The 69,541-nt window shown below is 40.3% G+C and overlaps 7 protein-coding genes and 2 long non-coding RNA genes across 18 annotated transcripts in view; 5 read left to right on the top strand and 4 right to left on the bottom strand.

Moving 5' to 3' along the window:
- The window catches only part of LOC135110637 (uncharacterized), a 13,468-nt gene extending 12,894 nt beyond the window's left edge, over positions 1-574 (bottom strand). Inside the window, exon 1 of the long non-coding RNA XR_010273341.1 lies at positions 183-574. This is a non-coding gene — a long non-coding RNA (uncharacterized LOC135110637). The remainder of the gene's footprint in view (positions 1-182) is intronic.
- Positions 575-1,410: 836 nt separating this feature from the next.
- On the top strand, positions 1,411-5,004 carry LOC135110636 (uncharacterized). The gene is made up of 2 exons (XR_010273340.1): positions 1,411-1,723; positions 3,493-5,004. It is a non-coding gene; the product is annotated as an uncharacterized LOC135110636 (long non-coding RNA).
- A 7,890-nt stretch (positions 5,005-12,894) lies between these two features.
- LOC135110616 (cuticle protein 16.5-like) lies at positions 12,895-14,773 on the top strand. Its single transcript, XM_064023137.1, has 2 exons — positions 12,895-13,036; positions 13,926-14,773. The coding sequence occupies exons 1-2, from the start codon at positions 13,025-13,027 to the stop codon at positions 14,667-14,669; spliced, it is 756 nt and encodes a 251-aa protein (XP_063879207.1). The 5' UTR covers positions 12,895-13,024; the 3' UTR covers positions 14,670-14,773.
- A 1,324-nt stretch (positions 14,774-16,097) lies between these two features.
- Positions 16,098-21,229, top strand: LOC135110630 (derlin-1-like). 2 transcript variants are annotated; one of them, XM_064023162.1, is made up of 6 exons: positions 16,098-16,373; positions 17,931-18,100; positions 18,545-18,656; positions 18,760-19,000; positions 19,254-19,364; positions 19,878-21,229. In XM_064023162.1, exons 2-6 carry the CDS (start codon positions 17,948-17,950, stop codon positions 20,020-20,022), a joined length of 762 nt encoding a protein of 253 aa, XP_063879232.1. In that variant the 5' UTR covers positions 16,098-16,373; positions 17,931-17,947; the 3' UTR covers positions 20,023-21,229. The 2 variants fall into 2 exon arrangements, with proteins under 2 accessions (XP_063879232.1, XP_063879233.1); XM_064023163.1 differs by having other exon boundaries at positions 16,140-16,644.
- On the bottom strand, positions 21,150-25,956 carry LOC135110629 (tumor suppressor candidate 3-like). The gene is made up of 8 exons (XM_064023161.1): positions 25,791-25,956; positions 24,663-24,832; positions 23,978-24,095; positions 23,424-23,564; positions 23,099-23,239; positions 22,751-22,901; positions 22,336-22,501; positions 21,150-22,001 (listed from the first exon to the last, which is right to left on the bottom strand). Exons 1-8 carry the CDS (start codon positions 25,902-25,904, stop codon positions 21,986-21,988), a joined length of 1,017 nt encoding a protein of 338 aa, XP_063879231.1. The 5' UTR covers positions 25,905-25,956; the 3' UTR covers positions 21,150-21,985.
- Positions 25,957-27,357: 1,401 nt separating this feature from the next.
- Positions 27,358-49,848, top strand: LOC135110627 (divergent protein kinase domain 2B-like). Of its 5 annotated transcripts, XM_064023153.1 has the most exons (11): positions 27,363-27,513; positions 28,607-28,751; positions 39,325-39,598; positions 40,768-41,255; positions 41,589-41,738; positions 42,389-42,570; positions 43,668-43,809; positions 44,559-44,729; positions 45,415-45,544; positions 46,170-46,418; positions 46,783-49,848. In XM_064023153.1, the coding sequence occupies exons 4-11, from the start codon at positions 40,980-40,982 to the stop codon at positions 47,028-47,030; spliced, it is 1,548 nt and encodes a 515-aa protein (XP_063879223.1). In that variant the 5' UTR covers positions 27,363-27,513; positions 28,607-28,751; positions 39,325-39,598; positions 40,768-40,979; the 3' UTR covers positions 47,031-49,848. The 5 variants fall into 5 exon arrangements, with proteins under 5 accessions (XP_063879222.1, XP_063879223.1, XP_063879225.1 ...); XM_064023152.1 differs by lacking the exon at positions 28,607-28,751 and having other exon boundaries at positions 27,358-27,513; XM_064023155.1 differs by lacking the exons at positions 27,363-27,513; positions 28,607-28,751; positions 39,325-39,598 and adding an exon at positions 39,672-39,772.
- Positions 30,430-37,569, bottom strand: LOC135110628 (integrin beta-4-like). 5 transcript variants are annotated; one of them, XM_064023159.1, is made up of 10 exons: positions 37,134-37,273; positions 36,769-36,866; positions 35,052-35,143; positions 34,559-34,727; positions 34,210-34,357; positions 33,789-34,006; positions 33,198-33,389; positions 32,312-32,457; positions 31,730-31,836; positions 31,089-31,368 (listed from the first exon to the last, which is right to left on the bottom strand). In XM_064023159.1, the coding sequence occupies exons 3-10, from the start codon at positions 35,125-35,127 to the stop codon at positions 31,345-31,347; spliced, it is 1,080 nt and encodes a 359-aa protein (XP_063879229.1). In that variant the 5' UTR covers positions 35,128-35,143; positions 36,769-36,866; positions 37,134-37,273; the 3' UTR covers positions 31,089-31,344. The 5 variants fall into 5 exon arrangements, 3 of the variants coding, with proteins under 3 accessions (XP_063879228.1, XP_063879229.1, XP_063879230.1); XM_064023160.1 differs by having other exon boundaries at positions 36,854-36,866; positions 37,134-37,243; XR_010273336.1 differs by lacking the exon at positions 36,769-36,866 and having other exon boundaries at positions 30,430-31,368; positions 34,210-34,413; positions 37,134-37,315.
- A 1,393-nt stretch (positions 49,849-51,241) lies between the features above and the next one.
- LOC135110633 (uncharacterized) lies at positions 51,242-56,762 on the top strand. The gene is made up of 3 exons (XM_064023165.1): positions 51,242-51,736; positions 51,994-52,118; positions 52,918-56,762. Exons 1-3 carry the CDS (start codon positions 51,687-51,689, stop codon positions 53,289-53,291), a joined length of 549 nt encoding a protein of 182 aa, XP_063879235.1. The 5' UTR covers positions 51,242-51,686; the 3' UTR covers positions 53,292-56,762.
- Positions 56,763-58,333: 1,571 nt separating this feature from the next.
- Positions 58,334-69,541, bottom strand: part of LOC135110137 (nuclear receptor subfamily 2 group E member 1-like) — a 12,548-nt gene continuing 1,340 nt past the window's right edge. The window contains exons 3-9 of the mRNA XM_064022093.1: positions 65,375-65,542; positions 64,700-65,017; positions 63,381-63,640; positions 59,582-59,675; positions 59,218-59,511; positions 58,959-59,029; positions 58,334-58,585 (exon numbers count right to left, since the gene is read on the bottom strand). Of these exons, the coding sequence (XP_063878163.1) occupies positions 58,409-58,585; positions 58,959-59,029; positions 59,218-59,511; positions 59,582-59,675; positions 63,381-63,640; positions 64,700-65,017; positions 65,375-65,542 (1,382 nt within the window). The 3' untranslated portion in view covers positions 58,334-58,408. The remainder of the gene's footprint in view (positions 58,586-58,958; positions 59,030-59,217; positions 59,512-59,581; positions 59,676-63,380; positions 63,641-64,699; positions 65,018-65,374; positions 65,543-69,541) is intronic.

Below are 69,541 nucleotides of genomic sequence, written 5' to 3'. Positions count from 1 at the left end.
ACGGACACAGGAGGCGGGCAACAAGATCAACAGTGAATCCGTGATATTTACTGCTGTTTTATAATAAATGCGTTTTCTGATACTGGTAAGAGTTCACTTTGACTCGGGTAACACTTTTCATAAGATATTCAGGAATTATCCAACCTTACGCCGGAAAAAAAAAAAAAAAGATATCAGCTTACTGTAAAGTTCCACCTCTAATCGGCATGGAAGTAGGTCCTTCGTAACTTCATCCAGCGATCCTTCAAAGCTGTGAATGTGTTCAGGTGAGTTTATACACCGCTACCAACCCCGACATGGTGCCAGTTATCACGTCCCCTTGGGTCTCTGAACCTTTCCAGCGATGCCTTGAGCTTTGGGAAGAGCTTAGTATCGCAAGGAACCATGTCTGGCCTTTGACCAAATAATCCAGGGTATATGAACGTGCCATGAAGACGCCGTGCTTCTGCCAGGGCCCGAGTCTGCCACTGCCACTGTCAGATGCGTGACTCCTGCAGTAGGAATGAGTCGGATCGACGCTCGAACATTTCTGGGTTTACTCGTTTCTTTTCGTTCAATTACGTGATTGATTTGTGTACCGAAAATGTAAAACAGACATTCAAACTATCTTTATCTATCTACCTAACTACTACTGCTACTACTGCTACTACTGCTACTACTACGACTGCTACTACTACTACTACTACTACTACTACTACTACTACTACTACTACTATACCTGTAAACCAGCGAACTACCACCGAGCACCTTTAATAGTCAGCAATTCCTGAAAATTAGGTGTTGCAAGCATACACTTTCTTCTACATGCACTACAAGTTTATTGCCCTGTGCAGTGATGCGTGAGCACTGAGCAGCCCAAGACAGAGTGAACAGTGATTCTCTCTCTCTCTCTCTCTCTCCAACCGGACTGGGAAGCACGGGCTAAACTAAGAGCCCGTCACTAATGAGGCTATGGTTAATGAAGGTGGCGGGTACAAAGAGCAAATGTGAATCATTGGGGGTAGCGTGTATACAAAAGAATTGGCAGTCATAGTAAGAAGAATGAATGCAGGGGTAAGTGTGGGGAATGATATGTGTGCTCTTATATGCAGATGATGTAGTGGTTATGAGTGAATCGGCAGAAGAGCTCCAAAGTTTATTAGATGTTATCGATGGATATGGAAGAGACTTTGGAGCGAGCTTTAGCAGTAAGGAAAGCAAGGTAATGATAGTGAATAAATCAGAGGAAAGGGGGAAGGAATGAGTTGCAACAGGCTGATGAATACAAGTATCTTGGAATGTGGATGAATCCGAATGGTTGTGTAAAGGCAAAGAATGAAAAGATAAGCATGGTAAACCAGTGGTTGGGTCGACTAAAAAGTGCTGCAAGGACAAGAGCAAGCAAATGATGTGCTGTGAGAAGTTTGGATAAGCGTGGCTGTTCCGAGCATTATGTATGGTACTGGTATATTTGTGTGGAATTAGAATAAAGTAGCAAGAATAGCACTGCATGAATGCACCAAAATATGCAGCGATAGAAGCTTTAAGAGGAACTATGGGATGGAACACTTTTTGAGAAAGCCATCTAAAAGCACACGGATGATGCAATATTAGTGAGAAATACGTGGGAAGAGTTGCCGTTCCAAAGGCCTGACTCAGGAGCGATCCCAAGCCACCTGTAGCATCAAGATCAAGATACAAACATTGATGCAGTCAGCAGCATAGGAGGCACGTGCAATGAATGGTATGAATATTTTTTTTTTTTATACATTATAGTTCTACATTGTAGCATGGTTATGATGGTTGCTCAAGCACATTGGATATATCAGTGCTTTCGGCAAGTCAGGATGTCATGACCTGAAAAGAATGTGCTGAGAACTTATTATGTCATACTGTCTAACGTCTACTGAACATTCATCAATCCAAACTTTTATTTTTTTTTAAGCTTTGGATAATATGTGTCCTGACTTGCTGTTTACAGCAACGTTTCCTTTCTCTGAAGCTTACACGGGCTGAAAATAAAAACAAATGGGTAATTGTCTAGAGTCCTTACCGGGCCTTATTACTGGTCTATTCACTTCAATTCTTTTACACATACCTTCACATGCACCTAAAACATCATTTTAAAGTGGGGGACAAATGCCCCCTTCCCTCTAGTCGGTTAGGTTAGGTTAGGTTAGGTAGGTTAGGTTAGGTTAGGTTAGGTTAAGTTAAGTTAGGTTAGGTTAGGTTAGGTTAGGTTAGGTTAGGTTAGGTTTTAGGTGCATGTGAAGGTATGTGTAAAAGAATTGAAGTGAATAGACCAGTAATAAGGCCCGGTAAGGACTCTAGACAATTACCCTAACCTAACCTAACCTAACCTAACCTAACCTAACCGACTAGAGGGAAGGGGGCATTTGTCCCCCACTTTAAAATGATGTTTTAGGTGCATGTGAAGGTATGTGTAAAAGAATTGAAGTGAATAGACCAGTAATAAGGCCCGGTAAGGACTCTAGACAATTACCAACAAATGTGGTATACTTTGGAAATATGGCTGAACTTCATAACAAATCCAGCTTGTCGGGAATGAGTCCCTCTTCCACGTTCTGTTCATATCTCTTGGAGAGAGAGAGAGAGAGAGAGAGAGAGAGAGAGAGAGAGAGAGAGAGAGAGAGTTTTGTATGCATTTCCATAAACACACACACACACACACACACAATGCCCATCTTGCTCACCCAACGTAGTAATTAACAAAAATGCATAACAGGCAGTTTATAACGTCAGGCCGTGGGCCTAGCCACCCCGGGACCCCAATTCCCCACGAGTGGCAAAAATTGTATCCAGAAAAGAAAAAAAGTTAATTCAAATTAATTTCTTGTTTGCCTCTGCCTTTCTTCCTATAAAAGTATATTTTATCATATATCTGTATATCTTATCTCCTCAACCACAGTATTACTGTTATATCAGTATTGCTAAGGCCTACTCCTAAAAATGTGAAAAAAATATATTGGTATATTAATACATTGTTATGCAGGCTCAGTATAAAGAAACTGATTGGGTCTGTAGAGGCCCATGCCCATAGTGACCTTCAACAAGCTCTTCTGATTGCCTATATGACTTCATTTCTAGAGTATAAAACAGTATGTACCTTTGAAATATTGCAGACACCCATACTGCAAGAGTAAATCTTGTTTAGTTTCTGATATAGTTTTTATCTTTAAATGTGAAGTGTGCTGTAAGTACACATAACCAGTGACGGTCCCATAATTTTACAAATGTTGATTAAAAAAAATGTACCATGAATTGACATTTGATAAAATATGGAATAAAATATTGAATGAGTAGTAAGCACAACCACAAATAGTAATGACAGTCAAGAAAACATTATCTATATACTGTACTTCCTTTTTGTGACAATCATGTTGAGAAAAATTATTTCTAGTACAGTGTCAGTTGAAGAGAAAAAGTTGTATACCTTCCTTTCTTTTTATTTGTCATTATTATTATTATTATTTATTTTTTTTTTTTTTTCAGAAGTTGAGCTCATTCTACTAGACCAAGTTATGTGTTTCCATCATCTCTCCAGCACCCTTTTGTGAGGCTTCATAACACGCAGAGGCTACCGAGGTGTCAGTTATTTGTCACAATGGAAGATCCAGAACAGAAGACAGATAAGAATAAGCAAGCCTCTCTCACCAAGAAAAAGTATCAGTGTGACACCTGTGGAAAGCTGTTCATCAAGAAGAGTCATCTTGTTACTCACACTGCCATTCACACAGGTGTTAAAAAGTTTAAATGTGATGAATGTGGAAAAAAATTTAATCAGATGGGAAACTTGACCATGCATGCCCTCACACACACATTAGAGAGAAAGTTTAAGTGTGACCAGTGTGAAAAAACTTTTACATTGAAAGGAGACCTTAAGAGACACTGCCGTGGGCACACCGGCAAGAAGGAGTTCAAGTGTACCAAATGTGAGAAAGAATTTACACAGAAATCTAGCCTTAAATCACACTTAAATTTGCACACTCATACAAAAGTGTTTCAGTGCATTGAATGTGGGAGAGAATTCTTCATAAAAAGTAGTTTACGTCAGCATATGGTTACCCACGTTGGTGGGAGAACATATGAATGTGAGAATTGTGAGAAAAGTTTCTTAACAAAACAAGGACTTAAGAATCATATCTTTAAATCTTGTTACAAAAAAATGGAGGATTCTGATGTACAAAAAATGGACAGCTGTGATGCACAAGAATAATTGGAGGTACAATTATTTTCATAGTTGTATTACCTCCTTTACTACTTGTTATGCCTTTAGGATGTAAGCACATGATGAGTTATATGACTATCTCTCTCTCTCTCTCTCTCTCTCTCTCTCTCTCTCTCTCTCTCTCTCTCTCTCTCTCTGTTAATTATTCATGGTCATGGACAATAGCCAATCAATATACATGCTGCTATTTTGCAGTTTTTTTGCCATAGCCTTAAGTTCTCTGATGTGCTAAGGAAGTATTATTTATCAAATGTTGTAGGGGATTGTTAGCACAGCAGACGACCAAAGATTGAGGTAAAATGGAAACAAACAGTGTGGCAGTGAATATGGGATATTACTCTACTTCAGACCACAACTGTATTGTATGTATACTCTATGTATGGCTTCTTTATGGCTCTCAGAACTTGAATTCATTATACAGTACTGCCATTGAAGGCTTGGAGAAATAAAACATTTAAAAATTTGCTTGTTACTGTCATTCATGCCTGCAAGTTTGTAACAGCAATAGTCAGTATACTAAGCGAGGAGAAAAATTGAGAAGATTGACTGAATTATATTACAACTAATGCAAGTACTTGGTAAGGTGAATTTCTTGTATAATGAAAAATTGAGAAGATTCAATTATATTACAACTGATGCAAGTACTTGGTAAGGTGAATTACTTGTATATTGATGCCATAAACATAGTATTTATGTATAACATATAAGAACTGTCCAGTCACATTAATGTTGATGGATTTACATGATGCAATAAATTATGGAAACCTAATTCGAAATGTTGTAGTTTAATTCCCTTAGACTTTCCAGAGTAACACAAAGCACGCCACCTAGACAGCTCGTGGTAGTATCACACTTATTCCTACGAGTAAATAACCCATGACGATTTTACAAGGCATACATACATAGATACACTATAGCACTAAGATATATTATAGCACTAAGGTATATTATTAAAGACCATATTTAAATAAAGCTTAAAGTAATCGGCAGGCCTGAAATAACCTAGGGATTTAGAAACGTTTCAGGCTCACTTAAAGACAATTTTCATGGTTCACAGAGAGGATCAGTCGAATTATCATGAGAGTTCTTGCCGACTCTTTGTAAAACATCGCTAGAGTCATGAAAGCATCCTTGAAATCTCTAATAACTTTCACCACAGTGTATTAAAAAGTACTCGAGACCGGACGGCGAAGGCAAGGGGGGGGGGAGCTGGAGGACACGTTCCCTGGATACAAAGCAAGTTCTTCCCGAGGGTAAACCAATGCCAGAGTTCCCAGCGGCAGAACGTGTGGTTCACCTTGGCCTTGGCGCCCCCTGTGTTGGCGGCTCCGGGCGTGGCTAAATGCGCCCCCACCCAGCCCACGACTTTCATTCTCAGTGCACTCACTCCTCCCTTCAAGTTAGGCACGCAGTGGCGGTAGTTGACTGCAGTGCGCAAGTTTGGTGATCACAAGACAGTTGCTCTTCCAATAATGTTCCCCTACGACTTCATGTAGTTCTCGACGTGGGTTAGACCCAAGGAACGTATAAGACTTATGTAAAATCCTTGGATAGGCCTGTATTTCAAAATGCTCCGGGCTTTCATCAAGGATTATGACGACTGAAGTCTCTCTCTCTCTCTCTCTCTCTCTCTCTCTCTCTCTCTCTCTCTCTCTTCACTGACGAAGCATATTTTTTGTTAAATTATCACTGGCATCATGAAACATCCTTGGAACGACAGTAACTTAGACATACTAAAACCTGCTGAAATAAGTCGAGTCGAGATACGGCCCCAATGGGTCTAAAAGTACAGTCCGGATTTAGGAATATCTTCAGTCCCGGGACATTCATGGCGACAGATACAAAAAATCTCAAAGAACATTATCTGCAAATGGAAGTGTAATGGAACCTAATTACTGTGTCATGGTAAAATTTAACTTCAAAGAATACCACATTTGTAATTAAAGGCAGTTCGTACATTTGAACAGAACGGGAAAGGAGTGAGAAGGGAAGAGCTATAGCGGTTAGAATTACGCAGAGCTCCCGGACTGGCCAAGGGTATTGCAGGGAAGAGACGGAGAGCTTTAAACACACCACATAGTTGAGACAGACAGAGCATGAAGGACGCTAACTGTATGGCGGAGGGAAGAGGACACAACGGAGGGGCAGGGTAGGGCCTTCAGGGTTTGGGCGTGGTGGGAGTGGGTGGGGTATGAAAGGGTGGAAGGCAAGGACAAGAAAGGAGGTGCCTTGGGAAGTGGGTGGATCCGGCAGTGGTCATCCCACCTTTTTCGATGAGAGAGAGAGAGAGAGAGAGAGAGAGAGAGAGAGAGAGAGAGAGAGAGAGACTGAGTATGAAAAATAGTACACGTTCTCTACATGTATGTAGAGAATGCTTTATATGCTTTTATATGCTTTTAATGCTTTGTAATGTAGTGTATGCTTTATATTTATTTTTCGTAACTCGGTCAGTTCTCTTCTTTTTTTTATTTATTAATTTATCTATTATCATTCTGCCGGGTATCAATCACACTATTACAACTATCCCATTATAAACACACACACACACACACACACACACACACACACACAACCTCTGTTCTCCCTCATAACCCGGCAGATTTATTAGCACTTCTGCACTGTATATTACGTGCGGTAGGAGTAGGTAGTATGTTGTCTACCATACTCGCAGTAGTGATGAATGCACCTTTCCTAGAGACGCTGTGACTGAGATGACCCAGTGATATGTTTCTGAGAGCAAAGAAAACGGGGAAGATTGGAGAAGGGGGCGGGTACCAGAGTTGAGGTTTATTTTCTTCTATTCTCTTTCTCTCTCTCTCTCTTTCACACACACACACACACACACACACACACACACACACACACACACACACACACACACACACACCCTCAAACAGGCTGCCCATCTCCTTAGGTCCTATACTTATATAACCCAGCAGACGAGTTTTTAGTGAAGGTGGAACAAATTTATGAACTCGTATTTGTATATGAAAAAGGGCGAAAAAAAAAAAGTTAAATTCTCGCATCAAGATCAACAGCGAGACGGTATAACGAACAGGGGGAAAGTAGTAGTAGTAGTAGTAACATTTAATTTACAGTTACATGCGTGTACTCAAGGATGCACCCTAACAAAATATCAAGTTAATAAAATAGGACAAAATGTGTTACATAAGACTGTAAGGGTGTGGCTTTGTGGAGGGACACGCGCACACTCTCCTGCAGAATACAAGGCCTGAGCTACAATCATTTCGTCCCATCTCCATATCAACCTGTAGTCGATGTGTACACTTCTTGCCACCTCTCCTAATCTCTCCCAGAAATGTACACTTCAATGGGGGAAGCTAGGTGGATTTCGTGAGTGAGTGGTGAGTGAGTGGGGTGTGTCGCTGGGTGTGGTGGTGATGGTGGTGGTGGATGGAAGAAGAGCACCTAAGGGAGGACATGGCTGGAGTGTCCTTGAGATGGTAGTGGTAACGGAACAGGCAGACCTGCGACCATTTGCACCCGACCCCACCCATCTCCTTCTACCACAACAACCACTACCACTACTGCTACTACTACTACTACTACTACTACTACAACTTTCAACATCACCTACTGCTGCTGATGTCATGGTGGAAATGAGTAGTGGCACAGTGGAAGATGAGTCCTCAAGTAAACAACGCAGCAGGCAACTCAGCTGTCACCTCGCGTATACTGCATTACATAGATACGTAGAGAAAAGAAGCAGACTTATTCAGTCCCTCATTCAGCAATGCTTTTCTCTCTCACCACGACCATTTTCAAAGGCCACAGAGATGATTAGCCAGGTTCTTAAGAGTGTTTCTCCTGTTAATAGTGAAGAAATGTTGTTAATCTGCCATTATAACCATAAAAAAAATCCTTTAAAACAAGTGTAACTTCAACTAGAACCTTTTCAGAGTAATGGAGGTGCGATGCAGAAGTGTTTCAGAATATGGTCCTTATTAGTAAGTCAGGAGTGCGTCACCTTTACGCAGCCTGCACCGTCAAGACCACAAAACATTATACACACTCCGACATTTTGCATATATCGTTGGTCACGTTAGCAATCTTATCATTCCACGCTGAGCCGTGAATTAATATCGCGCAATATAATTATACACGCAACAGTCACAGGAGGGGGGGGGGGGGGCGCAGCGTATTAAATAAATGCATACACGCTTGTACAGCGACCTTGATTAAATACGTATCGCTGAGAAACGATGTTCTTTCGTACCTTGACTAAACACAGACCGCTCAGAGACAATGTTCGACTAACTAATGAATCAGTCGCGTGCTGCCTTTTCATTTTGCCTGGACAGAAGTCTACTAAAGTGGTAGTAGCAGTGGAGGTGGAAAAGTAGAACAGATCCCATAGTAATATGAGGACTTGCAGGACTGTGAGAACAGGGTGAATCTGGCCCCATCCCTACCCTGCCTCGAGGCGCCTCCGGCCTTGGACACACAGGAGGGGAGGGGCAGAAGAGGCCCGATTAGTGAGAGTCAGGGAATAGTGGGCGATGGACAAAAAATGAAGATGAACCAAACGTATGAAGATCCTCCTGTCTCGCTTCTCAAAAAAAAAGGGTATTTGCTCAACGTAGACAAGAAACATCGCCTCACAACCAGTCAGCTAAAGATGCCCACTGTTTATTTATTTATTTTTTTTCTGCATCATCTAAGTGATCTACATTTTGGCTATTAACAGTAACTTTCATGGTGTGGCGCTGTAGATACATATTCAGAAACGCTTCGCTCTCTCACCATGACTATTTTCAAAGGCTACAGAGATGGTTAGCCGGGTTCTCAAGAGTGTTTCTCCTGTTGAAATAGTAAGACGTGCGTGTGTGTGGGCGACACTTGCATCATGACTAGCACGCCGCTGCGCTTCACGCCGAGTGCTGCAGGCTGGGACTCATAACACCTCACCAGGAAACGAGGATTAATAGATGTGAATTGACACTAATAAGACACTAATAAGAAAATAAATAAATAAAAAGTTTGAAATATTACAGTAGTGATGATAGGCGGAAATAGGTAAGTAAGGGTATATTCAATATAGGGACTACCACGTGTAGGTCTGATGGCTTTTTGCAGCTTCCTTTATTTTCTTATGTTCTTATGTTCTTAAAAGACAACACTGACATATACACGCATAAATGTCTCAACTTAACATGGCAGAGAAGTGGAGCGAGCGAGCGAGGATGTAAGGCTATGCACGTAAACATAAATATATATATATATATATATATATATATATATATATATATATATATATATATATATATATATATATATATATATATATATATATATATATATATATATATATATATATATATATATATATATATATATATATATATATATATATATATATATATATATATATATAATATAATTAGTATGAAATATTACAGATAATAACGGAATGGCATTATTGACACTTACAGATATAAAATAAACAAAGTCTCAGCTTAACGATGGTAGATAACTGGAGCGAGTGAGCAAGCGAGCAGGATGTAGGGAGAAGGCGGGGCAGCGCAGGCCAGGAAAGGCAACCAGCAGGCCAGAGTTTTCATCCTGCCACGCCCTCGCCACGGCAGGCCCGGCGCACGTCCTTCCCTCCGGGCTGGAGTGAAGACGATCCTACCGCGCTGACAAGAGGCGGGAAGACAGGCCACCTACCCATCCTGCGGTGTCGTCAAGGAGCCCTGTCAGCCCTCCTATGGGTCTCACGTGTCTCTACTTGCACATCGTTGCGAGGTTCATAAACTTCACTTGTTTTCCTCCCTCTCTTCTTCTCTTCTCCTTCGTCTTTCTTTTTTCTTCCTTTTTTCTTCTTTCTTGTGTGTGCACCTGGTCCTTTTCTTTTTTTTTCTTTTTTATCCTTCTGTCTTTCTCCTTTCCTGTATTTATATCTCCTTCTTTCTTTCTTTCGTCTCTCTTCCTTCAATATATGCTTCCTTTCGTATTATTATTATAATTATTATTATTATTAGTAGTAGTAGTAGTAGTAGTAACAGCAGCTGCATGCAGGGCTGATGGTGGTTGCTTAGTTTCATATTACAATCAGTAATATTTGCACGAGGACAGCGTGAAAAAAAATGCAAAGAAATATTTCGATCTGGCATTTTCTTACCGCAATTTGAAAGAAGCTGTCTCTGCGAAGATAAGAGAATCGAAACAATGCGTAACATGCTGCTCTATGTACTTTACTATGGGCGGTGTCTGTATATATATATATATATATATATATATATATATATATATATATATATATATATATATATATATATATATATATATATATATATATATATATATATATATATATATATATATATATATATATATATATATATATATATATATATATATATATATACGTAATTTACCGATTTTCTTTCTTGTCCTTTGATCAAAATCTTGAGGATCACCAGTGTTACCTTTCACACGCCACACACACACCCTCTTCTTCAAGGAGGACAATAACTGATCACTCATCACGGGAAACCTTTGCGACCTGAGCGGGGTATGAACAACCAGCAAGGACGCTCCCACTGGGCCAGCCGTTAGTGTGTGTGTGTGTGTGTGTGTGTGTGTGTGTGTGTGTGTATTTCTTGATATCGGTCATTATTGTTATAGGCAGTGGGAAGTGTCAGAGGACAGGCGATGAACACTTCAAGAGGTGCAGTAAATTGTGAGTACTGGGGAAAGGAGGAGCAGAGAAAGGAGAGGGCAGGCAGGTGTGGGGGCTGAGATGCGGATGTGGAGCATACAGGGCGTGGGCTGAGGTAGGAGTGTGTGGACAAGGGAGAAGGTGGTCGGTGTGTGGGAAGGGGCTGTGGCTGGATAAGGCAGGACGCGGTTCCTGACCCATGAACCAGGTAATAATTATACACCTCCTTCTTTCTTTTCTTCAATTACACAGTGAAGGAAACACGCCTGCAGAGTTTTACCACCAGCGCAGGAGATTATTTTTTTCAGTTACCATTCATCCACAGAAGATCGTGAAGTGGACAGGAAATATTCACAAAGCTGAACCGACACACGGTGTACTCACACAATGCGTCTGCATATTATAGTGATATACCCAAGTAGTAAGTGACATAACAAAATTGCAAGCAGACACGGTCCAGTTCAATTACGACTTTTTGCGTCTTTTCTATTCAGAATCATAATCATTATTATAATTTCATTAATCTATGTATTTATTCATATATTTTTGATAAAGGATATAGCTCAGGCGGCAGCGCGCCTGCCCACAATGCAAGATATCCCGAGATCGAATTCCGCCTTACAGTCAGAATCTTTCTGGTATAAGTGCCGCCTCCCAGTCCTCCAGGCACTGTGGACACGAGCCAGTGCAGCTCAGTGCCGGGTAACGACCGGGCCATGCACGAGGAATGGGTAGGTTTGTCAAGAAGGGGCATTCCAAGTAAAACCTTTGCCAAACCAGAGATCGTGCGCATTAGACTTACACAAGAAGCACAATTGTGATGTGTTTGAAAAAAATAAGTGAGTGATTTAAAAAAAAAAAAAAAGACTACGGAAGAAAAATAATGCTAGAGTAAAAATCTGAAAAGCATACTACATTTACGAACAAGAAATCACCTGGAAATGACGAGCACTTGCAAGCCACTGATGACTAATGAGTCCCTGCCCTCCTGCCCTCCTGCGCCTCACCTACACAGGTGTCAGGTGTCAGCCCGGATTAATGCATACAATATTTTAGAATGTGTTCTACATCTTTGATCTCGTACCTGACTGAAGAAAAAAAAGATAATTATTCGGAAGACGGAACTCTAAGATTCTGTCTGCTTCGAATGACCGAGACAGTACTTGTACTCCTTGGGATTTATGTGAGTGTGTGTGTGTGTGTGTGTGTGTGTGTATTGGTGCAAGAAAAATCAGTGCTCGACAAAGATCTCATCAGCTTTACAGGCGCGGTGTGTTGCTACTGAAGGACGCGAATCGTGGTAGGTTAGGAAGCTTCAGTTTGAGCGACGGCTCCGGAAGCCATCGCTTACTCTTAACAAAGAGTTACCTTCAGGAAACACTGCCACATCCGTTACTCTGAGCCACAGCTTTCTTTTCGTCTGTTTTAGGATGCAAAGCTTTAACAGAGGTAGTACAGCAGAGTCGCACCATTGCTCCCATGTCTCAACAGATAGCGTCCCCCAACGCTGGCTGTCATAGCATCAAAGCCAATTTTCTATGCCTTCCCTCACCACTCATTGTTTTTCCGTCCGCCATACATCAACAGGTGTTTGTCTCTCACTCGTATTAGTCTTGTTCCCCCCTCCTTATCTTAAAAAAATCCAGGTTTAGGAAGCAAAGGGAAGGTTTGCTCTTCGTCGGGGATAGAAAAAGAATGGAAGCCCGACGAGTGCCCATTGTCACCACCTATAGATTCTCCTTACGGTGTTTGTTGCCAGCAAGGCAGACAAAACATGACCATTATTGTATAATTTCTGATGGGTGTTCGCTGTATCCCAGCAAGAGGAGCAGTGGGATGGCAAGGAAGTCTTCCAAGTAGTGAGCGCCGGTGGCAGTGAGCCCAGAGGCACCGCCAGCCAGGGCGTGGTTCGCTGGTCCAGCTAGCGTGCAAGGCAAGTTTTTTTTCTCACCCACCGTCTCATCCCGGGTGGATCATCGGTGAGGATGGGAGGTGGGCGGCCTTGAAGGAAGCTCCTCATCGTGTTCCGCCCCGCCCATCACCAGCCAACAACTATATAAGCCCCGGCACATCTCGGTAACACTCAGTTTGGCTTGAACTCCCTTCACAGCATCATGAAGTTTCTGGTGAGTGATTTTCCTCCAATGTCTGTCTGAGTTTAAGTATTTCTGTAATTACTAGCTAAACCGCCACTGCAGATCTTAATTAAAGAAAAAAAAAATCAGCACCTTATTTGCAGAGAAGAAATAATTTTGCTTCATTTAAGTTTTGATTTAAAAACGTAAAAGAAGGCTTAAGATACAGCGCCCTAAGGACAAGGGTAGCGCCAACACTATACACAGAGATAAAGAACATGATCGGCTTGAGGTAGAATTTATCTTTTGATGGAGAGTTTCTATCCGTCAAAGTGATTGGTGCCTCTGTCAGACCGTGCGCTGCATGCAACAAGCCACATGCGTACTGACACCACCTCCATAACGTACTTAGTGAAATGAACCTCACGATCCTAATGGCCACTCAACAACTAAGTTTCATCGTCCATGAATTAATAAAAGTGAATAAGTTCACCTTAATAAGTCATACGAACCTTCTTGACTCATCCTACACTTGTACTGCTACGTTCTGCCGCTTAGTGAGGCACATTTTATCGGTAATATTGAGCAGTTCATGAAAGAAGCAGCTGTTGCAGTTGGAAGGGAGTGAGACAGAATCCTAACATAGAAAGGCAGTCCTCCGTAGATAATAGAATAAGCTCAAGTTTTAGTAAATAATAAGGGTATATCAGTCAGATCATCCTATCTTTTCAAGAAAGATATTTTCAATTTAGACTCGCAACACACCTAAGATTCAAAATCTAGTTCACAATATCACATCGTAGTTTCTAGGAATTCCAGCATATCTGATCTGCCATGAACTAGTTCAGTTCATGCACAAAATTAAATTAAAAAGTCAACCTCCCTCAACTTGTACTATTCGCCAGCTCCTTTAACATCAAAGCATTTTGCTCGCTCACAGGTTCTGCTTGGCGTGATTGCTGCCACCTTGGCACACCCAGTGCCCGAGCCCGACGAGGATTGCGTGACCAACGTGCTGGTGCCCGGCGCCCTCCCTTACGCCGCCCACCCAGCCCATGTTGCCTATGCTGCACCTGCTCCCTTGGCTTATCCAGCACCAGCTCCCGTATCCTATGCAGCACCGGCCCCCGTATCCTATGCAGCACCGGCCCCGGTATCCTATGCAGCACCAGCCCCCGTGGCCTATGCAGCACCAGCCCCAGTCCAACTGACCCACGCCGAGGTGCAGGTCCCCATCACAAAGACCCACGTCGAGGTGCCCATCCACAAACAAGTCCATTACGGCACTCAGGCTTACGTGGCCGGCTCCAGCACCACCATCCACAAGCCAGCTCTGGCCGCTCCCGCCATCGCACCGCCCTCCACCCTGCTCTCCAAGGTCTCCTACAAGGCCCCTGAGGTGACCGTCCAGCGCCAGGAGATCCCTGTGGAGAAGCACACCCCTAACTTCGTGGAGACGCCCTACCACGCCGGCACCATCGTCAAATACACTGCCCCGGAAGTTAAGGAGGTCAAGGTACCCACCCCTGTCGGTGTGCCCCATGCCGTGGGAGTGCCCCACCCCGTGGCCGTTCCCACCCCTGTCCATTCCGTGACCGTCCACCAAGCCGCTGTGGCTCCTGTGGCCCCCGCAGTGCAGTATGCTGCTGTCGCCCCCGCCGTGGTCGCCGCTGATGACTGCTAATAAGGAACTCAACACTGGTCACGCGCAGATATTCACCCCAAGCAGGAACCACTCTTGATGTAAACTAGAGCATGACATAGGTTTAATAAAGTCACAAAAAATAACTTTACTTGACTTCGTCCCTCCTGACATGAATGATTATTATTATAGTAGTACTACACTAGTTACACACACACACACACACACACACACACACACACACACACACACACACACACACACACACACACACACACACCAAGGAAACTAGCATCATAGATCGAAAGTAAATGATTAATTGGCATTGTAGATCAAATCATAATATTGGCATCTGATTATAGACCTAAACACCTCAAATATCACTTCCTATCGACTGGAGTCACGTGCTATTAGTACGTAGATATAAATCACAACTGTTTGACTCCTACGTAGGAACCCTCGATAATGACTGGTATATTCTGGAAATTGTTATAAACTCACACTAATATATAAATATATATATATATATATATATATATATATATATATATATATATATATATATATATATATATATATATATATATATATATATATATATATATGCACACTCGTAATAGACAAAAACTTACCAATCCTTGATGTTTTCTCGCTTCGCGTGTGGCGCCTTTCCAATGAACAGCGAACACCGGGCAGCAGTGATGGTGGCTCAACAGAAGCTACAGAACTATAAAATTTGTTGTTCTGTAAGCGGTTGGTTCGTTCCAAGTTGATAACGAAACGGATACGAACAAGACATCTTCCAGTAATGTCCTACGTCAACCTGCATGATGGAAGAGAGCTTGTGTTGTGAGCCATCAATTGCCAGTGACAGTCGCAGAACAGTCAAACAACAAATCAGAAAATAATAACTCCACGAGACTGCCATCAAAAACAAAAGCTTGCTAACCACGAACCAGCCCCTAACCAGATGAGCCACGGTGTGCTTCTCTTGCTAACCAGTAGGTCAGGCATCGCCCCTGTGGTGATAAGACCATGATCCCCTGCATCACAATGATCACACTATGTGCAGAGAAAAGTTTGGGTCTCATCAGGTTTGTCTTTTCCCTTTTACAAATTGCGTCTGACTTTGAAACTTTACTTGGGGTCACGTGACCGCCACAACGTACCGTCATTCGACTTGTTGATAAACAAACTTATCCCTAGCGGAAAAATGGTTCACTGTTCTACCAAGGATTAACATATAGATAAATTACTAAAAAAAAAAAAAGTCTTTGGTTGCGCAAATATCTTACCAAAAATACAGATGGGTAATTATTTATTCATTAATTATATCTTACTATTTCACAATGACTTCACTCTCTATAAATGTTCTTATTTCAAAGCAATGTTTATTTACCAATCATTCATTCAACCTATATATCTATCAATCTATCTATCCATCTATATTTTCATTTATTTTTAGATCACGGTCTGCTGAACCGCGGAACTCACACGAAACAAGAAAAGGAAGGCATTATAAGCAGATACTTATTACACAAAGAAAATATTGGAACAGAAGAACAGCAATACGTCGTCTGGAAAATGCGGGGAAGGAAAATTCAGGAAGAATGACGCAAAACAGTATGACGAAGAGCCGTTGGAGAGGTGGAGCTGTCGAGGCACAAGGGACACGTCAGGCCGAGATGTTTACTGCTGTGTTCTGATTGTGGGCCGCATCCTTCCTGTGAATTACTGAACCCTGCAGTAAGTGGTGCCTTGATCTGTGAAGTGTTGGACTACGCCATGGATGACAAGTATTGGTGTACATGTTGCTGTGGTGCCCTTTTGGTGCAAGATAAAACGTTCAGTCTGATGCTTAGCTATTTCAGGAAACTTTACCACAGGATAGAGTAAAGTTTCCCAAAGTTATAGATCCTCGTGAACATTTTCTTAAATAGAGTGAAGACAAGTAAGAGCAATATCTCAACCGCTCCACCGTAATTGCAGGCAGTATTGAAATTAGTACAGGAATTGTGTAAGTACAGCCAGCAGTATTTCCTTAGGATAAAAATGTTAATAGAATCAGTATGGTCTTTGCCTCCTAAATGGCCCCATAGTTAGGACACAGAATCATGGCCAAACTATTCTTGGTAAATCTTACTCTTCTTATATATTCTTTTGTTGTCCCTCTCCAGCCCGAATGAACTTTGGGACTTGGAGGGAAAGCAGAGTTTTCAGGTGTGAAACATAAAAATAAGTGAAATTTGGCCTTCTAGAAAATTTGGTGGGAAAAATAATTCTTTCCCAGAAATTTTTAGGCTAGGGGAGCAAATATTACTAAAGTATGGGCTCTCAAATCCAGTTAAACTAATCTAAAGGGGTGCTGGGCCCCCCAGCTTCCTCAGTCCAGCACATCCACCTTCCCACACTTCCCACAGCCTTTACCAATACAAGCCTGTGCAGACACACAAGTCAAATAAATCTCTTGTTTTGCCGCAGTAACGTAGGCAGAAGTGGATTAATTGAATATTGCAATCTGCTCACCTGTCCAAGGCCATGACATTAAGTAAACTGACATGGTGCCAGGGCCAGGGAGTGATGCAACGTTATGCCTCCAATGTGCAGGTCCACACACATTGTCTTGATTGGCAACTCTTGAATGATATGATACCACGTCACATCTCCAGTGCGCAGCTCCATATATTTTGTGTTGTGATTGGCAGATGTAATGTCCAGTGTACAAATACACGCATTACTCTGTGTGCCTTCACAGGAACTTCATCTGTATGGACTTAGAATGTGTGAGGCACCTACCAGATTTTTAAAAAGGTACTGTGGACACACTAAAACTAACCCCCAAAGAAAACCACCACAGAGGTGTTGTCAGTTAAGTACCTCATCACTATATGTGAATATTTTGCTGCTTGGTTTGGAGATAAAGGTAAACTGTGAAAACCTGGATATCTCAGTGACCTTGCACCTTGGGATAAGTGATGTAATCCACCACAGGTTCAAAGGCCAGCAAGATGGAGATGGAGATGAGTGCTGTGACCACACACAGACATTGTATGCTGCCAACTTTGCTATCAGCAAGAGAACACAGCAAGACACTTTGTAAAAACTTTAAAATAAATTTTAAGACTGTATTACCATTAACACCAGCTTCCCCTAGTGATTAATGTTCTTTGATTTAGTCTTAACATTCTTTCTTAAAAATTTATAAAGAAAAGGGTATGAGAACCTTGCCATTGATGAAAGTTTAGTGTTTTTTTAGGTATTGCCTGTAGTTACATAATTATAAAAATTAATCCAATATTGCAGACGCCAAAGAAGAGAGAATGGGTGACGTGGGCCAGTGGTTCAGCAGCCTGCCCCCAATGACCAAATACTGGTTTGGGGGCACTCTTTCATTTTCTCTCATTGGTCGTTTTGGCCTCATCAGTGGGAAATGGCTTACCCTTCAGTATAGCCCTCTATTCCACAGTTTTCAAGTAAGTATTATATATATATATATATATATATATATATATATATATATATATATATCACACACACATTAAGATACTAAAATACTAAAAAAATGCTTCTCTTGAAGAGAAGAAGAAAGTGACTGACCTGTTGGCCCCAGAGTTCAGTCATTTCCTCCTTCCCAAGATTTCCTGTCAGGGTTTGGTGGAGGTGTGTGATCCTCCTTGTAGTTGTCAAATGAGATTCAGCTGATAAAACATATTGATTGCTCTTAAAAGGAATGCTGCAGCAAGTAGAGATATGTGCATAAACTAAATTTTTGTTTTTGAATATATCTTTAAAGAGATGTAGACATGGCCATGAACCAAGCATTTTTCTGTGTGTAACATTGTAATATTGAAGTACTATCTCATCTACTTTCATTTGTTTTAATGATATATTAATAAATTATCTTTTTTCATTTTCAGCTCTGGAGGCCATTCACATCATTATTCTTCTATCCAATAACTCCTAATACTGGACTTCATTTCTTAATTATGATTTATGCCCTGTACAAGTATTCATTAAAGCTTGAAACAGGTAAGTGATGGAAGGATACAGAAAAGATGTGTAATTTTATGCACCATAGATTAAACTAATAATAGAATCATCCTTTAATACTTGTTACTATTCTCTGTAACAGGACACTTTGCGAGGAACCCAGCAGATTATCTCTTCATGCTTTTGTTCACCTGGATGTGCTGTCTCATCTTGGGACTGATTGGAGGAATGACAACTCTGATGGACCCCATGGTGATGTCTGTACTTTATGTATGGTGTCAACTAAACAAGGATGTCATCATCAGCTTCTGGTTTGGCTTTAGATTTAAAGCCATGTATCTACCATATGTATTGGTTGTTTTCAATTTCACCTTCTTTTATGGGTAAGTTGAACTGTTTAGATTTTATGAACCTAATAAACTGACGAGTATGTGATATATTTCAATATGATGGACATTGATAGTGATGAACAGGGACAAGTTGCAAAAATAAGGACACAGGTCCACATCTGTCACAGCTCACTGAATTCATTGATTTATTCATATCTAATTTTATTTCATGGCTTTTACACTTACTTTAAGTCATCTATTATTCCTAGTGTAAACATCAGTAGTAATGATGACTTTTTTTTCCCAGAGGATTCATGATGTTGTTGGGAATCATAGTTGGCCATCTGTACTATTTCCTCACCATCAGATACCCACAAGATTTTGGTGGAGCAACCTTACTGCATACTCCTGAGATACTGTAAGCATATTAGTTTTTGTGCAAGAAAAATGTAAAACGGTTGTACACAAAAAAAAAAAAAAAAAAAAGAATCTATGCAATATAAGAAACATTTGTAAGGTAATCACATATGAAAATGAACCTGGTTGATTGTTTTTGGTTCAATAAATAGATATGGAAGGAAGAAAGGAATTCAAGCAGATTGGAATGGTGAAATTGAGATGATAGATGAATAGTAATTGTAGTATATTGTATATATATATATATAAATATTTTTTTTTTAGTTTTTTTTACAGCTTTACTGAAATGATAATAGCATTTCTCTACTCTGCTCCTATAGCTCTCTTGCAATATACAGTTTGCACTTCTGCACATTTATGTTTTGTCCATCTGTGTGATGTGAGAATGATGTAGTGCATTCACTTTGTTTAATAGATCTACAGTGTGCAGTTTGCCAATATTTTAGAACACTTGACCAGTCTTTTCAGGTAAAAAGGAAGAAAATTTGTCAAATCATGTTTTGTCTTTTCACAGGTACAAGTTATTCCCAGACCAACAAGGTGTGTCAGGTTTTGGCCAGGCCCCCACAGCTCCTCGACCAGCAGCAGGTGGGGCCACTGGTGGATGGGGTGGAGGTCAAAGGGGCATATTCCGAGGCCAAGGACACACCCTAAATTAGATTTGTTCTGCTTGTATTTAGGTGTACTTTGATTGCACTTTGTGTTGTTGTTAAGTTGAAATGTGTAATATTACTCAAATATGTGAAATGTTGCAATAGATCTTGAAAATCATCTTATAAAATTCTTTATCTCAGGAGCATTTTTTTCAGTGGAAAATTGCATACTGTGTGAGGACAAAATACTGATTGTATGATTTTGAAATAAAACTGAAGAAGTCCTAAAAAAAAGGTTATATTGTATTCTCTTTGTATATAAGGGAGAATGGCGGAGGACTACAAAGACTGAAAAAAGCCTGTATTGTCAATCCCTAAGTATTTAAAAAGGGTTCTGAATTTGTAAAGTACCTGATTTCATAACCTTTATGCATGAAGTAGAAGTAACTGCATTTTTTACATTTAAAGGAATACTTGTTTCATATAATAAAGTTCTTACCATTACTTTGAACTTAGTTACCAAACAATACAACAGTTACCAAACAATACAACTACTGCCCAAGTGTCACTTATCCAGCCTGAGTAAAGAAAAGCTGCATAATTAGGGGAGATACTGGAGTGTACATCACTGACCACTTTTGTGTAAATGTGTGTGAATTGTTAACTTAGTACATGTAGTGATCATCCTGGATGTGAATTTTGAACTGAGTAAAGGCAGAATAAGGCTTTGTCTTTGTATGATGAGCCATAAATATGCTTACTGCTTTTTGGCTAAAGAATAACAATTTTTACTTTGATTACTTGTGAACTTTCTTTTTAATGATAAGGATGGTCTTTCCTATCAACAGATTCTTTAAAATTAGGATGAGCCCTCTCTCTCCCTTCAACTTATTACTGATTCACTGCTGAGATGTCCTGAGGTTATGGTAAATTTCATACCTAATTAATGACATGCATAACCCAACCCACCATCTGATCATTTCTTATTATTTACTAAAGACAAGGCACAAACTTTTACATCCACACCACTCTCTTACTGTCCAAACTGTCAGATAACAATGATAAAGCAGCATGTATAGTACTCAGTGTTGGGGTGGGATACCTGTTAAACGTGAATGTAGAAAGCAAACACCACACACTGCTATGAAAAATCTAGGACATCATTCCTCACTCTGACTGAGTAATAATACTTCTTTACAATTAACAGACTTTAATATGCCATAAGTGAAGCTCATATCCCTCACACACACACACACACACACACACACACACACACACACAAACAAAAAAAACCACACAACTTGCAAGTCACCAATTCATAAAGCATTAAATAATGTGCACTGCCTAAGCTTTACACATGAACTGTTTGTAAAGATGAATAACATAAACATCATAAATATTAGTGACCATGAAGTGTAACTACTAACAATATAATAATAATAATAATAATAATAATAATAATAATAATAATGGTAATAATAATTAAAAAAAAAATTTTAAATGTTGATAATCATATGAATAAAAGAAAATACTAAGTAGCTTGAAAACTCTACTTTTTTTTGATAAAACATCCTTTTCACTTATTCATAAGACCTCAATAAATACCTGAATATTAAGATCATGTTGTTGGTAAAGCCAACACAAAATTCACAGCACTACTACCATCATCATGAAAATGTGGAGTGCTAAGCTTCCATACTGGCATGACTAAGTCTTCTATTTGTGAATACCGACACATTATAAATAATTAACTTCTTGAATGTAAAGTTTGATCAGTACCTTATGATCCAGAAAAAAAAAGTACAAATTTACAATATCTGAATGCTTCAGTGAAATGTCTGAGTACTTAGAATAAAAATGTCACGATGAAAGTAGCACATCTGAACCATACAATAAAAAATTTGTTTTTAATATAACCTTGCTTGGAAAGTCAGTATAAAAATAAGGTCCACTTGTGGGTTCAGAACATACTCAGAAGAACAAGTGATATAGTAGTACACCCATGTGATGGTTTCTCCTTGGGGTCACACTACTTCAAGAGAAAGCTGAAAAGGAATAATTTTGTGAGATTAAAAAGCTTATAATATGTAGCTCACACATACTATTTTTTTCATTTTGAATTTTTCTTCCAAAAGCAAGGGAAATGAGTCTCTCACATAAAGAATGTTGCACACATCTATTCAGCTTGCTAGGTTTCCATTCAGATGAGTAAATAATGATCCTGCTTTGCAAAATGATAAAAGAAGGTGAAGTAATGTACCTAATGCAATTAATTCTTAATAGGACAAGGTTAATTCCCTGCATTTGAAGAAATCAGCCCATCTCTTGTATCAACCATGCCACAAGAACTGATCTTACAGCCTGCACTACCTCACTCACCTGTAGGGGTACCCATGGGCCTTGGAGCGGAATATGGATAATAAGAGGGAGAAGCAAAAAGCATAGAGACCCAACCCAATGATGGCATAAATGCGACGTTTCCTCACATCATCTCTCTTGTTGGCAGCCTCCACCATCAGTATCATACCCAGTGCCACAGCTGCATCTGAAGAGCCAAGCAAATGGTTACCAATAGTTGCATACAACATGATGTGGTTGTGGTTTTATTCAAATTGCACTAAGATCACATACATTGATCAAATCTAAAAAAAATAACAAACAATTAAATTTCAAACTACCCTACTGAAGTTTTGAATTACTCAAATCTGACACTTTTATGCATATTATTACATTATTGCACTTAACTGGTATATGACCTTCAATATAATAAACAGGAGTGAAACCTTCCACTTACTGAGTAGGGCAACAATGTATGTCTCCACAATGAACTGGCCTTGTGATGACCCATGTATATAGGCAATATTTCCAGACTGTGTCTTCTGAAGGAATGGAGGGCCTCGAATGTGATTCCACATCTGACCTGATGTCATCGCAAAAGTGAAAGCCTAGTGGAAAAAGAGAAAAGGAATTATTATTTTAGAGAATATCATAGGCATTTTTCTTGCACACCAGACTATACAATCAATTTCAAGATTTTTTCCCTGATTTAAAAAGAAAATACTCTTATTATTTCTTCCTGAATTACCAGTGTTATAAACCCTTATACAAATGAATCATCTCATTAAAACAGCAGAAAACTAACCAAAGCACCAAGTGCCCAGGTTGTCTTGTTGTAGAGGAAGTCCAAGTTGTTTTTGCGGAGGTAGAGGAGTCCTACCACCAGTGCCAGCAGCACCACAAGAGCCAGAAGACCAGAGTAGTTGGGAGGACGGAATACTCGAATCTGTGTGAAAATAAGATACATACCAAAAACTAGAAATTAGCACATGATGACTAAGATACATTGTGGGATACCGCACTTCAGTCCTGCTGTACAAATCTTCATTATACAAGAAACTAATGATACAAACACCTTCAACATCTCTTTTTCATGGTGTGTGTGCATGACAATAATAACATCACTTTACCTGGATGTCTGTCCTTTCAGCAACCCAGCGAGCAATGTTTTCAGCAGCAAATCCTACTCTCTGGATGTCAAGAGTGTCCACCTTCTTGGGCTTCCCCTTGGGTGGGAAGTGCATGAACACAGGGGCAGAGTTGAGCCTCAGCTGAAATAATAATTCAGTGATTCACTGCTTACTCATTTTCATCAATTTATATATTATGGTTGTATTCTGTCAAATGTATGCTCAAGAAGACATCCTTTCTTTATCTACCCTTCTGTCTGCCTAATGCTCTAGTCAATATCTTCCATCTCTCATACCATCTTTTCTCTCTTCATCTACTTTGTCAAATACTTTTTGCAACATCTCTTTCTACTTTTGTATGGTAATAATTTTAGAAGGTAGAGATACATGCCACCATCAACATCTTTCCTTCTTGTCATGCTAATGATACTGATACACAAGTTGCTGCTGCTAATGATGATGAAGAAATAATCATGTATACAACACAGTTCTTGAAAACTCCTGTTACTATCTGTATACTTCCACACAGCAATGACCATGAATGAGTCTCTCACCTGTTGGAACACATCTGGTCCCTCATCAAAGTCAACAAGGGAAAAGTACAGCTTGTTGGAGTATCCCTGAGAGTATCGCCAGGAGTTGGCCACCAGCTGGAACTCATCATGTGCATGCCTAAACATGAGAAAAATAACAATAAGTAAAGACAAATAAGGAAAGAATAAGAACAGAAAAGGAAAAAAGAAAGATATTACCTTTGAGGCCTTCACCTTTCTGAAAATTTAAACATGCAGTCATTCATCTACACTTTTCATCCAAAAAGGCTTCAACACATGGCTGCTTCTTGGCACTTAATGGAGTACGTTGCCAACTGGTGACAACACAAGATAACAAAAACACTTCCTATGCTTTCAATATGAAATTTGTCAGAGAGCTGTCTCTGTCAAGGATGACTCACTGCATTTGTACAGGAACTACAGTATGGCATGAGAAACATCTATCTAGAGCCTGCTAGGATAATAGAAGACCACCTTAGTGGCAGAAAGTTACATATCAGAAAAAAAAAAGAAAAAGCAAAATAGCTAAATGAATATTAAGGAAATATATCAATGCTTTAAAAAATAAATTACTTCTAAATCCTGTGAGCAATACTGCATATTTTCAAGAGGAATGATCTCCAATATAAGATACATAAAAAAAATAATAATAATAATGAAAATAATAAAGAAATAAAATCCTTACCTACAAATACCACACTGCCTAGAAGGGGCAAGGGCAGTGAACATCACAATCATGGAGTAGTTCCGAGGCGTGCCCTTAACATACTGCTTGAACTTGTCCCCATTGAAGCGGAGGACTGGTTTTTTAAGGGCAGCATCTGAGAGCTGCTGTACCCGCTCAGACAAGGTAAGCTGGAAGAAAAATTGGTTATTCATTATAATAGGTCTGTCATGTACAATAATTAAACTTACATATTATTTAGGGAACACTGTGGCCCTGCTGTAAATGTTAAAATGTTTTTTGGGACAACTCTGAGATGGCTGTAATAGTACCAAGAATATGCTGCATCTTGCAATTTTTCCAAATTCAGCAAGCTCTGCACCTCTCTCTCATCCTTGCACTGGCTCAGTCAGTAGTGTTAGCATGTTGGTTTCCAGTATGGAATGGCACATGCTCACTTGTATCTCTTTTGTTTAGCCAATGAGAGCTGTCTTTTTGATGACATATTAGAATGTCATTGAACATCATTTATTTCCAGCCATTATATCAATTATTTTTGGCCAATCACTACGTGACAGCCACAGCAGTCAGATGGCCACACAGGTACTCAGTGTCATGCCATATTGGCAGCTGAGTGCAGTGGATGCAAATTTAAGTTAAAGGATTTTATTGTATAGTTCCATAAGTAAGACATCTTGGGTGTACATTTCTTAAGATCACATGGTGTCTGGCCAAAATCAATCTTGTGCTGAAAATTCAGTGGTGCCAATATCCTTTGAGAAAGAGAAAGCGGAGAAGGAGGTCAACTAACCACACCCTGGACATTCCACATCCTATTAAGGTATACGGTTAGGTCAGGTTAGGTTAGTGTCCTTAAGGGGGGGTCCAGGGTGGGCGACAAACAACAGCTGGCCGTCACCCTTAGTCACGCTGGATCATTCTAATGGTTCAAGTGATGTTGATGCATGTCTAAATTTTGTTTCTGGTAAGAATAAACACTGTAAGCCATTTGAAAACCTTGACGTGGCAGAATGGTGTTGGTGTGCACAAATGAATAAATCTTCTCATTTCACAGCAGCCAACGTCTGCCTCCTCCACATACCTCCACACACTCACGCATCACTCACACTATCCTCCACACGTACTCACCTCTTTTTTACATTCTGCCAAACTTAATAACGCCAAGACGCCAAAAGATAACAATAATAATTCACTTGGACTCATTTTGGTTTGTTTACATCCAAGTGATAGACGCCAAGACATCTTTCCCACAGGCCGGCAATGAGATCCACGCCTTCTCCCGATCGCCTTATGCTCTCCACGATTCTTCTTTGTTTTCAGTTTGCAAATCAAGATATATCTTATATACTAATAATGAAGGAACCTTGGTGAACTTTACATCATGGGACCTGAAAGATTTAGTTAATGCTACTATAAGCCAAGCAAATGTCGTGATTGCTAGTTGAAGAAAGCAGAGTATGGGTATTAACTTTCCTGTGTGCCATTGTAAAATTGTTATAAATATATTGATAAGATTTTTTTCTAGTATAAAATGGTTCTGATTTAGGTATTCCTGCTTATGGTTTTGTTCGTGCTTTTCACCTATGCGGCAGGTTGTCGTGTTCTGATTGGCTGCCGGCGATGCTGTCAAGCTCTGATTGGTGAACGGCGCCGGTGTCGTTGATAACATAGAACTCTCCAGTCTCCAGTGTAGAGTGCTCGTACCAGTCATCTTCTGAAGTCACTTGTAGCTATTTTACCATGACGTCTTGATTACTTGCTTACTTGATTTTGAGAGGTCCATGACTATATGCCTCACAGCCGTGGTGGTCCACTATATATATATATATATATATATATATATATATATATATATATATATATATATATATATATATATATATATATATATATATATATATATATATATATATATATATATATATATTAAATATAATATGAATATATATAGTATAAATGAATATTCCGTGAAGGATGCTCCGAGGAGAGAAGCGTTCAATATTGAAGGAATTTTCTGCATTTCCTTCATCTCCAAGTCTCCCTCCTTCACTGTCCATCCTTCAGGCATCCCAAAGCCTCCTTCACCCCCTGCGTGTGGTATCCTAAGCCTTCCGTCCTGTAATATTCGGGAAAATGTTAGGCTCTCGCTCTCTCTCCTTCCTAGCCTTTGAAAAAGGCTAGGAAGGTTTTATATATATATATATATATATATATATATATATATATATATATATATATATATATATATATATATATATATATATATATATATATATATATATATATATATATATATATATATATATATATATATATATATATAACCTAAATTCTGCTGTATTTGGAAAGTGGCAGTTTTGCATAATATTTGGAATAATTACATATGTACAATAAATTTACCAGAACTAAAATAATTTCAACCTGTGTAGTACGATGATATGGCCAAAACAATCTGGCAACGCTGGTAGGAGCACTTTAGTTGAGCCTATCCTGCCCTGGTTCGTGTTTGCTGTGGTAACATGGTGCCGCACTGAGTGAAATTAGCGTTCATAATCACGTAGCAAGTGTGGAGTGGGGAAAAGGGAGTGAGGAAGTGAGGATATTTATATTATTTGACATATTATTTGATAACATCAACTTTTGTGTCTGTGTGTGTGTGTGTGGGTGGGTGGGTGGGTGGAGGAGCAGTGACAGGTGGCGCTTGGGAGGTATCGCAGCGGACGATTCGCCGGCTGGCTGGCTGCAGTGTTTTGGTCAGCACTGGTCGGTTTTGCCCTACACGCTCTATTAACCAGGCTTCTCCCTGCACCGAGCACTGCCAAGCAACAACAGAGAGGCACGAGTACGTAAGGTGAGTCCAGCGGTGCCAGTCTCCCCTCAGTCAGCCTTACTGCCTTCATAACACTATACTCCTCCCTGTAGAGTCTTGCATTCGTTTATTTAGGATTTATTATTCGTTATTTAGTTTTTTGGGGGGTTATTTATTTATTTTTAGGTCATGTTTACGTCTGAGTCTGGAAAGAGTTGGAAATTTAGTCAAATAATGAAGGTTCGCCAATATGTAAACAAGCTGTCAGCTGAGGTAGATTACGGGTGTCAGTGCTTTCAGCCATTATTTGCTTCGTCTCTCACTTGTTGTAAGCCAAACATATCACAAGATGGAGTCACATGTCTGACCTTCATATCCGCTGGTCAGATATATCAGCCATTGCCTGGTTTTGTTGTCATGAAGGAATAATTGAGGTAACATGGCGGCAGGCTTCCCTCACTGAGGTCGCCGCCGAGGGCCGCCATGATGGCTTGCTGCCTGTGCCAGCTTGTTGATTCCAATATTTTTTTCGTTTTTCTGAATAACTTTGTTTGACTTGTATAGTAAGATTTTATGGTTTTAAAAAATATTTCGTTCCTTTTGAAGTGTTTTTCTTGCTTCAGTTAAGTAAATGTGCTGAATTTGCTGTTGTTTTTTGCGTAAATAAATGGCGGTTTATACGGTGATATTTACCCAACTCGAGTGTCGGCTTTTTTATTTGAGGATTTAATGAAGATTTTATTGCTTCAAAAAATCGTTTATAATATTTGAAGTGTTTTGCGTTCCTGTTGTGTTAAGTATATGGAATTTGAATAGGCTTATGGTTCCGTTAAAAGTGGTGATTTTGTTATTTTTTAGTTTCTTTATTTCTTTATTTTAGCTTGTAACTAAGTTTGCATTGTTTTAAAAAATAGTTCAGATTTTTTAAAGTGTTTTTTTTACCGGTATATAGTGAAATGGGTGGACTTTTCAATGTTTTTAATGGTGTCAAATGTTACAACACTTTTTCCATATTTCATATAATATTTCTTTATAACTACTCAGGCTGGAGGTGCTTTGATATTGTGAATATTAATTAAAGTAATTGTCAAGTCAGAATATATAATGCATTCGAGTCTAGTTTCGTTTTTTCTAGGGGTCAATTTCAAAATGAAAAACGTTACGTACGTACGTATGGCAGCGGGGCGGCGGCAGGTCGCCTGTGACGTCATCAAGGATCCGGGACTCGGTCTGCTCCAGTGTCTCCTCAATATTTACAGTAATTTCCACTGTTTTACAAGGTATTTCTAGCTGTTTCCAAACTCAGGCGTGTAGATAGTTGTACTAGAAGGAAGATTTTAAGTGTTTTGAGTCGTGTGGAGTGTTTTGAGTATATTGTGGGATGTTTTTTGTGTGTTTTGGGTATGTTTGGGGGCATATTGAGGTGTTGAGAGTTTGTTTTTGGTTTATTTTGGGTGTTTTAAGTGTTTTTGGTTAGTTTGGGTGTGTGTGGGGTCTTTTGGGTGTTGTTGAGTGTGTTTAGGTAGTTTTGGGTCTTTAAGGGTATGTTTGTGACGCATTCCGTGGTGGTGTGGAGTGCTGCGGATGTGTTTTGGATGTTTTGAGTGTATTTTGAGTGTGTTTGATGAGTTTTAGTGTATTGTAGGGTGTTTTGGGTATTTTTTAAATGTTTTGAATGTGTTTGGATGTGTTTTCTGGGTATATTGGGGTGCTTTGAGTGTGTTTTGGATGATTTTAGTGTGGTTTGGGTGTGTTTGAGTGAGTTATTTGGATATTTTTAGAAGTTATGGGATGTTTTGAGTGTGTTTTGGATGTTTAAAGCGTGTTTTGGGTGTGTTTTGGATGTTTTGAGTGTATTTTGGTGTGTTTTGGTGAATTTTGTTGCATGCAGGGGTGTTGTGAGTGTGCTTTGAGGCGTTTTCAGTGTGTCTTGGGCTGTTTTGAGTGTGTTTTGGCGTATTTTGGCAACACACGCCCCACAATAAACATAATAACGTAACACCACAACCTCACCAGATCTTACCGTAGCATATACAGGACTTTATCAAGTCTATTATACCCACAAGGGCTTGTCATACTCCAGACATTGTGCAGGTACCTGTGAAAAGTCTTCCTGCCTCTCCTCCCACTCAGCACCACAACCCTTAATGTAATTTCTCTCTCTCTCTCTCTCTCTCTCTCTCTCTCTCTCTCTCTCTCTCTCTCTCTCTCTCTCTCTCTCTCTCTCTCTCTCTGCTACTACTACTACTACTACGACAAACAAAACCAAACCTAATCAGAATTATATATATATATATATATATATATATATATATATATATATATATATATATATATATATATATATATATATATATATAAAGAAAATAGCATCATTAGATCGTTCATGAATATTTTAACCCCCAAGGAAATGAAATGATGGAATATGAACAATAATAAATCACCAAATAATTTAAAATTTGTAAAGAAAACAGTTTTTTTTTACCGAAGCTGATTGAGAGGTTATAAAACACTTGAAACTAAAGAAAAAAAAAACGAAAAGACAGGAAGAAGATAAGGAAGGGTGGGGGAGAACAAATAAGCTGCATCCTGTTGAGTTACTGTGAAATGAATACATGGTGCACAAGAGGCGTCTTCCTCGCCTCCACAATCACGACAAACTGACGTGCACTCGTATGTGATGGCGGGACTCATGTCTTGGGACAACTCTCTCATTAGATCTATTTTCAGAGTTTTCTTTTTGGACTAATAGCACAGAATCCTTTTTAAACTATTGATGGAATTATGAAAATACTATTAAAAACCCCAGTTCCAGAGAATATTTATTTATTTAATTATTTGTTTTATCTATCCATGTAGAGAAGAGTTTCTAAAAGACTGGTCTATCTGATTCTGAAGGTGTCTTGATACTCATCTCATAAAACAGTTCAAGTCATAGGAAAAAGGAAAACAAAAGTGGGCAGAGAGCTCTAGGATTTATTAGTGAAAAAGATCGAAAAGTGATAGTACTAGTTAATTCTTGCACTGGTAAGGAGGGTGAGGATAAGTAGAAAGTTTTGCCTCGGAAGGGTCGATAGGGTGATGCAGTTGCCAAGATCAGAGCAGTGAACAAAATAATAACAGTAGAACGATAGCAAGGGATATAACATTGCCTGTTTAGAGTAGTCGACATAAGACACTGAAAGGCTTGAGAATACAGTGACAGTCTCGAGTGTCCTATTGATTGTCTCTTCAGCAGAGACTGCCACGTGTTGGTCTGATGGCTTCTTGCGGCTTCTCTTATGTTCTTATGTTCAAGGCACCCGTGGCCCAATTCTTCGAAGTCATGAGTTGATTGGTGGGGGTATAGAAACAACACAATTAAACCCATTTCTTTCCGATGTGGATTTTTCGAAGTAATATTAATAATAGTAAAACTTGAACCGGACATCCGGACTGCCATCCTCACGAAACATTATAATAATATCACGTCATTATATTGTAATCACATTATTATTATTATTATTATTATTATTATTATTATTATTATTATTATTATTATTATATTATCATTATTATTATTGTTATTATTATTATTGACAACACAGGTAATACCAATAGTTACTAAAAGTCCTGTACAACATTCATTCATGTATATTTCTTTTTCACCAAAAATACATTCAAAGTCCAAGTGCGTGTGTGATACATACCGGATGCACTGTTCAGAAAAGATAACACACACTCTCTCTCTCTCTCTCTCTCTCTCTCTCTCTCTCTCTCTCTCTCTCTCTCTCTCTCTCTCTCGGTCTGGATGTCTGTCTAGATGGCACCACTTTTGCTGTCCTCCATCAAGCTCTTCATGTAATCTCAACGCATGGCCACTGCACTCTCTTCTCACTCAATGAGGGGAGGACACTCCTGCAACATTAAGTTCATAAGTCAGTAAATTGTTCGCGACTCCTGGCACCGTACTCTCAAACACTCCGGCTTTTTGTCTAAATGACTTAATAGACCCTAAAGGAATTTAAGAGCACTGGAAATTTTAAAGGTGTTTCTGCATTATCGAAGGAAAAAGAATAGTGTAGATCAGCTATGTAACTTTTGAAGATAATCCTAAAGTGAGTTCAACAGTATTTTAAAAGTTACCATGAACATTCTCTCTCTCTCTCTCTCTCTCTCTCTCTCTCTCTCTCTCTCTCTCTCTCTCTCTCTCTCTCTCTCTCTCTCTCTCTCTCTCTCTCTCTCTCTCTCTCTCTCTTTGACCACGCTGTATACTAACGTTGTTCCTCTCCAGCAACACGGAGTACACATTGGCGGCCTGAGGCACATAAGAGTACTTGAGGATGCAGCCAGAGTTGACCATCACGCAGGTGGTCATCGAGGGTTCTGGGTGAGGGGGTGGGAAAAGGGTTATGCAAATTATTAAAGGAAGAAGGCAACCAACAACCATGTGCTAGATGTATGAGCTTGCTTATGCAGTAATGTCCAGATCCAGGGATAACAGCTAACAATGCGTAAAATATCATCACTTATAATATATACATGGACATCCTATTATAACCAACCAACCAGCTTGTCTACCTACCAGCAAACTGACTGAACTTTAAAAAGGTTCAGTTTCATTAAACATTTGAAGACTGTGATGCCATGTGCTTACTCTTATGTATGTGGTGTTCATTTGAGGAATGTGGTTTATTATGTAGTACCATGTGAGACTTAAAGCGGTTAATCATCTCTTACCTTAGAAAATAGTCGTGGTGAGAGAGCAAAGCGTTTCTGAATACGGTCTTAGTTACATTCCCACTCTATGGCAGTAAAGACTTGATGATAGGAGTGACAATCAAACGGACAAGATACTTACCTAGCATGTCGACGATGCTGATGGTAATTTGGCACTGTTCACATTTGGCCAGCTCACGCCCCCACGCCTTGCACAGCACACACGCCTTCAGAGTCTCACACACACGCGCTGCATACACCGAGTCCTCACAGTACATTCCCTTGTACCTGGAAGTGGCGAGCGAACACTGGTGGGTTATTTTTCTGTTTTACAAATTATACATCAACTCCATCTGCGCATTCTATTGAGTTATGATGCGATTCTCTAATAGCAACTCATAGCAGAACTATTTTGTTTGTGGGGAAAGTTGATAATATATATTTTTTCCAGTATCTATGAAATGTATCTTGCTTGTTTTTCCTCTACTTCGTATACGGGTATGGTGAAATTCATTTTCATTATGGATTGATACACATTTTTCCCCAGCTACTGGATCAGGTGTATACATATGACGCATCAAGGCAAGGTGCGGCAAGGTGGAGGATGGGGAGGAAAAAGGCGTCATGAATGGAAACAGGCAACATGTGTATGTAATGTAGTGGCAGTGAGGGAGAATCTGTTCCTGTTTACGTTTCCTTACGCTGGGGTGTTCCTCAGAAGCACTATACCGTTCCTTCACAACGGATCCCTTTGACACAGATTTGACAGGGAAATAATTGTCGAAGGAAGTATTTTTAGTGACGAGCCAGCTAAAGCTACAGTGCGGTGGCAGTACCGTTATAAAGGATCATCAAACGATCATTTTCTTCAGCAGGGGTTTCTTCGCCGAGTCTGTGTTAAAGGAAAGTGTTACGCGGGAACAGTAATTTTAGAAAGGAAACGCACCCTGTGTAACAGTGGCTTCAGTGACTGCATTATTATTGTGATGAACATTTCCAAGTTGAGTGTGTTGAAGTGAATCACTCACCCGTCCCCGCAGCGACATCTGCCACACTCGCACACTCCCTTGTTGGAGCACACCGTGTTGTCGCCCTGGCTGATGCAGGCGTGGGTGTGGGTCGGGCAGCTGCAGTCCTCACCCCCGTGGTCAGGGCGGCACATGCATTTCCCGCACCGACACTGGCCACGGCTCGGCCCACCACAGGGCATGCCATCATACCTAGCAACCCACCAGACACCGTCAGATTACAAACACAGAAACAGAAAACGTGCAAGTAATAACATTAAATCCTGTCTAGCTTGAGATGACACTCTGTGCGGGAGATCAGCGTCTCCTGCTCCAGCACATGCATTACTTTCCTTAGATACTCCATGGACGTTGGTGCAGTTTGACACAAGGAAGAAAGGTCATGTAACCTCAAATAATATCAAGTATGCTACACGTTCACTGCTGCTGTGATTACAGTTAAATGCGTGCTTTTCTCAGTTTTTGCATTCAGAAATACTCCATGCAGTAAATGAAAGAAGTTATTGGCGACGTCCTACCGATCTGGAGGCATCCAGAATGAGTTCCAGATTATCATTGTCAAACATGATGACTACACCGCGAAACACTCACAGCTGACAGGTGTGGTCACTGCATTGACACGTCCTGCCGTAATACTCGGGTTGACACTGGCAGTGACCGCAGTGACACGTGCCATGGTTGCTGCATATCTCCCCGTCCTCAGAATCCCGGCAGCCATCCACTTCTGGTGTGCAGAGCGGGACTTGCTCCTCTTCCGGGGGACTGGTATAGCCCCGCTGGCCGCTGCCTCGGCCTTCCTGTGGTCGACCCTTGGTGAGTTAAGGGAAAACTTTCTACAGCATCTATCAGTGTACGTGAAACTTTAGTATATTCTACAGTTCATGACTTGGGCGTGCAAGGAGAAGACAAGAACCAAAACAAAAACATGATGGCATAAAAGAAAGTACAAATAAATAGAAAAAAAAAAAACATAAAAAAAAAAACGGTCTCCACGAACCCTAACATTAGCTACCTGCAGGCGTGTGAAGGCCCGGAACTCTTCCCACAGCGAGGACAAGTTAGCACGTAGCCACACCAAGTCCACCTCCTCTTCTGGTTCCTCGACCACAGCCTCAGCCTCCTCTCTCCTACCGTCATGCTTCTGGCGCCGCCTCTCCTTCCTGGCGACATAAGGTCACGTCGATTCTCTTCAAGACTTGCTTCCCAGTATTGTTTGCTGAATTTATTTAGGGAAACATGGACCTTATAATATTTCCAGACCTCTTATATATTTGTCGACCGCCAAAAATCAGGGGAGGAAAGTCGCTGCCAGTGTGTGGTACTCTACGTACTACATATGGTGCCGTCTCGCACGCACTCACCTCGCCTGCCGCCTTTCCACTCTCAGGCGCCGCCGTTCCTCACGGGTCATCAGACGGCCACCTTCCCCAAGCACCTGTGGGCCCCGATACACGCGCATCCCAGACCGTACGCCCGCTCCCTGCGCCGCCACATCCATGTTCTGTCCTATATGCCGTCGCGGCTGCATCTCTAAGGTTTAAACGTTTTCAATTATTTCACAAGTAGGAGAACAGAAATCATATAGATAAATTATTAATGAAAAATATTAAAAACACAGGACTTGCCTTGTAAGGAAACCGATTGAACATAAAATACTGAAAAATGCTGATTTAATACAAAACAAACGAGGTTAAAAATTTGCTCCGTTTGTTAAAAGGATTATATGCGTAACTACTGATAAAGGAAACTTTCCACAAATACAGGACTGGCAGGAAGCAGTCATGAATACGTGCCGTCATGCACGTGATACAGTAAAGCAAGGACTCGCTATCACAGCTAAATGATAAAACCTACCCTGACCAGTTGCTCCACACAGGGCCGCCGCCGCCACCACCACTACCACGGAGCTCCATCGCAACGCCCCTGACATCCTGTTGTCCCTCCACCTGGCATGGAGACGAGAAGGACGGTGAAAATTCTGCTGAAGAACACACACACACACACACACACACACACAGCTGTTTTCCCATGAGACTTCCTTTCCTTCCCTGCGGGGGTTAAGGGCAGTCGCAGCTGGCAGATCCTCGCTGGGACGCTGGACTGGTATGAACTAAATATGAAAATTGGGTGATAGGGAAGTCATGAGCAAAAGAGACGGTCTGGGGTGATATACGTGCACCAGGACAGGAAACGATGACCGACTTCTCTACTGTGACTCCTAAAGAGCAGAGGGCGGGAGGATGTTGGGACAGGATAGGAGATGAAGCAAGAGTACGGAGATGAGGGGTTGGGGCAGGGGCCAAGGATGTGAGGTGTGATACGGATGGGGGAGTGTCAAGAGCAGGGGGAGTTAAAGCAAAGTGGGTAGGGGTATGAGGTGGTGTGTAGTGCGTTATGGGTGCGGAAGGCTACTGTATAGGGAACATGGATGAAAGAGGGGAGAGGTAAATAGGTAAGGCGATATGTTATAGGAGTGTGTTGGTTAGGGTGGAATGGGAGGAGGAAGAGGGTAGTCAGGGTATGAGGGAGACGGGAGAGAGGCAAGTGTGAGGGAAGGATTCACGTAATAGTGGCGATGAGGGAAGTATGCACGAGATTGAAGCCGCTACCACTACTATTACTACTACTGCTATTGCTACTGTTGTTGTTGTTGTTGGTGGTGGTGGTGGTGTTGCTGCTGCTGCTGCTGCTGCTGCTGCTGCTGCTGTTACTATTAACAATTAAGACCACATGCCTCCTGATTTCCTACGTATCGAAAAAGAAGTAAAGAAGAAAGAAAAAAATAGAAGATTAAGACGATGACAGACGGTTGGGAATCCTCGTAGGAACTTTGTATTATCGCAGTGACAATCAGAGCCTTATTTTTTCTTTTCATATTTTCTCGCTGATGAGATTTTTTTTTTCTGTTGTATATCATTCTTTTCTTGCAGTGCTCAATGAGAAAAGACAGGCGAGTGTTTGCTGTTGATGGAATAGGTGTGCCAAGGGTGAGAATAGCAATCTATCAGTCTCGCTCTCTCTGCTAGACTTCCGTGCCTTGAAAGTGAACCAGAAGGGGCGAGCGTAGTGCTACAATTTTCTCCCTCGTGAACTTGATCGCACTGAACAACGTATTGGAAGAATCACGAAAACTTGTACTTCACGTACTATCGCTTTTGTATATGCTGTTGCTTTCATTATGTACTGCTGCTATTACATATTATACTGCCACCACTACCTTAATTTTCCTATAATAATATAAATTTCAGCAAATAGTTTTGAGTCACGACATTTTACTCAGTATTCACTGAAGAGAAAAAATGCACGAGACATTAAACATGTTACCTTTCGTCTCTAAAGTTTTATCAGACATCATTAACAGTTTTGTCATCAGCTATGCATTATGAACCAGCAGGGTAGCTTTCCTTTCACCAATTATCAAGCAAGCTAAAGACAATGGCATTTAATTCCATTTAATAGCATACATTCTGTCTACAGTGCATACTGCACAGCTTTGCACTGGAGGGTGATAAATGGTAACCAACGTATAATATAACAAACAAATAGAAAATGGATTCGTAATATGCTGTACCAAATCGTCAGACTGAGTATCACCAGTGAAGTGCATTATCACCCGACACTACAGCGGGCCCGAGTTTGGGACATCATCATCCCACCTGTCGTCACGTCCTGCGGGATGAGACAGGAAGGACAGCATCAGGTGGTGTGGTAATGGTGACGACGGATTGCCGCCACGGGTTAGGCCTATTGTATGTTAGATGTGCTGTAGCTACCACACTCTCAAAGACATCACAGCGTTCAAATGTGAAAGTGGCTGTAGATGTGAACCGTGCATGATATTAGGTATTGAATCCTTAGAATTATTGGTAGGATTTTTAATCTTTACTGAAGCCCTGTTCTCTGCGTTGAGTTGGCCTGGATTATTCTCTGTCCTACCTGTCACAGTGGCGTTTCACACAACTCCTTAGCAGAGTCCAAACACTGTGGAAAGACTGTTCACTAGAGCGTGTTGCTGTGCACCCGCGATGGACGTCTGGTGCATGTGAACTGAAGGTTGTGCGTCCGGCAGGGTGGTGCGCGTCAAGGGGATAAGTGAGGGGCATGGAAGGGTCACCACTGACAAACGCTGTACGATACTCTCCTTGTCACTGGGATGATTGGAGCTGAAATCTCTATACACAGGGCATGTCCGTAGGTCATTAGTACCGCGTGCCAATCCTCGGAATCCCGGACACCACATACGGAGCAAGTAGGTGTTTGGGGAGCAGTGACAAGCCAAGGGAACACAAAGGATCGAGCAGGTTCATTACCAGCGAAGAATCATCAAGGTCATGCTGCTGCTGATACACAAACGAACTTAATGGAAAACAAGTCTACGATATCTGCTGAGCGACAGACAGACAGGTGGCACGTGACACCACTCCGGCAGGCCCACACGATCAGAAACCATCACTTCGCACGGATGTCATTCGCCTGTCTCGGCTTCTGCTTCCCCTTGACACCTGCTGCTGTCCCCTGTACTGGCGGCTCAAGAAAAAAATGAATGGATGAATGAATTTGTTTATTTTCGAATAAATAATCAGTGAGCAGTATTTAATCAAGTTAATAGACAGCTATACGGAATATATGCGTGGTCACGCACATCAACCGTGGCCGTGGTCATAGAATACTCTTTGTTAATTGATATTGCAGTATTGTTATTATTATTACTATTATTATTGTTGTTATTATTATAATTATTATTATTATTATTATTATTATTATTATTGTTGTTGTTTTGTTTGCTGCTGCTGCTGCTGCTGCTGCTGCTGCTGTTGCTGCTGCTGTTGTTGCTTTTCTTGTTGCTATAATTGCTGCTGCTTCTGGGATTGTTGTTCTTTTTGTTTCTGCTGTTGGCATTGTTGTTGATGCTATTATTGCTGCTGCTGACATCATCATCATCATCATCATCATCATCATCATCATCATCATCATCATCATCATCATCGTTATCGGCTTTGCTACCTAATGTGGAATGAAACTAAGCTAGGGGAGACTGGACGTTGTTTTAACTATAAAATAACAAACGATAAAAAGACAATCATTATGAACATCTGCACATTAAAACTAGCGTCGCAAGCAACAATGTACTTGATAAAAGCATTAAGTTATTAGCGGGTGCGAGGACAGGCACACCACAGTCCGTCTCCGCCCTCAGATAGCAATACCGACTCCCCCACCACTGATTGGAGACTCACCCACATACATCCGCGACGCTTGAATATTGTAAATTTGCTTTGCCATATCTACAACAGTAAACCAAACAGCATTTGTCATGAGAGCACAAAGCTATTCAAAGTAATTCTGCAAATTTACCAAGAGCTGTGGTTTATGCGCAACTTTGCAAAATCACCAATGTTGCATAAAAGTTGTAAGATATATATTGTAACGAGCAGACTTTTGCATAATTTAAGTGGTATACTGTCTCACATAAACTGGCGAAGGAAAGCCCTCCGCGCGGGAGAGTCTGGCAGGGCATATCCTGTCCTTCAAAACCTGAGATTGGCTGGTGGAAAGCAGGCGGCGTGATTTCATTGTTTGAATTAATTTTGATGATCAGGGAGGCGTGGGTGAGGTGGTGATCTACCGCTAATCCTTACTCAAAACCAGTCATCCCCCTCCCCCCTTCTCTCTCTCTCTCTCTCTCTCTCTCTCTCTCTCTCTCTCTCTCTCTCTCTCTCTCTCTCTCTCTCTCTCTCTCATTGTTTGAATGGAAACTTTAGGTCGAAGCACCAAGAAAAACATACCATTTATTACTCGTCCATCATCTATATAGTTTCTCGCAACACCAAAAACTTTCTTTACTCCTATTCAGACATCTTTCCTCACAAATATTATTATTCCGTCTTCCCTGCCGGCGATCCCTCTCCCCAACACCCTCATCCCTCATCTCTCCTCAACTTGACCTGAACACACACACACACACACACACACACACACACACACACCAAATATTATGTGTCCCCGTGGTCACAGAGTTAAACTTCTCATCGACCTTTCAGTAATATTTATAATATGAAATTAATGAAGCAGGACAAACTATGAATGTGATGTTCGATGCCTCCAAAATTTAATATCTTCCCTTAAGACAGCGAAAAAGTGGTGATGATGTTAAAACAAGCAATCAACACACACCGTCACCACTGCGTCTTCAGAAGTGAACAGCCCTACATTGACCTATGTACTCCCGCTAACCATTGCTAGTGGGAGAAAGGAAAGAACTGAGCTGATGGGCGGTGCGTGTTTTGGCGAAACACTCCCTCCGCCGCTGACAGCTGACGCCTGGCAGCAGCAGTGGCAACATCAGGGTCAAGGTGCTGGAGACCGTCTAGCGACCCGCACGGTCTGGGTTAACTGTCACGGTAAGCTCTCTTATAGATTCAACGGTGATTTTAATCTATATGTATATGTAAATTTAATAACAAATGTGGAACAATGTAATAATATGTAGAAACAGGTACGCAAATAGAAACGTTCATAAATGCAGGTGAAGATACAAGGCAGATGAGCGGAACGCCCCACAACAAACCATCTTGGTAATGCGTGTTCAGTGTTGTTGTCAAACACTTGCTTGTGTCACTTGTGACATCAGTCACGTGGAGGCCGATACTTTGTTCACAGCCTAAATGTAAAACAGGAGCACAAGCGTTCTTCCGTCTTTGATGAACGAAGGAACAAGATGCAGCCCTGTGTGGTGTTGACTGTTGAAAGCAAGTCTTGAGACTGAAGGAATAAGGCGATTCAGCTCTTGTGTGGTGTTGACTGTTGATAGCTACTCCACCCTGGCTAGCAGTGCAGTGTACCTGTCCCAAACGCTGCTTCTAATGCTTTATTTTGTTTTAGTGTGTTAGCTTGGAGAAGCAAATAGCTTGGAGAAGCAAATAACTCTTTGTAATGTCTTATGTTGGAGCATCACAGTAAGAAACCAAAATAAATTGGCCATGAAAGGCATTTGCAAGGGACTAAACCTGTCAGAATACACATGGAAATATAGATTACTCATCAAGGCCAGAATTGACTTTTGTCTGCATTGACCTTTTCCCGTACATTTTTATTATTTTATAGTGTGGTAACCTTTGCTTATCTTCACATCTTGTATCCTCTCTGAGATTCCATTTTCCCTTTTCTGTCTGCTCAAAAACTATTTTCTCTCTTTGTCTCCTCTCTGAGACTATTCTATTGTGGCAGCTTGTGACTCTCTCTCCCTTTGTGATTTTCATTGCTACCCATTGATTTCATATTGTGGAGAATCATGGAAACACTGAAAAATTTATCTGAAGTTAGAATAAATTGGCCATTGGAGGCTTTCATTGGGGATGAAACCGGTCAAGGCTGAAGGAAATGTAAGATGATTACCATGTTCTGAGTGGATCTGGCTTGCCTTGACTGTCTTGTCATTGTATCTTTCAGAATCCCTTTTTCCATTTGCAAATAGATTGATCTGGTACTGATTGGAACTTTTGTGAGGAAGTAATTTATTACAGTGATACCACTGAAAGTTTATGTAAAAAAATATAATGTTCTTTTTCAGGTGATGTGTTCTTGACAGCAGGGAATGAAAGTCTTCATGAAAGGGAAAGAACTACAGTGTTCAGTTTTTTTAAGACATTTTTTAAGACATTATCATTTGACAGATGTACCGCCCCAGTCAAACTCTTTTTCCTGTATATAATGAAATTATATTAATCCCATTATCATTTATGGACTTTTAAATGTTGGAAAATTGCACTCAAAGAAAACAAGATGCAGCTCTTACGGATTCATTATCAAAAGCTGTTCATATGTATGTCATTTGTGATGTTAGTGTTGGTGTTTGTGAGGGTGTGGGATGCCAGTGATGGGTCTCGAGGGCCAAGGCAGACCTTGCCTGCCTCACTAAAAAGCCCAGAAAAGAGTGTTGGCAGTGCAAGGGAGAACAGCATCAACATAGACTCCCCAGTGCTGCCCCCCATCAGGCATAGAGGCCATGACAGTATTAAAACGAATGTTTTTGCTGATTTATTCCAAGATATAACTAAGGTGAGTGTATTTATTTTTTTATACACATATGTATAAACATTGAAGTAGATTAAAGTTTCACAGTAAATTAAAACAATAGGTCTTCCATGTGATATATATTAGTGTAGGAGAAATCAAGAGTAATGTGACTCCATTTGTTTAGTTTTAGAGGTGATTTACAACTTTTTTTGAGGTATTGAATTATTCTTGTTAAAATCATTTGAAGTCAGAGGAAAATTCTACATCATCAGTATCTCGTTCTTCTTTAAGTCACTCTTGAAGTTCTCAATGAATTTCCTGACATCATTATTTTCAGAAATGCTGTATATATCTTAAGGAAAATTGTTTTCACAGGAAGAGACATGTCCATTATGCTTTGGACATGACCTGTGTGAGGACGTGTCTGCTGGTTTCCTGTCACTGGCCACGGACACCCCGCAGGCAGTGCATGGAGCGGCTGTATATAGCGCTCATTTGGGAGACATGCAGAAACTCTCTGTAAAGGTGAGAATAATGAGGCTGAAAGTATTTAACATTAGTGGTAATATTTTGCTGCAATATTCATGATAATTTACACCAACAAGTCTCTCTCTCTCTCTCTCTCTCTCTCTCTCTCTCTCTCTCTCTCTCTCTCTCTCTCTCTCTCTCTCTCTCTCTCTCTCTCTCTCTCTCTCTCTCTCTCTCTCTCTCTCTCTCTCTCTCTCTCTTCTAATCTGCTTTACATCTAGCATTATCTGTTGAACATTTTAAAAAGCCCAGCAGCCAGTTATTTATTTTGATTGATTTGAGTGAAAATAATGAAGTCAGACATAGACTAACAACAAAAATAGAATTGAAATAAAACTGCTTTTATGATGTACTGTACTACAGTAACTGTGCAGTCTTTTTGATATCCATGTATTAAATGCCCTTTGATGCACTTTATTTACATATGTATCTTTTTTATTTTATATATATATTTTTTGCATCACCTAGTGGCATGTTTATGACCAAAGTAAAAGTACATTTTATTTGAATGATGGCAAAAGCAGTTTCTTATCAGTGAGTAACTTAAAACAAAAAGATAAAAATCTGCAAAGATAATCTGTATGCTACAGTTTATGGCAGTTGTTTCAGGTGAACTTTTTTTCTAAATACTTTTTCCCTATACTCAGATTCCTACAGGCAGTGGGTTCTCTCTCCTTGATGATTCCGTGTGTGTCAATGCCAGCTTAGGTACAGGCTGTAGCGTTGGCTCTGCTGCCCTTAAGTCCTTTTTAGCAAGGTCTCAGTCTTTGTCACCTCAACTTCTGCATCATCTATTGCGCATTGTTGGCACTCCACGCAATCAATATCCGTATGTTGATATTTTTTGTGTTTTACATTTTTTAGAAAATTCAATCTCTACTGATGAAATAAATATCCTTAAATGCATGACACATAATTTTCTAAGACTGAATGCAAAATTTGTACTTGTTATGGTAAAATTCTTTCTTTTTAATCTTCTTCAAAATACTGTGTGCACACACACACACACACACACACACACACACACACACACACACTTACTTTCTTTTCATATCCTCTTTGTAGATCCACCCTTCTCCCTTTCTGGTTTTCCTGAAATATTTAGGTTATTCCAAAATTTCCTTATTTCTTCTCTCCCTTTTTCATTCCTTGCATTTATTCACAGGTGCATACACAGAAATCCACATGTGTTTAACATTTCCTATCTTCCCTACTGCCCACACTAATTGTGATCCACACCAGCCATGTGCTTGGATGCCTTTTCATGTTTTTGGGGGGACATTGAGTGGACATCCTTTTCCTCCCCTTTCCTTACTTTTGTTTTCCAGACCACACCACTCCTTTTAATCCCTACTGCATATTATTATTATTATTGTTTCTTTTTTCTTTTAGGGATATGAGCTAATGCATGAAAGGGAGTGTGCTTGTTTTGCTGATACATACTCTTTTTTTTTCCTTCTCTCATTTGAAGCATTTCTTGCCTGTGTGATAATGATGGAAAGTTTTTAGTCTTCCAACTCAGGCATACTATCCTTGCATGCTGTCACCTTGCAGATCCTTTTTATTTCCTTATTTTGTGGTGTCCCACTAACTCACAGGTGGTTTCCCTCTTATACCCACAGGCCAAATCACACCTAAATGCCTCCTGGTTTGCCATGGATATCAATGCACCTTCAGCCTTACAGATATTTATGCATGACCTGTGCATGTGGTTGGTATGCTGCTGCAAGCTTGAGATATGTGAGTCTTTCACTGATTTTAGATGCTTTCTCAGCTCGCTAGATATACAGGAATAATATTAAATGTTGCATATTTTTTTTATGTATAGACCATTACTCATCTACCCACCTACACACACAAATAGACAGACATTGACATACATTGTGAGAAGAGAAGATAATCAGTTTGGTGATGTTTAAATTTCAGGTTGTTAATGTGTCCAAGCAAGAAGTTGTTGAGCATCATAGAGCAATCATTTGATGAAAATGATGACCGTAGCCTCAATCAAGATGAAAGAATAATGTTGTACACAACAATGGCCATTGCTCCAGAAATTGCTATTTACAAGGTTGGTGATACAACTGTTTTCTTCAGATATGTTGAACATATTGTTAACATTTTGTGTACATTGTTGTTCTGGAGGTTGGAGACTGTTAGCTTTGTACCATATTTGCCAGCTTATAAGATATCCCTCCAAATATGGCATTATTCTAGGTCATCATGTATTCAGTGAAAATTATTTTAAAGTCATTATATAGGAAAAAGCATGTGATTTTATGGATGTAAATATGATCTGTACTAGAATCAAGTACAAAATCAGATATGCTAATCCTTACCCAATCACAGAAAGAAGATTCATAAAGTTACTGTGATTAGCAAATCTGTTGCTGTTGAAGGTGATATTGTGTGGAAAAATCAGGGGTTTGGTAACCTTAGTCTGGAATGTAAGAGAAAATTTAAAGAAGGAAAAAAGTGATATTCTTATAACCTTTATTGCTTGTTAAGTGTGTAAGGTTCATTATGGACAGAGGAGATTGAGGAAGCTGTAAAAGGTGAGAAGAAAACATGGATGAGAAAATGTTGCATAAGAACAAGTTTGAGAAAATTTAGGCAGACAAAAGAAATTAGTATAAGTCTTGTGATAGAAAAGTGGAGGAACTGATAAAAGAAAATTGAAGGATAGTAGTAGTCAGGCTGCCACTAATACACACCATTCTAATATAATTTATGTAATGCAATTTGCATTACACATGAACTGCTTTGGTTTATATTTAAAAATTTTTGATCAGTAAATCTAAATTTCCATACATTTCACAGATACTTACCAAAGCAAACCTTAATGTGGGATTCCCTCGGCTGGTGGGTGTGTGTGGACGAGCCCAGGTGCTGGAGGATGAATTAACACCAATGGCCGCAATGCTGGATGAATCCTTCAATGTCCGAGCCTCACTTGCAGCCCAAATTCTGACCATGGTGGATGACTTCATGGTAAGGAAAATATATACATATACACCTACACAAAAGTAGATATGGATAGAGAACAAAGCCATGATTCAAATTCTGTAATTCTATACACTACAACTGAATAGATACACACACACACACACACACACACACACACACACACACACACCAGTGAGATGGGCAGATAATAAAGGCAAAGCTCCAGTAAAGGTGAAGTTTCAAAGTACTGAAATTACTTTCTTACAGGGTTCAGCTATTGATCTTTATACTTGTACAATAAGATTTCACATCTAGTGAATCTGATAGGCAGTATTGGATTGCTACCCATCTCCCTATCTAATGATGAAGATTTAAGTCAGCTGAAAAATTCCATGTGTAATTCAAATTAGCCACCTCCCTGTCCAAGTGCCTGATATCATTGATACTCATTCCTTCCAAACATTATTATTGTTAGAACTGGAATGATATGATGATTGCAGTAAACCCTCATTAAGTCTGATCAGTTGTGAGACAATTCCTGTTGAGTTATGTTAATATCTGAGTTTTCTGAAGATGTAAATATGGTGTGTACAACTGGCCATGAGCTCAACTCACCTCATGTCTACTTTTTATGTGTGATAAATTAGGATTTAATTCTGTTTATTTTGAAACCATTATTTCTTATATCAAGTACTTTATCAATTATAAAAGGAAATACCTTTACTTACAGGAAGATGATCCAGAATGGTATTTGTTCTATGGCTCATGGTCTCTGGATAAGATGGCCATCAACAAGGAGGGAGAAGTGGTGCTGACTGACCTTAGTGATATGGCTGTTGTGGACAAGAATCTTTTTCGAGGTACTGTAACCATAGGTGCTGTTGGTTGAGGATGAAATAATGGAAGCAGATTTTTTTTTTTCACGTGGAAAGAGGACTGGTTAAAGATTAAACATGAAGTAGGTTAGATAATGTAAACTTTCTCACAAGTTTTAAAATTGTGGACTTGTCTTGGTTAGAGTCTGTGGATTTTAGGTGTGATGTCCTGAAAACATCTACTGTTACTATAGATTCTCAGAGTTCCGGAATAACTTGCTTGTGAAAATTTTTCTGTTTCCTTATCTATTACTACATGAAACCAACCAAGCAGACATCAGATTAGCTAATCATTTTCAATGGTAGAATTAATTGACAGCATCAGCCATATCCTTGATGCTATTGGTGAGTGTACTAATATGCTTGGAAAAATATTTTGGCTCTGTATATTTCAATGAGAGTTATGTAAAGCTATCAAACACCAGAGGCACCATTGTTATTCATTTCTTGAGTCTTCTTGGGTTCAGTCATCTCATTTATTTGCAGCTGTCCTCTTTTGAGATATTTGGCTATTGCTTTATAAAACTATAGATTTACATTATTCCAGCCTAACTGTGGAGTGTGTGCAGACCACCACAGAGAGCATTTAGTATTTTGCTAATGTTTTCAGATGAATATGAAGATGGAACGGAGAGTCGCACACAAGAAGTTTGCAACAAGGAATGTTTCCAAAAGTTCACAGGAGAAGTGTACAGGGAAGGTCATGATACAGATGAGATATGTTCCCGTGTAGAAGATGTAGGTCACTTGATGTATGCTGCTGTGTGTGCTATGATCCTTAGTGACATGAAGCAACACAAATACGTGGATTACTTCACTAGCACCTCCAACCTCCAGCAGCAGCCTCGCACCACCAAAGGTAATTCATTAAGTCAGAGCAGTTAATAATTTTCATCTGAATAAGTTTCCCAATTGATTAAAGTTATTTTGTTAAGTAGTTTCGTTAGCTTATTATAATCTTCTCTGACACCTGTTTCTTTACATGAAGCTGTTGTAGATAGACGAGATATCCTTCCTGTCATTCTCATCCATTCTCTCCCCTCAGTCAAAGCATCTCAAGGTTTTGTGCTGTACCATGTCAATGAACACACACTTCATTATTTCTTTCTTGGTAGACATGCAAAGCCTTGCATGGAGGCTTGCTGGGAGATATAACCAAGAATAATTTAAATCTCATACTTTGCTACATAAACTTCTATGTTGGATTTCCATCTTTTCCATAGGATTGCTCCACAACATCCCTGCATCTGATAGAGCCACTGTAGAGGAACTGGTGGCTGAGTGTGTGGATGAGACAGCACCGGGAGGGAGGCTGCAGGCTGCTCAGGAACTTCGAGACTTCCTCTCAGACTTCTTGTTGGATGAAGAAGATGATGACAAGGATGAAGAAGGAGAGGAAGAGTTGGATGGCAAGGATGAGGATGGAGAGGATTATGATGATGACTATGACTATGGGGAGGAGGAAGGATGAGAGGCAAAATGTGCAGCCTCTGAAGTGTGGATGAGTACAAGATGTTGCTTTTTTTTATAACACCAATACTTCTTTATAGCTCCATATGATGTTATAGTAATATGATCTGCAGTTTTGAAAAGTATAAGCAAGAAGGAATCTCGCTGTTGCGCTGGTAGCCAGGCTATCGCACATAATCTGTGATAAGGTAGTAGAAGCAATACTTAATGTCTACTTCAGTTGATTTGCTCTCCAATTAGGAATTTTATTCATTGTTTTCTTTATTGGATATTCTTTTGTTGTACTGTTTTAGGTCTTCAGGAAGTTTACTTTTCATGTGTTGCTTTTTCACTTTTTTATAATGCAAACTTTTCTTTTCCAAATGTGAGGTTTCATCCAAGGAAGAAGCAGAAAATCAAATGAAATGAAGTCACAAAAGAAATATGTATAAAAAATCAAATTTTGCTTCTTTCCTATTTATAAGGTAATAAAGTTCATGAGAGAGCAGTTCGCAACACATCTTTTGACATTTTGAAAATGCAGAAATACATATAATATAATCTTCCATTTCTCTTTTTTCATAAATTGCCTTTATTTGATGATTGGACCAAGAACTTCACCAGAATAAGTAACTCACTTCTTTGATACTAACAGTGACTCAATCTGCCTTAAATAATGTATACACTCAGTGCAGTGCAGCAATTTGCATTGTGTGACATAACACTCAAGCAAATGAATAACGTACCTAGGTCTGATCTTGTTGAATTTTATTTTTATTTGGTACATCAAGTAATTATTTTGATAATATTAGAGACAGCTGAATATACACCATACTGAAAACTATCTTTAGGATTTTCATTGAGCCAATTTGACACAACTGATGATGATATTAGAAAAATAGTGTTGGGCCTTCGAAATTGTTGGTAGGCCTTCTAATCTAGTATTTCATGGCTTGTCAAGCAGTTTATGTAATGATAGCTTTTTTTTTTTTTTTTCATGCATTTAATTCATAGATGTAGATAACCACCAAAGGGCAACTAAAGGAAAGCTACCCTCTTTATTAACAGATACATCTCCATGCACAAATTCCAACCCTTCCAAGACATCCTGTAGTGTTACATTTTACATCCATTAGTCATCTGAAAAAAGATAGTTTTCAGAATGAGTGTACAGCTGTATATTGACTATATTGACACTCCTCTAATCTTATAAGAAATGTATTTTTATCATCATGAGATTTGAAATTTGTAATGGTAAACAAGCATATGCATTGTCTGCTGGGATGACAATCATGGCATAATGAAATAGGATTTTATATAATGTGTATGAACCTAGAAACAAGAAAAAGAAAAGTCTGTAGCACAAATTTTTAGGTTTGCAACAGCAATGCTTAAAAACAGTGAGAATTTTATAATAGAAGTACCTACTTAACAAACTGATTAGAGGTAATGAATTTATAGGATGTTGATATTTTTAGAGAGATATGTGTATTTATAGTTTATATTGTATAGATGTATACATACTATATTTTTGCTTATTATTTATATTGATGAGAATTGGTGGAAATAATGCAAAGAATACCATGACATCAGCTTGTTTTTTTTCATGGTGGGGAAGGGAATGAATTGTCCTTTCAAGGAAGACTGCAACAGCAATATTAAATTTAGCAGTCTTCAAACAGTGGCATAATGTATTTCTTGCAACCAAGGATGAACTCCATCCCTTGTCTTGCAACATATTGAAATGTCTTCAAATGTGAGGTAATGTATAATATTTTATATACTTTTATTGATTAGATATCTTGTTTATATGGGGTATGAGTTTTTGTGAATGTAAATTTCTTAGGATAAGATATCCCTTGTACAGGAAAGTCCCCACTATACAGTCTGGTTGAATTCTTGGAATACTGATTTTTGAATGAAGGATCATGCAACAAGCATGATGCAAGAGTTCAGTGGAGGATATACTTTAGGGCTTCATCATCCCCAAAAAACATAGATATAAAAATGAACAAGATATTCTGTGTACTTGATTTTTTTTTTTCATAAATATTCAGTAATGCATAAACTTAATAAGTGTTTTTATTTATAAGATCATATATGTATAGAATAAATGCAAAAATAGGAATGGAAACCATTGTTGCATTTTCTGGTGTAGCATTTAAAGGAAAGTGGCAAGTGTTTAGATCTTGAATAGAATTTGAGAATTAATACTTCGTGATCATGAAAGTTCACCTGTTAGAGTATGCAAACATCAAGCATTCTGAAAGGAGCATGGCCCTTGCCATTGTAAGAAATGGCCAAATGAATTCATAGCATGCTAAATCCTCCCTTACAACATGAAAAAAATTCTTTCTTTTATACTTGAATAACACCTTCAAGATTTGCAAAAATTCTTAGTGTCTTCTTTCACTTTCATAAAGCCTGCTTTTTCTTATTTATTTACCTATTATTTTATCAATTTATTTTCATAGAAGGAAAGAGAACACCATGTGTTATTGTGGAAAACTTCTGAAAGTGGCACAGTTGATGCATGGGAGATGGTGGATGAGTGGCTCTAGAAAATGAGAACAGAAGTGACTGGATGCTTGTGCAGCTATACCAAAATGTTATCCATGAGTGACTGAGGAATTTCAGACACTAAATGTAAGAGGAAAGAGTGATGGAACAACAATCTTCAAGTGGAGAATCCTATGATAGATGTTTGTACAAGTTGGAATTCTTGCTTCTGTTTTAAGATTTTATTTATGTATAATAATGTATGTTTCTTTTCTCTTGTTGCAGAGTAAAACATTATGATCACATTTCACTGAAAAGGTATAATTAAAAATAATAATTTATTTAACATTTGACTTTGCCAAAATTTAATGCCATATTGTAAGTTATCTATCTTTCCTATCCATCTTCAGACCTCATTTCCACCATCACCATCATCATCATCATCATCATCATCATCATCATCATGTTTAATGAACCAGTACTGTCTTCTGCAAGCAATGGCCAGAATACCCTCCTCATGCATGGCTCACATTTATATTGTGTTACTCTTCATTCATTTCCTTAAATTTTATTCCACTTTTCTCAGAAAGAGGTCTCTATCCCATTTCTACTCCACTTTTGGCTTTTAGATAGGTATATTTCTTAAATCTTCCTTTATTCATTTTCAGGTTGTGTCCATACATCTTTGTGTGAATTCGCTGAAATGGATTGTGGCAAAATATGTTCACAACTCTGTCAAGGTGGTTGGTTTCCATTGTTTTTGTTCTCTGCAGTATCCAGGGTCTAGTATAAACCCCTATCCATTCTTTCAAGTATTCCATGAACTTGTCATTCTACTTAATGAGGAGAACTGCACACCACACACCATCAATCTTACCCACATATACTTATTCACACTTTTCATGTTTTTTCTTCATAAACTTTCCTTTAACAGACTGTCTTTAATCAGTCATTCACTGCTGCAAATGTCTTTCATACTGTCTTAAAAAATTTGCACGGTTACAACTCTTCTGAACTTGCTAGCTGCATGCCTGTCCTCATTCCCATACCTTCAGTGCACAATAATATTTAATCATTCTCAACTTTATTCTATCCACATTTCTGATCATCACTCTTTCATCTCTTTCTTAGGAACCCTTTATTGATTTCTGTTTTCCTGCTTGCCATGACTTGAGCTGTTTCAGAAGAGGAGCATCAATACATCATCTCTTTATTGTGTCCTTGACCAACCTCTTTAAAAAGTACTTTGGTACCCATAGCATAAAGATGCTGGTAAGAAGTGGAAAACATGTAAACACTCAGATAGGAAGAAATAAGATACATTCCATCCCTTTAAGGAAGGTAGCATCAAATAATGGATGCTCATCTCCACAGGCTGTATCCACTTATTACAGAGAGAAATTATAATTATGGATCCAAAGTTAGAAAACGGAGCTTAATACAAAAAATATATTCTTGTGATGGAGAAGGCAAAAGGGTATCCATAATTCTTGTTTAGTTTGTATTAACCATCGCAGTTAACTACATTATCTTTGAAGCTTTTATTACAGTCATTGAAGTTCTACCTTGACTTCCTGTTATCAGCTTATTTATCATCCTAGCATTTCTAGGGGGGATGAACAAGTACCTGACTATTTATTTATTTATTTATTTATTTATTTTTTTTTACTCGGTCTAATGCTGGAAAAGATCAGAACTTATAAAATAGTCTGACTGGCCAATTCTGTCATTAGTTTTCTCTCTGACTTCATAAGGTACTGTCACACTTCAAACAAAGATAAGCTTTATCTCTCCTTATCGTTGACTTTATAGCACAAGGTCTTGAGTCCAGCATATGATTCACAAGACTGGTGAATTACACAGAGGATACCAGAATACAACAAAATTTCACTTAATTGGAGAGAAATTGTTGTTTCTTCTATGATTGTCAGTTAAGTTAATGCAGCATCACATAAGTGCAAGTTGTAAATGATTGTCAATTAAGTTAATGCAGCATCACATAAGTGCAAGTTGTAAATGATTGTCAGTTAAGTTAATGCAGCATCACATAAGTGCAAGTTGTAAGAGTTAAATTATTTACAATTAATTTATTGACCAAATAATACAAGAGAGGGAGAGGGAGAGCCTTCATTGCTTGTGATAAATACAGAAGTACAAACTAATAGCAATCAACACATTCATGATGTCTATGGAAATGAGTGACAGCTCTGACCTCTTAGCAAGCAGCAGGTAAGGAATAATTGAATATGCTTTGCAAACTTAATGGTTATGATATTTAGAAATAGATAGTTTTTTTTTTTCTTTTATTGGCAGTCAGTCAAATATTAGAGGTATTCTAGGTCTTGCACTTAGATTTTTTTTTGAAGAATGGAAGAACTACATGTTCATAGTACAAAACATGTAGATTATTATTGTAAAACATTCATTTAATCAAGTTATGCATACTTTGATAACCTAACACTGAGCCAGTGTGGTACTATTGACAGAGGTGGATTCAAGAACTACTGGAGGTCAAGAACTGTGATGGAGCAGGCACTGTTGGTGCTGGCAGTGGTGGAGGGTGTGATGCTGTTTGGCTTTGTCATTGGTGTAGCTTCCCTTACAAGTGAAAGTAAGTACAGTAAAACAGTGCAGACACCAAGATGCTGATGTGTGTATCTTTCTTTGTTGCAGGTGTACATTTTCAGTAAGTTTAATTCTTGTTATACGAAGACTGAGTTATTTTCTCTGGGTGTGACTGCATAGTCATGTTATAAAACATTTGTTCAGTGAAGATCAGGCAGCAGAGACTGGTCAGCCTTAAGACACCTCATTCTTCCTTATTATACTTTACTAGCTAGCAATATCTTGTAGCTGTAAGCATATGTCATAATTATGTATTCTAAAATCTCATCAGTGCTTGTGGAAACAATGTGTGATTGTTCAAAAATGGAAAAAAGTTTTGTCTCAGGTGTGTTTCATCTTTGAGGGAAGGGATATGAATAAGGTGAGGTTATTTAGCCATACAAAGACATTTTAAGATCAGCAGTTTTTGTGATGTGTGGACATATGAATTATGTTAATCCTGACTTTTGGTCTGGTGAATAAAACTCCAACATTATTTGCATTGGCTGGTATTGCTTATTGTGTTGATTCTGTGTGTGTGTGTGTGTGTGTGTGTGTGTGTGAGAGAGAGAGAGAGAGAGAGAGAGAGAGAGAGAGAGAGAGAATTGTGGTCAAAGAAGTCACTAACTCTTATATATGACAGTAAATTAAGGATTGAAGGACTATATGTACTGTTTGCTTGAAGGATTGTTTTTTGATAAGAAACCAACACATTTAAGTTTGTATTAAAAAAAAGTTTATGTTGCTGTCCCAAATTATAAGATGCTCCAAATTTATATGATGCATGCTTCATTTCTTTTGTTTAGTTGTGTCCAAGGATGCAGAGATCCATCACCTTGCTGCTGAGTTAGAGAAGTGTCTGACAGGAAACATAACAACATTTTCCACCATGACTTCAACATCACCCACGGATACAGACTCATCTATCTCCAGCACACTTACGACTCCTGATACGAGTACCGTTGTCACAACCCCAACACCAACCACAACTGATCCAACAACAGTCACTACACCTGCTCCCTCAACAACTTCAACTGCTTCAACAAATGTAACTTCCAGTTCTGTTTCAGTTTCTACGATTTTTAGTACCAGTGGTTCTTCGACAATGTCTAGTAAACTATTAGAAAATTCAGATATTGGAGATCTTACAAATACTACAGATTCTCTTAATTCAACTTAATCTACATTTTATGGTTGCATCATAGGTCAAGTCATTAAATCTACATTTTCCTTCAACTTCAGATATATATTTTACGCTAAATGAATGCTAGTCTTTAATTTATTTAATCAAATGCTCCATCTTCCAGTACTACAAATTCTGTTTGATCATTTAACTTGGATTTTTAATATTATGTTCTAATGAATATTTTTCAGTTGTTAATGAAAGAAAAATTGCAAGTATACCTTATTTTAGATGTTTTAAGGCTATCATATTACTGCCAACTTAAGCCCACAAATTCAGGCTTTAGTTTGTCACCAGAAAGACATGTTTTATGTTTGAGCAATGAATGAACCACATAAAACAGGTGAAGGTTATTTCAATACAAAACACAGCTATAAAAAAGAAACAATTCAGATCGACTATATATCAAACTTGTGTTGCAGTAACAAAACCAATTTAGATTTTGAAGAGAAGGGTGTATAATTTTGTTTCCTGTAGCCAATAACATTTTAGCTCAAGTAGACTAAGGCTACAGACTAGTGCCATCAACAGATGTGTATTTTACCTCACTCTTTTTTAGAAAAGGGCAAACATGCAGCTGGTCAGGATTAGAATCAGAATCTAATGCCATACTGAGCCCTCAGTTGACTGACTCTGTTCCAAGATCTTGTATATGTATGCTTTTGTACTGCAGCATTAGAGAATGGCATCCAGAAAACAGTTCAAGCACTTATGACTATTGCGTTGGTTCTTATCTAATAATTTTAGCTCATTTCAGTTTACAGACAAAGTTTCTTAAGAATTGTGAATAAACTGTAATCATAGAGGAAAAATATGAAGTGTGAGGCAATAAGTGCAATTATGTCTTCTTAGTTATAAGAACCACATATACCAGATAAATTTAATTCATATTAGGAATAACTAGACATAAGAAACTTTTGTGTAAAATGTTAAGTAATCTATCACTATGAAATATAATCTCTTTAGGAATATGAACCATAGGTCTAAGTTTATCACAATAAGCTGTGTGTTATTGCTAATAAGAAATTCAAAATCTCCAGCAGATTAATCAAACTGTGTATATAAATATGTATATACATATTTACAAACATATGTATATACATATTTCTGTATTTGATCGCTACTAAGGGAAATATCAGCACAGTGGACTTAGCACAGTAACAGTTTTGAAGACAGAATAAGGGTTTAGTGGGTTAAAGAGAAATGTGAGTCACAGTGGTCCACTTTAAACTGTGTTTTATCAGAGGGAGTCCAATATTTTATGTTCAGTTTCTTAGCCTTATTTCTAGTGGCTTGTTCAGTCTTGGACAATAGCAGAGTAACTTGATGTACTCTCTTTCATTTGATCATCATCATTATCATGATTTCCTTTAACGTCCTTATTTTCTTTTCCTTTTTTTTTCTTCAAATACATAGTAACCATTAAACACTAAAGATCATATAGTGCTGTGGTAAAGTTGTTGCACTGTAGCAGTGATGGGCCTCTGTTAAGAGAGTGCCACTCCTCTGCCCAGAGCACCTGTTGCATGTGGGGATGGAACTTGCAATTTTTTAGCCATGACTTGAACACCTTACTGTGGAGGCACCGAGTCCCCCACTTGATTAGAAACTCATGTGTTGAAGTGAAAGTTTTTTTCCTGAATGCTCTTCTCTGATAGGGAGTAGATTTAATTTCAGAGTGACTTTCCATAAGGGAGGACTGCTGACAAAACTATCAAGATCTTCCAGCCTTAGGTTGATTAAACCATGTGATGCAGTTCCAATGAGTGAATGCATCTCATGGTGGCTGATTGTTTCACTATATCCCTGTCTGTTCTGCTTTCCACTGTGTTAAGCATTTTCATCAATTTCAAGGCTTCTGATCTGCTGAGAATCTATCAATTGTCAAGTTTTGTTGGTGTTAGCCAGCAGATCAGAGGATATGAGATAGAGAGAAAACACAAATATACAGTGGAGTTGAGTGCAGAATGATACTCAGCTTCTTAACACAAGTGCTCATGTGCTGAGCTGCAGGATTTTTTTTCATGACATCTTGTGGTTGTAACTGCTACTACATTATTTGTAAGAGTAAGAGAAAATGAGTTTTATAGGTATTAAGATGATAATATAAAAAAATTATGTGAATGTGTGTATACTCTATCTTGTGTATCTTGGCAGAGGGTAGGCCTTGGTAGGGGAGAGGGACAGCATATTCTGCCCTTCAGCTCCTGAGACTGGTTGGTGGAAAGCAGGCAGTGCAGTGTTAGCATGGGTTAATTTTCATAACCAGGAAGGTGTGGGTGAAGTGGTAAGCTGCTGCTAATCCTCACCATCCCCCCCCCTCCCCTCTCTCTCTCTCTCTCTCTCTCTCTCTCTCTCTCTCTCTCTCTCTCTCTCTCTCTCTCTCTCTCTCTCTCTCTCTCTCTCTCTCTCTCTCTCTCTCTCTCTCTCTCTCTCTCTCTCTCTCTCTCTCTCTCTCTCTCTCTCTCTCTCCAAAATGTGTGACTGGTCCATCAGCCATGCAGTTTCCCGCCACAGCAGAAGCTTACTTTAATATTTATCACACACACAGACACACACACACACACACACACACACACATGTGGGCAGGAGGAGGGAGATGAAGGAGACAAAACCTGAACCCACAGAAATGAAGAATGTCTCATATCAGAGGAAATCAGGAGTGGTATCAGTCCTTCTCTTCCATGTCTCCAAATGCAGTACATATTATGTAGTACAGTAGTTTTTGTAGTCAGTATATTTAATCTTTTCATATCTAATCATTACTAATTTACATTTTGCCTACATATTCCTGAGCAGCTCATGTATGCATAACTGTACTGTCTCTCCAACTATCAGATTAAAATGTTTTTTTGGTGGTGATAGGTAAGTTGTATGGTGTATCTATCTTATGCTTTGGTTTCTCAGCTGTACTGTATTTCTGAGTAATTAATTTTTTTTGGAATGATAGATAACAAAAGTTCTTTGACACATAATTATTCAAATATACACAATTTACAACATATCACTTTAAGTTCCACACCTGTAATATATAACAAGAATTACTGTGACCCATACAAACAGTGGAGTGATGGGAAGTGTGCCTGGCTGATGACATCATGTGTGCTCAGCTGGTCACATGAACATCACCAAAGCAATGCTCACTGACACCTTAGCACTCACAACCTTCATAACAATTAGGATAGGAGTTACAATTTTTTTGGTTGGGTTCAGAACAATGTTGTTAGTTATATAGAATGATATATATAATTTGCAAAAGTTGCCAAAGAAGTACAGTACATATATATGCCAACAATAAAAAATTTCATGAACTGAATGACAAGACACAATTAGGGAGTGCTGGTGACTACATTCATGATAGCAAAGGAGAGCAAGTTACATTTTAAGTGCAACTGGTTGTTTCTTACATCATACTGTAACATTTATATTTATACACATCAAATATTTCTCTAAACTGTAATGTCAGAACTGTTTTCTTTCCCATCCTGTGGTGTGGTGTGGTGGTTTGTAACAACAACAGTCACATGAATGGAAAGCTGAGAGAATCATAATTTTCATGTGCGATCACAAGGGAGGAGCATAAGTGGCAAGCATTATTGGTGTTGTCAGGTACACGATTCACCAGTACAAGGGATAGAAACTCAAACACTGCAGACATTTGTCAACCAAATTGTACTGTGCAACCAAAGTCCAGTGATCTATATTTAAATACAATACTTAATTGTGTAGTTTTGTTGCATGTATGCTTGCATACACTTGCTATCCTCAATGATTTTCTCTTTTATTAATGCCTTTAAAAGGACACTGTCAAGTTACGAGTATATTACATTAACAGCACTCATCAAAGTGGATGATTGTATGGATGTGTGTGTGGCTCTGTCATACTGGCAACTTCAGCTCCAGTCTTTGATGTCTGAAAGCCTGAATTAAATATTTTGATAATCCTGGAGAATCACTAAATTTAATGAGAGAAAGAATGATGTTTCGCACTGAATGTTGTCTTTAATGACTTGATTTTATGCATAAATGTACTGTGATTGCTTGTATGGCATGAACTGAAGATTCTTTCATTACAGGGACAAAGGATCATTGAATAATGACATCAGAATCAAAGGCACCAACAATACTTTATATTAACTTTTCCATGAAACAAACTTATTTTTTGTTTCAGTTTTGTGTACTGAATTGTCTGACAGTGAGCAGTATACCAATTTTGCCTCTGCTCGAGATACTGGTAAGATTACCGATATCCTCAATGAAATGCCTTGGGAAAAGCTTGCCAACACACTATGGACAATCACAAGATGCTGGGAAAGTTGAGTCACTAGTGGCTACTTTGATCCTTATATCTTTTGCCCCGTTTTGTGCAAAGCATTAAAAGGACATATAGTCAATTAAATGCTTTCATAATGATTCACAGTAAACACTGCTCTATTAAGAGTGTCTCGCATGCAGTGTGTTAGGATACACTTGCCTTCATCATTTCATTAGCTACAGTCATCCTTATGGTTCATGATCTAAACCAAGTTGTACATTTTTACTTTGTTTTCTGTTAATTCACCAATGCAGAATATTCTTAAATTCTTAAGTAAGTGATTCTCAGGTACAAAAGCTGTTTCCATCAAACAGTCAATGGTTCAGATCTTCTGAACAGTTGTTGAGCTTCACAGATGTGCTAGTAGAATCCTTATACGCTATTGGTTTTGTCAGAAATTGTTACCATGATATAAATAACTTTATAAGTTGTGTAACATGAAGTATATGTAATGTGTATGGCAGTAAGTCACGATGCAAGTCTTTCCTTAAGGCCTGCAGAATTATATACATAGATAATGTAGACTAGAACATATTGTACAGGGGTTCTGGAGTTTTACTCCGGTTATATTAATTTCATTTTTATTGATTTATTTTTAACCTGGATTCTTCATCGGTGGTGAGACCAGTTAAGTACAGATATTTCAGGCCATGAGAGAGAGAGAGAGAGAGAGAGAGAGAGAGAGAGAGAGAGAGAGAGAGAGAGAGAGAGAGAGAGAAACTCGGGCACAACACTGAATACAGGCAGGTGCCATTTTAAAAATCGGCGGTCACTGCTGGAGTACGCACGCCTTCAGGCTTCAGCTGGACTTAAACATGTCACAGAGGACTCTCTCGATAGGGGTGTTGCCGACTGTCCGCTTGAAGAAGATCTCTTGTACGGCCGTAGCGGAAATGTGGCCGAGGGCAGGGAGCAGCAGCAACAGTTTGCCGGCCCGCACCCTCCCGCCGGCTCCACACACCTTGCTCGCCAGGTACTGTGGAATGAGGAAGTCAGTTAACGCTTTTGTGACAACGACGATGATGGTTGTAAGTGACCTAGCAAGATTTATAGGTTTCAAGTCTGTGGAATGACGAGTTACGCAATAAGATCAAAAAGAAAATAAGGGAACCTGCAAGAAGCCATCAAACCTACACGTGGCAGTCCTTCTATGAAACACCTGCCTATTTCTAGACATCATCCCCATCCATAAACTTGTTTAATCACCTTTTAAAGCTTCGTAATGACACTGCACTAACAACCTGACAAGTGAGTCCACTCCATTCACCTACCAGTCTTTTTGAGAGGTTCGTCTGTTAAACTGACAATAACAAAGGTAGAACGCTCTTCACGCTACTGTAGGAGCTCACCTCATGCAGCATGAGTTGGGTTTGGTCCTGCAACACCTCCACGCCATAGCCGTCACGCAGCCCTCGCGCCTCTGTAACACACAAACTCAGCCATGTATTACGATAACGTTTTTTTTTTTTTTTTCGTGGCGAGATGCGAATGTTACCACTTCAACAATATATCACATTTAAAAAACACATGCTCCCCATCCAGCATGCTGTATTTAGCATCACGCTACCGGACGCCTTGGCTTCAATCACACACGGGAGGGCGACTCACCTGGGCGGAAGAGGATGAGAGCCTTGAGGCAGGCATATTCAGTGTGGTCCACCCTGAGGGCGTGCAGCCGCGTAATGACATCCCTCATGCCCTCCACGGTGCGTACCAGCCCCGCCTCGTGTTCTGTTGACAAGTCTGCGTCGCGCACCAGGCCCCCTATGAGTGTGAGGCAAGAGTTGATCATCACTACAGTGACTATCTCCGCCGACATCACGAAAAGGAAATTGATTTTGAATGGAAATACAAGTTGTCTTTTGATGTTAAGTCTGAAAGCCATATAAAAGGCGTGTTGATTTTAGTATTTCAGAGCCGGGACATACACTACTATAGGTGACATTATTGTCTTTTCAGTATAAATCCTTACCTTGGTCGAGGGGAAGAGACCACTGAGCGGCGGCCACGACGAACAGCTCACTCCAGGATTCTTCTAACAGGATGGCCTGGTCTCGGAACGGCAACTGCAAGGTGAGAGGAAGTGTTATCAAATGCAGTAGTGTCAGTGGATGAAGCTGAAATTACGACCCACCATTTAAAATTACCGGTAAACAGCTCTCAACTCTATCCCCTGTTCTATTCAACACATGTGAATCTTTCATTTGCCCAAGTCTTCTTACAGCAGAGATGAACGACTAACAAACTGTGGATTTCTCGCTGTATCTTAAGCATTGTTGAGGTCAGGGGGTATAGGCGATCAATATATATTTTTTGGTTGACACACACACACACACACACACACACACACACACACACGAGCCATTGCCTTCTACTACAATGAACGCTCCGATGGTAATCATAATTGTGTAGGCAACAGTAATGTATCACGGAGCCGCTACGTAGATGCACAGCTGTAGCATTCATGATTAGTTGGCAATAATATTAGCCATTCATATACGATGCCTTTTGAAATCAGCATTGCGAGTCCACTGCAGGACGGCTTCATGGCTAGGCAGGCCACGTCTCTCGCCACGCTTTGCTTTCTTCTTTCGTCGTTTCCGTAATCACGGGTTGGCGCCGTGTACGAGTCTCTTCCAGCTGAGGTATTTTGGCCTTAGAGGCAAACAAACTGGGGCTGAGTTTCATGCTTACACACATACATTTGATTATGAATAGTTTATTGCTGCTTTACTGGTTGTGAGAAATTGGCAAGATCTTTTGAATTCCCCGCCTTATTGCACGCCATCTACTCTACCAGCTGACACACGTATGCTACTTTATTCTTTATCATATTCCTGGTTATATAAGGTTAATCTAAAATGGATTTCTTGTCATATTTATTTATTTATTTATTTTTCATTTAGGTTCGACTTGTTCTGGCCTTTTTTGCAAAGTTCTGGATTCTTTACTCAGCACGAGTCTGCCAAGCTTCACTATTCTCGCATCGCGGTCACTGGTGGGACAAAGCTGGTGTAGGTTGTGAAAGTGAGCGAGTGAGGATAATGCTACTAGCAGATTAAGGTAAGCTGAACACTCCTATCAATAAAAAGTGAATTCATAGCTTGGTCAGTTTTGTTATGACTGGCGGTAACGAGATGGTTCCCGGGATGGGTTCTTCACTCGCTTCTCTATCCTCAGCAACACACGCCCCTGACAACTGCAGGTGTATTTCGTTGTCATTCTCTCCTCTTTACTCGTCTCTCTTCACCTTCAGACATTGCCGTAGTGTTTGTCTCTCTTTGTACCAGTTCGTTCACGTTAGTAATGGTTGCCCGCTAGTCCAATGGTTGCCAGACATGCTTGTTTGGGTCCGCATCATTTCTCTCTCAGTCCACCATTTACTTTACCTTCTTTACTTACATAAGCCTAATTCTCTTTCGGTTAGTCTTACTAACAACTCCGTGTCACGTACAATAACAAAACTTACACTTGATAAAGGGCACTGGTTTTGCCGTAAACAAGTGACAAGTGACGTAATCAGCACCGGCTTGGGAAACATTTCGTATCTCGTTTGAATGTTTTTTTTTTTTCTCTCTCCTTTTTCTGACAACAGCTAACTAACAGAGAATGAGATGATGCTGTGACGCTTCTAGTTAAAATAAGGGGGATTGGATTTTGCCAGAATGTTGATTATATTAGTGTTGACCATCATTCCTCTTTGTTAGCCTACGGGAGATTAACTATACATCTTAGGCCGCTTAGATATATCTTCAGGCACTTAAAGAGAGAGAGAGAGAGAGAGAACATAAGAACATAAGAAATAAGGGAAGCTGCAAGAAGCGACCAGGCTTACACGTGGCAGTCCCTGTATGAAACACTCCTACCTATTTCCACCTATCATCCCCATCCATAAACTTGTCTAATCTTCTCTTAAAGCTCTCTAGTGTCCTAGCACTAACTACATGATTACTGAGTCCGTTCCACTCATCTACCACTCTATTCGAGAACCAATTTTTTCCTATCTCCTTCCTAAACCTAAATTTTTCAAGCTTGAACCCGTTATTTCTTGTTCTACCCTGGTTGCTGATCCTAAGAATTTTGCTTACATCTCCCTTGTTATAACCCTTATACCACTTAAAGACCTCTATCAGGTCCCCTCTTAACCTACGTCTCTCTAGAGAATGTAAATTTAACCGCTTCAACCTCGCTTCGTAAGGAATACTCCTCATCCCCTGTATCCTTTTAGTCATTCTCCTCTGTACTGATTCTAATAGACCTATATCTTTCCTGTAATGTGGGGACCAGAACTGCACAGCGTAGTCTAGATGAGGTCTGACCAGCGCCAAGTATAACTTTAATATTACCTCCGGTCTTCTACTTTTAACACTCCTAAAAATGAATCCTAGTACCCTATTTGCCTTGTTTCTGGCTTCTATGCATTGTTTCCCTAGACGGAGTTCAGAGCTAACTATAACTCCTAAATCTTTCTCGTACCCTGTACCTACCAGAGTTTGGGTGTTTAATGTGTACCTATTGTGTGGGTTTCCTCTACCTACGCTAAGCACTTTGCATTTATTGATATTAAATTGCATTTGCCATCTATCCGTCCATTCATTCATTCTATCTAAGTCTGTCTGCAAGGCGATGGCATCCGCTTCTGACCTAATTAATCTACCTATCTTTGTGTCATCCGCAAATTTACTAACATCGCTATTAATTCCACTATCCAAGTCATTGATATATATTAGAAATAATAATGGCCCTAATACTGATCCCTGTGGCACCCCACTAATGACATGACCCCACTCGGATTTCGAGCCGTTTATTAGCACTCTCTGTCGCCTGTTACCAAGCCATGACCCTATCCAACCTAACACCTTCCCATCTATCCCGTGCGCCCTAACCTTTCTCAGGAGCCTTTGATGGGGCACCTTGTCGAATGCTTTACTAAAGTCCAGAGAGAGAGATATCAGAGAGAGAGAGAGAGAGAGAGTACCTATCATCTAGTGTTTTAGTTAGTAATGTAGCTGCTATTAAAGACGTGAGGGGGAGTTGGATGACTAGTGTGTGAACGTGCCCGCCTGAACACACACACCTTCCTTCACTAATCAATACTTTGCTTCCCCATCCACCTGTGCAGCGAGGCCGTGTAAACCTTAATGTTTTTCCAATAACACATTTTTCTCCTCTTATCACTTTAATGTTCCCTTCCAGCGTTCCAGCAAACGAGGCGAAGGGACAGGAGATAGTGAAAATGCCTCGGTTTTCTGGTCTTGAATATTTTCCTCTCGTGCATTTCTCTAAAAACCTTCGCTGGTTCCTAGCTTTTTTGTCCGTTACTCTAATCTACGAGTAACCTGACCTAACTTGGTGTAGCTAACAATTAAAAGCATTGGTTTCGGTGAATGAGTGTTTCTATCATAACAAAGTGCTTTCAGATACATACTTGTTAGCTTAAAATAGGACAGGCCACAGACGCACAGTGGGGGGAAATATTGAAAACGTTACTTGTCTACTGCGGGAATCTGTCACTGCTGGAGGGAAGTGACCAGTGGGGAATATGATCGTATTCGTTCATGTTCTGCCTCGAGGTGTGCGATTGATACTAACCCCTCGCTGCTTCGCTTGTTGACGAATGATGTGGGTTATTATTGCAGCCATGTTATCTTAAAGTGCGTGTATGTGAGAGAGAGAGAGAGAGAGAGAGAGAGAGAGAGAGAGAGAGAGAGAGAGAGAGAGAGAGAGAGAGAGAGAGAGAGAGATTTGACAAAGGCATACATCATCTTTACCTGCATAAATGACGGGATGGACCTCGCCCATTTGACGCCCAGGAACAGCAGTTTGGCGGCATTCTCGTACACGCTGTCTGTCGGGGAGATGACCAGCGCGCCGGCGTCCACTGTGATGGGCGGCGCCGATGATTGCGTGGCGTTGATGGGCGGGGAGGGCGAGGTGGGTGAGGGGAGGGGCGTGCTGGCGGGGCTGGCAAGGGAGGGGGAGCGAGGGGCCGTAAGGAACGCTGGTGGTGGTGAACTGGATTCCCTCTTATCTGTTTGGAATGTGATGCTGCGTTAGGTTTGGTTAGGTTAACAGGGATTCTGTGTCATCATCAGGGAAAACACTCATGAGAACGCCATTAATCATCTCTGTTGCCTTCGAAAATGAAAAATGAGAAAGAAAATGTTCAAAATATGTACCATAGTTCTGATGAGAGATAAAAGCACATAAAATGAGGATTAAATTATGTGATCGGTTGGCAATGTCAGAAAATCTAGGCAAGGAGAAAAGACTTCAGGCTGAGGGAAAACGTTAAGCGCAGCGGGAGTGCGACGGCTTAGTGGATTATAAAACATGACTGTCCCTCTGGTGGGAAGTGATCCTTTTTGTGGTCCAATAAGCACCTGGGGAATTAGAGTTTTCGTCTGTATGCATAAATGCCTCATTCTCTCATCGGAACTATTTTCAAAAGCTACAATTATTATTATTAAAATCTTCATGGTGTGTATCTCTTTTTTCATGTAGTGTTTCAGAATTCTCGTTAAACTGACACTAGAATAATGGAATCACCTTTGAAAACTAAAACTTCCATTGTTAAAAGTAGCCAAGATAAGATACGGAAACGTATGAGAATGCGGCTCTTAGAACTTACATGAATTTTGGGTGCCATTGCAAGCTCTCCTGTAACTCGGCATTGTTATACTAATCTTCATGAAGTGGGCCGCGGATGATGTACAACATTCTTTACAGGGAGCCTTACAAGGGAACACTTAGGGAAACTGCATCGTAAGGAATTGAATAGTGCGAGTGCCAGGTTCATGTAGCCCAACACGTGTGGGAATGATGTGGGTCTCATAGTGAGGTTAGTTGTACAGAGCGTATCCTGTCATTATCGTCAAGTTGTGGAAAACTACATAGATCTCTAGTTACTGATTTAATTGTTACCGTTATCAGAACAAGCGTAGCTGTCATTTCAGTTTTAGGAAAGAAGTTATTTACCAAACTTCCTATTACTGAAATGTAGCACAGCGGAAGTGCGTGGCGAGAGAAGCAATTTTTGGTTTTTGCTTCACGCTTACAGGACAAATATTTGAGTTCTCAGTCTACTCACCATTGTTGATTTTGCAGTTAATTGCAGCAGCTATCCCAATGTTATTGTTGGTGACTGTGTCGTTATTGTTGTTGATGGTGGTAGTGGTTGTGGTGGTGGTGGTAGTGGAGGTGGAGGCGGGGGCGGTGGTGGCGCAGGTGGATGTGTCTGCCGTGGTAGTGGTGGTGGTGATGGTGGCCGTGCTGTGGATGATGGCGGCGGCAATGGAGGCTTTGGTGTTGTTCTTGGTGTTCCCGTCGGAGCTGGTCACCTCAGTTTCCCCTCCGCTGGAAGGGGGGGCGGCGAGGCGGCGCGGCGTGGCGGACTGAATGCCGACCCCTCATTGGCTGCTCGCGAGATGTCGACCAGAGAGCTCATTGGTGGCCGGTGATCGACCGCTAGCGGTTTCAGCTCAAGATGTTCCATGATTGGTGGCCTTCAGTCCCAGGCGCTCGCTAACTGGCGGCTTGAACTCGAAGGCTTCACAGACGGAGAATTTGTGTGGTCCAGGACGCTCGTTGATTGGGGCCTTGGAGTCCCTGGGGCGGCGAGGGGAGGAGTGGTGCAGGGCGGCCTCGGTGAAGGGCCGCCGCGCAGGCTCGTTGGTGAGGGCGGCCAGGTTGGGCTTGAAGGCAGAGTTGTGGCTGAAGTGCAGGTTGAGGGGGCGCCATGGAAGGGGTCATTGGGAGGAAGGGCGGCTTGAAGGGGCATGGGCGGAAGCAGTGCCGGGTAGTAGGGCGGCAGGGGCGGCAGGCTGGCTCCACCGCCCACGGACACCGGGGGGAACCCTGTCGAGCCTGGCATGTCTGGGGCGAACATGGGCCGCTTCTGGCAGGACCGCGGGAGCTCGCTCGTGCTGCACGGCTGTTGGTTGGGAGGGGGGGGGGGGGAGTGTTAGCGCCCACCCTTACCTCACCCCTCTCATGTCCCTGCTCCTCTTCCTCATCTTCCCCTCCACGTCACCTCCCTCTCTATCCCCTCCCTCCACTTGTGTTATCTCTCCTCTCTCTCTCTCTCTCTCTCTCTCTCTCTCTCTCTCTCTCTCTCTCTCTCTCTCTCTCTCTCTCTCTCTCTCTCTCCTTCTCTCTCTCTCTCTCTCTCTCTCTCTCTCTCTCTCTCTCTTTCTGTGTGTGTGTGTGTGTGTGTGTGTGTGTGTGTGTGTGTGTGTGTGTTGTGTGTGTGTGTCCTCTTCTCCAGTAAGTTCATAGGGAAATCTCTGGGAAGCCACTCCTCTCTGGATGACTTGAAAGCGTCACATTTCAGAAATACTCAGCACATAATCATTCCTTTACTTCCTCATGTCAACACAAAACCAAGGCGTGAGAGAGGCAGCGTTGCGAGTGAGTAAGCAGCTGAAAACACAAGAGATCAGTCACTGCTTGAACGAGTTGTTTAACATGAGCGTGTGTTGCGGCGCGTGGCGAGGACACCCCTTCAGACACCGATCAGTGGGCGGCGCGTGTTGGGGGCGGCGTTGTGGGGCGACACATGAATCTTGGATCAATATCGCGGCAATTTGTCTCGGCCGGTAGCCCAAGCACCTTAATGGGTAGTTAAAGGGCAGGTAACAGTGCAATCAATAGTGTATTACCTCACTCACTCCGGCCAGGTCATTACCGGGAGGGGAGGGCGTCCACCTGCACCAGCACACCTGCGTCAGAGAGAGAGAGAGAGAGAGAGAGAGAAGAGAGGAGAGAGAGGAGAGAGAGAGAGAGAGAGAGAGAGGAGAGAGAGAGAGAGAGAGAGAGAGAGAAGAGAGGGGGGGGGGATTTTGTGGCTCAATATGACTTTTTTTTATAAGCTTTCTCTTTCTCCTTGGGTTCTCCTCCTTTTTTTTCTTTTTTCGTTATTTTACGTTTTTTTACTTTAACCTTTTTTCTTTTTTTTTCTTCTTCCCCTCTTCTACTTTCCCTCCTCCTCCTCCTCCTCCTCCTCCTCCTCCTCCTCCTCCTCCTCCTCCTCCTCCCCGTTGTCACCACCATCACAGTCATCATAACACCTCCTTGTCCACAAAGCTGCCGAACACACACCGTTAATTATCTGCACAAAAAAGGCTTGTTCTGCCTCGCACTCTAAATACAGGTACTATATAAGAAGTTACTGTGCCGGGACTTGAGGCTCGGCTGGGACAGAGGGACAGTCATGGAGGGGAGGGGAGTGTAGGGACGCTGGAGGGGGTTGATAAATGGAGAGAGTTCTTTCTTTCTCTAGTGTCAATAGCAGTAATTTTTAATGATACGCCTTTCTTACTCGGTGTCGAAGATGATTTGTCTATCTTTTCATTTGTATATTTCGTTTCTTTTCCTGTAACAAATAAAAGTAACGTTATGAGCCAAAGAATGATGTGTCAATCAAATGGATGAGGAAAGTAAGAGAACAATGGTATCTTTACATTTTGAAATTGCGTTTATGAGCAGGAGGACGAGGAAATAAGAGGAAAATGGTATCGTAACTTGACTGCCATTTATAATCATTAATTCTTGATTTTAGGATGGCATTTTCTGTAATTTTCCTCATCTATTTGTTCTTAATCATAAAATTCTTGACGTTGCGATAAAATTTTTCTTATTTTTCCTCATCCATTTGTTCATAATCACAATATCTTGACGTTACGATACCATTTTTTTTTTCCTTTTTTTTTTTTTTTTTTTTTTTTCGTCCCATTGGATTGGCAGGTAACGTCACCAGCATGTCTCTGTCCTTTCATCTGTCACGGCGTTTACAAAGTCGGTCCACCACCTGTTTTGGGCACCCTCCTCATTTACAAGTTCTTGGTGTCGCGTGTCTGGCTTGCATCGCACACGTACTGGTAATAATGGATTTTGTTCCCGGCTTTCACTATTACAGTAATCATCGTAAAATCACCCTCGGTAGCCATATTGTTCAGGGTCATTTGTTAAAAAATACGGAAGCCGACGGGGTCACTGATACCCGAGTCACTTGCAAGGGTTGTGTGTGCGTGTGTGTGCGTGTGAGTGCGCGCGCGTTTCTTACCATAAACACTACGGACACCACTACAATGAACAAGGGGCAATCATCACTATCTTCACTGTATCTACCAAGGACATCCATCACCATCGTCATTAATCGAGACACCAGTGTTAATATCACTTTTGACCTTTTGCAGCGCATAGATACATTCAAAATTCGTGTCACCTATAAACACACACACACACCACAACACACACACACACACACACACACACACACACACACACACACACACACACACACACACACACACACACACACACACACACACCACACACACACACACACACACACACACAATAAACACTCCACAACACAAGGGTCGCGAGTCACACGTTCCTAATGCACCTTTTATGTTGGACACTTCTCTTCCTCCCCTCTTCCTTCTCTTCCTCCCCTCTTTCCCCTTTCCCTCCCGTTTTCTTCCCCTCCTCCCTCTTCACACTCTTCAATCTCTCTCTCTCTCTCTCTCTCTCTCTCTCTCTCTCTCTCTCTCTCTCTCTCTCTCTCTCTCTCTCTCTCTCTCTCTCTCTCTCTCTCTCTCTCTCTCTCAAATCGATTGAATCACAGCGCCCACAACATGGGAGGTCATATATCGCCCTAAAATCACAAAAAATAATAACGAATATGTATAAATAAAATCTAAAAAACAAACTGTGAAATAATAAAGAAAAAAATATCCCTTCTATCTATCTCTTGATTTCATAAGATTTCCCAAAGGAAGTTCTCAGCCTCTCCTTCATTATCAGTCACTAGCACCACCACCATCACCACCATCACCCAGAATCATCTCTATTTATCACCACAGGCCTGCCGTTCTATTTCAGGCCATCCCAGCAACACCTCTCATTTCTCCATTCAGCTTTCCTCCGTCCGCCTCGCCTCCCATTCACTATCCATAGGTTTACTTTTATGTTCGACAAACGACGTATCCATCCTACGTCAACTTTTTATTTATCTGCTTATTTATTTATTTAGTTTTGTTCTTTTTAATTATAGTCGGAACGTCTTTAGTATCTGCTCTGCTTCCTAATCTTTCCCGTTCTCTTCTCACATCGTCATCGTGTGTTCCCAAGCATCTCGGCGCCTTGCCACTATTTTCAAGTGGCTAGAGTGGAAATAAGTTTGGTTTTCAAGAGTATTTTTTCATGGCTAGTAGTGGAGGTGATTGCTTGGTAGAAAATTTTGTTATAGTGTTCATGAGAAACATTTAACAGTCAGAGGGATGGGGGACTTGTGAGTGACGGAAATTTCCACCAGTACTGATGATAACCTTTCCGAGTATAAATAACACTGAGACTGAAGTAATAATGGGGTAACATACAGCTTTTACAGGAATATAAACCTAAAAACATGCTCTCTATCCAGTGCATCCATCATCCTGCGCTCCTTTGACTCTTTGCTTCCTTGCCCGCCTTGGCCCGCCGCACCCATGACCCCTACACCTGCTCCTCTGACTCCCCGCGATACCTGCTCTCATTCCCGACTCGACGTTATAGAACGACTCCCTCTCTTCTTCCCTCCCCTGAGAACTCGTATACCACGGCCTTGACAGAGCAGAAAGAGCACAATTCCCTTACCCTCCTCCTCCCCGTCCTTGCCTTCCCTTCCCCACCACACCCCAGGGCTCCTCAGTGGAAGTTCAGCGTGCTAACTTATGCAGGCGAGATGGATATGTCTTGTTAACGGGCCGCCTCCCTTTTGCTCTGGGAATACTGCCACGTGCCTGTCTGTGTCCCCCCCCGCCCGCCTCTCCCTCCCTCCCGCACACCCTCACATGCCGTCGCCTCTTCGTTCCGTTCACCACGGTGCCACGTGTTGATTATGCCATGCACCCGCTCGTCATTAAGCTGTGACCCCTGCAATGAACTA

Source organism: Scylla paramamosain, chromosome 20 (genome assembly GCF_035594125.1).
Source record: "Scylla paramamosain isolate STU-SP2022 chromosome 20, ASM3559412v1, whole genome shotgun sequence".
Lineage (NCBI taxonomy): Eukaryota > Metazoa > Arthropoda > Malacostraca > Decapoda > Portunidae > Scylla > Scylla paramamosain.
This window is presented reverse-complemented; position numbering and strand designations above follow the sequence as displayed.

Bases quoted from the DNA above. Each gene is read 5' to 3' on its own strand.
- LOC135110633 (XM_064023165.1), top strand. From the start codon at position 51,687: ATGATGTCTATGGAAATGAGTGACAGCTCTGACCTCTTAGCAAGCAGC. The intron at 51,737-51,993 runs GTAAGGAATAAT...TACTATTGACAG, and splicing joins GACCTCTTAGCAAGCAGCAG to AGGTGGATTCAAGAACTACT. The intron at 52,119-52,917 runs GTAAGTACAGTA...TCTTTTGTTTAG, and splicing joins AGCTTCCCTTACAAGTGAAA to TTGTGTCCAAGGATGCAGAG.
- LOC135110630 (XM_064023162.1), top strand. From the start codon at position 17,948: ATGGGTGACGTGGGCCAGTGGTTCAGCAGCCTGCCCCCAATGACCAAA. The intron at 18,101-18,544 runs GTAAGTATTATA...TTTCATTTTCAG, and splicing joins CTCTATTCCACAGTTTTCAA to CTCTGGAGGCCATTCACATC. The intron at 18,657-18,759 runs GTAAGTGATGGA...TCTCTGTAACAG, and splicing joins TTCATTAAAGCTTGAAACAG to GACACTTTGCGAGGAACCCA.
- LOC135110629 (XM_064023161.1), bottom strand. From the start codon at position 25,904: ATGTCTTGGCGTCTATCACTTGGATGTAAACAAACCAAAATGAGTCCA. The intron at 23,565-23,977 runs GTGAGAGACTCA...TTATTATTTCAG, and splicing joins GACCAGATGTGTTCCAACAG to CTGAGGCTCAACTCTGCCCC. The intron at 22,502-22,750 runs GTAAGTGGAAGG...TTGGCTCTTCAG, and splicing joins ATACATTGTTGCCCTACTCA to ATGCAGCTGTGGCACTGGGT.
- LOC135110628 (XM_064023158.1), bottom strand. From the start codon at position 37,300: ATGCCCCTCACTTATCCCCTTGACGCGCACCACCCTGCCGGACGCACA. The intron at 35,144-37,133 runs GTAGGACAGAGA...TCTCCATGCCAG, and splicing joins GTGAAACGCCACTGTGACAG to GTGGAGGGACAACAGGATGT. The intron at 33,995-34,209 runs GTAGCTAATGTT...GGTCGACCACAG, and splicing joins GGGCCTTCACACGCCTGCAG to GAAGGCCGAGGCAGCGGCCA.
- LOC135110627 (XM_064023152.1), top strand. From the start codon at position 40,980: ATGCAGCTCTTACGGATTCATTATCAAAAGCTGTTCATATGTATGTCA. The intron at 41,256-41,588 runs GTGAGTGTATTT...TTGTTTTCACAG, and splicing joins TATTCCAAGATATAACTAAG to GAAGAGACATGTCCATTATG. The intron at 44,730-45,414 runs GTAAGGAAAATA...CTTTACTTACAG, and splicing joins CCATGGTGGATGACTTCATG to GAAGATGATCCAGAATGGTA.